General features: G+C 39.7%; 5 protein-coding genes across 5 annotated transcripts; 2 read left to right on the top strand and 3 right to left on the bottom strand.

Moving 5' to 3' along the window:
• Nucleotides 1-1,739: 1,739 nt before the first annotated feature.
• LOC131841312 (zinc finger C4H2 domain-containing protein-like) lies at nucleotides 1,740-8,870 on the bottom strand. Its single transcript, XM_059189636.1, has 5 exons — nucleotides 8,721-8,870; nucleotides 7,735-7,906; nucleotides 5,530-5,708; nucleotides 4,322-4,513; nucleotides 1,740-1,894 (listed from the first exon to the last, which is right to left on the bottom strand). Exons 1-5 carry the CDS (start codon nucleotides 8,777-8,779, stop codon nucleotides 1,768-1,770), a joined length of 729 nt encoding a protein of 242 aa, XP_059045619.1. The 5' UTR covers nucleotides 8,780-8,870; the 3' UTR covers nucleotides 1,740-1,767.
• A 783-nt stretch (nucleotides 8,871-9,653) lies between these two features.
• LOC131841304 (PHD and RING finger domain-containing protein 1-like) lies at nucleotides 9,654-20,698 on the top strand. Its single transcript, XM_059189627.1, has 11 exons — nucleotides 9,654-10,036; nucleotides 10,117-10,584; nucleotides 10,668-10,763; nucleotides 10,965-11,393; nucleotides 11,487-11,786; nucleotides 12,030-14,971; nucleotides 15,092-16,094; nucleotides 16,855-17,380; nucleotides 18,598-18,692; nucleotides 19,470-19,598; nucleotides 20,438-20,698. Exons 1-11 carry the CDS (start codon nucleotides 9,899-9,901, stop codon nucleotides 20,567-20,569), a joined length of 6,258 nt encoding a protein of 2,085 aa, XP_059045610.1. The 5' UTR covers nucleotides 9,654-9,898; the 3' UTR covers nucleotides 20,570-20,698.
• Nucleotides 20,699-24,652: 3,954 nt separating this feature from the next.
• On the bottom strand, nucleotides 24,653-35,124 carry LOC131841318 (lysosomal aspartic protease). Its single transcript, XM_059189641.1, has 10 exons — nucleotides 34,984-35,124; nucleotides 34,775-34,863; nucleotides 33,429-33,555; nucleotides 30,959-31,082; nucleotides 29,893-30,011; nucleotides 28,955-29,055; nucleotides 28,594-28,689; nucleotides 26,800-26,956; nucleotides 25,832-26,038; nucleotides 24,653-24,934 (listed from the first exon to the last, which is right to left on the bottom strand). The coding sequence occupies exons 2-10, from the start codon at nucleotides 34,834-34,836 to the stop codon at nucleotides 24,773-24,775; spliced, it is 1,155 nt and encodes a 384-aa protein (XP_059045624.1). The 5' UTR covers nucleotides 34,837-34,863; nucleotides 34,984-35,124; the 3' UTR covers nucleotides 24,653-24,772.
• Nucleotides 35,125-37,352: 2,228 nt separating this feature from the next.
• LOC131841317 (condensin-2 complex subunit H2-like) lies at nucleotides 37,353-49,799 on the bottom strand. Its single transcript, XM_059189640.1, has 10 exons — nucleotides 49,640-49,799; nucleotides 49,329-49,455; nucleotides 46,170-46,387; nucleotides 45,266-45,647; nucleotides 44,365-44,641; nucleotides 42,502-42,642; nucleotides 40,755-40,787; nucleotides 40,491-40,681; nucleotides 39,671-39,868; nucleotides 37,353-38,478 (listed from the first exon to the last, which is right to left on the bottom strand). The coding sequence occupies exons 1-10, from the start codon at nucleotides 49,720-49,722 to the stop codon at nucleotides 38,308-38,310; spliced, it is 1,821 nt and encodes a 606-aa protein (XP_059045623.1). The 5' UTR covers nucleotides 49,723-49,799; the 3' UTR covers nucleotides 37,353-38,307.
• Nucleotides 49,800-50,671: 872 nt separating this feature from the next.
• LOC131841308 (tetraspanin-1-like) lies at nucleotides 50,672-56,190 on the top strand. The gene is made up of 3 exons (XM_059189632.1): nucleotides 50,672-50,914; nucleotides 51,796-52,149; nucleotides 54,059-56,190. The coding sequence occupies exons 1-3, from the start codon at nucleotides 50,849-50,851 to the stop codon at nucleotides 54,473-54,475; spliced, it is 837 nt and encodes a 278-aa protein (XP_059045615.1). The 5' UTR covers nucleotides 50,672-50,848; the 3' UTR covers nucleotides 54,476-56,190.
• The last annotated feature ends 5,326 nt before the right edge of the window (nucleotides 56,191-61,516 follow it).

The raw sequence follows: 61,516 nt of genomic DNA, 5'->3' as shown, positions 1-61,516 counted from the left end.
TTATTTATTGTAATTCCGCTGCAGTTAGCATGTGTGAGACCACAAATATTCTGTGTGGAAACCTGTCTCCTTACGACCTATGGAAGCCTAGTGTTGACTCATCGGTTCAGTCGCAGTTTGATCGCCGATGAGTCAACACTAAGCTTCCGACTCGGAAGTCTAGTGTTGACTCATCGGCGACCGGGCGTTCGGGCACACCTCTGAAGTTCCGAGCTGTCCGAGAGTTCAGGCAACTCTACTCAACGCCCGATGATGCCTCGTTCAGAGGCGAAACACGTGTCGCGATATGGGTGTAGACTCAATAACGGTCGGGATTTGATCGCCATTAGAGAAGGTCGTAACGGTAGTCAAGTTTCCACACCGAATATTTGTGGTCTCACAGATGCTAATTATAGCGGAATTAAACAAAATAATAAAAATCCATCGAGTAGTGAAATGTACTTCCGCAAAATAAAACCTAATTCCATTAAATATATCAGAACTTATTGTTAGATATAAAGATGGCCTTCAATAAATAATATTATCTCTTTATACATATATGTTTATAAACCTGGATCGACACTATGTCAATAAAATGACTCACCAACATCCAGTCTACTCCTGAGTCTAATTCCAATATCCATTTTACTTCAATCCAATTTTGTACCCTTATTTTCAATCGATACTAATATATATTTTTTATGGATGATAATGGAATGGTGCACCTGTCTGCGTTAAGGGTATACGCTGGCGGGGCACCGGTGCAGGATAAGATGAATGAGGTCCGATCAGCTAGCCCATCGTGACAAATTCACTAGGAATTTATCACGATGCTTTCCAGGAGGAACCTCGTGGAGGTTGACCTTACATGGTATATTGCTAGCAATGGGGATTACTAGTTCCATTACTTGGTACCCAAGACGAGGACGACCAAATAGAAGATGGGAGGATGAAATCGTTAGAACAGCAGGGAAGATATGGACCAGAATCACCCAAGACAGAGCAGAGTGGAAAAGATTAGAGGAGGCCATTCCTCAGCAAGCAGATAATCAAGAACTACTTGTAGATATAGTACGAATAGCAAAAAAACTCTGAATAAAGGGCTCTAATATATTGAACTGGGAGGCAAAAGGGATTGTTAGTAATGTGAACTGATGACCCCATTGCAAGTAAGTGTAAGTTGTGTAAGTGTTTAAGGGACAATGGCTCGTTATCCCTATGAAGATTGCTAACTTTTGTCTTAATTATAGTTTGGCACGCAATCGCCCCTTGGCCGTACATTCAATAGTGGTACAGGTTTGAACCCATAACACGACCAGTGGCGGACTAAGCTTACACGGACCTGGATAACATAATTCAGGGGGGTTAGTAATGTGGACTAGTCACTCCACTACTAGCCAGGTACCACGTCAGTTGTACATGGCTAGTAATGGAGTGACTAGAACTGCGTGAAGGTTACTCCACACGATGGGCTAACTGACCTGACCTCATGCTCATCTTATCATCCTCCACTGGTGCCCCGCCTGCGCTAACGGTTTACGCTGGCGGGTGCACCATTCCATTATCAAAAAAAAAAAATGCTGGATCATTGAACAAACAAATATTTGCGAAAAAAATCAAATATCGATAGATCGGAATTGGTTTTAGGAGTAGACTGTCCTTCCCACACAAGTCGTGACACGTGACTGTTTAATACAGTTTTTAGAGTACAGTGATATATGAATACTGGACCGCGCGGTGGACTTCCGGTCCGATCCGGTCCGGTGTGGTCGTGTGGGGTGGAGGTGACTATTTCTTCTTGGGTTTCTTGGGGTTCCTGGAGCGGCTCTTGGCCTTGCAGAGCGGGCAGATGGGCGCGTTCCTGTGGATCTGCTGGTGACACGACAGGCACGACTTCATGGGCGGCGGCTGCTGTCTGCGGCGCATACAAACACACAACTACACATCTACAGACAACTGGCAATTTGTCTTCATTAATATACAAAATGTAAACATATACGATGTTACAGTTTGAATATGCATTCCAAATGAGCGGTAAAAAAAAATATATAGTGTTTACATTATTAACTAATATTATATTATACTAGCTACACGACCCGGCTTCGCACGGGTGTACATGTATTATATACATAAACCTTCTTATAGAATCACTCTGTCTATTTAAAAAAACCGCTTCAAAATCCTTTGCATAGTTTCAAAAATTTAAGCATACATAGGGACAGACAGCGACAGCGACTTTATTTTATACTGTATAATGATAATAAATAATGCTTATACTTCTAGACTATACAGATTTAGGGACGCAAAATTGTCATTACGAATGTTTACAAACAAGGGTTGTACATTTATTTTTTGTTGTATTAGGATACAACCAAAAACAAGTATGAAATCTTGCTTTTATTTTTTTTCTTTATACATTGTTATATCTCTTCCATTATCAATTAACAACAATAAATAAATAATTTTTAATTTAAGTCAATTTGTTCCATTCGAATATAATTTTATTTATCTGAAAGTGTATCAGCCCTACTGTTATGTTTAAAAATAGCTATTATTGTTATATAGAATTAATTATTGAACAATATGTCTTAAGTAATATTAAAATATTTTTTAATCTAGTTTTCTTGTCAGTCCAGTGTGTAGCCTAATAATGGTATATTCCGGAGAATTGAGTGAAAATCATTGAAATTCCTTGACACATTTGCACTGATATATTCTAGATAGATGTTTCTGATTTTAGTTACATTAAAAAATAATGACGCCTACTTATTTTCTACAGGCAACTACTCTGTAGTATAATACATGTACACACATCACAAATGTATTATGTTTAAATCTGTTAATTCAAATTAAAAAAATAATTTATTCATGTATATGTTTTATTTTTTTATATTACTATGTTGGCAAGCAAGCATACGGCCGATCTTATGGTAAATGCCCATCTGATCTTGAGTCTTGTGAGAAAACCTCGGCAGGAAGTTCATTCCACAATGTAAGTATACGCGGGAGGGTCCTATTTTAGCCGCTTATGAACGTAAAATTAAATATATAATAATTTTTCCCTACCGTCCAGTTCAGTGTATAGATCCAGAAATAATCTAGAATATATGATCTATACGTGTACCAAATTTCATTCGAATCTGTTGAGTAATATTTCCGTGAATGACTAACAAACATCCATCTTACCTCACTAGCCGTTGTTGTTACAAATAGAACTAACTTAAATCTATTATGTATAAAATAAACATGACATAATAATCACTACAAACAGGTACCAATTCCTTAGTGCAGTATTTACAATATATTTAAAACACTTTTGTATATTAAAAAAATATTTAAGGCAAAGGAAATTAAGAAATTATAAAGGATTAAGTATTCAAAACAAAATATACAGACGTGTGCAGAAAGAGATCACAATAACACTACTGAGAAGCCCTGGATCTTCATTTTTCAAGGCGGGGCAAAAATTAAGCAATGGGGGTCGGCACCCCCTAGGGTACCCCCTGCCCTCCTTGTCCCCCTCCGGCCAACATTTTTTACATATTACAATTTACTTGACGTCTCAACGGTCAAGTTGTCAAAGACGAGTTCTGTATTCATCTGCCAAGTTCGAGGACTCCCCATCGCCCCATCGGGCCCCAGTTGCCCCCCCTCCCCCCTCACACCCGAGGCTGCCACTGAGTATTACATTACAATATACAGAATGAAAGTTTTTCAGCCAATGCACATGCATGAGTATTTTACTCTACGGCACAGTGATTGATCATTTTGGTGCGTCATTATTTTGTTTCATGCCAAGTTTATAACTTTATTATTACAAGTTAAGCGTAAAAGATATGTGAAATCTACCGACAGATAGGAGTGTTTTCGAGCTGTGAAAAACTGATAAGAAACTCAGTTCTCACTATTTTCAAATAACCACAATTAATGAAATTAGAAAAAATATAGTTATATCTAGTATATGCTTTTGTATTTTTATCAAAACGAAATAATCTACCTAGTGGCTGTCTTTAACTGAGTAAAATATTAATTTCATTATAGATTTGCCACCTCTGTCGTACAAAAAAAAATCTTTTATAATGAAACATTTTTGAATAGCAAAGTGATAAGCTTCTATTAATCATTAATTGATATTAACATCATCAATGATATAATTATTTTAATGTAAATTTTCCATACCATTCCTGATTGGGCACTGGCTGAAGCTTACACTCTGTATACATATAGAACTCTGTGGTAATAATGCTTGCACTCACTAAATGTCTTTCTGCACGCAGGTCGAGGACGGAAGGAGATGAGGGGGAGGGGTATGGAAAAAAAATAAAAGCAAACAAAATCGAACCTCAGCGAGACGGTAATGAAATCTTGTTCGAGAGCAGACCTGAACGCGGGCGGCGGCGGCGGCGGCTTGCGCGGGGCCGGCGCCAGGAACGGGCCCCCGCCCCCCGCCGCCCCCGCACCCCCCACGCCACCCCCCGCACCCCCCGCCGCGCCGCCCCCCGCCCCGCCCCGCGACGACAGCGCAGGGAACCGCCTGCAACCACCAACCGACGCACCGGACTGTTACTAATGTGGACTGATGATCTTATTGCTAGCAATGTACCATGGCAGGTTGACCTCCACGAGGTTCTTGGTGAATGTCAATTGTCACGATGGGCCGAGTGACCTGATCTAATGCTTATCTTATGATCCTCCACTGGTGCCCCGCCAGCGTAAACCGTTAGTGCAGGCGGATTGTTAATAATGTGGACTGATGATCTTATTGCTTATGGATGCTTAAACTTTCATCGTACTAGCTTAAAAAATGACGATTTTCCATACAAACTTTTTACACCTATTTATTTCACCCCCTTAAGGGTAAAATTTAAAGAAACTTTGAATTACACATTTATTTATATTTAATCATCAGCTTAAACATAAGTTTCATGCTTTTATCTTTAAAAATTACTATACTATGCAATCTATGGGCTTTCTCTGGGTCTAGACTATCTGTGTACCAAATTTAACTTAAATCAGTTCAGTAGTTTTGGCATGAAAGCCAGACAGACAGAATTACTTTGGCATTTATCTATACACATAAATAAAATTGCAGTGAACCGTTTTTTACTACATGCATATGAATATAAATAATATATCCACCAAAATAACATTTTTTTTAATTTTTGTCCTTCTGTCTGTTTGTTTCGGCTAATCTCTGAAATGGCTGGACCGATTTTCTCGGGACTTTTTTTGGCAGGTAGCTGATATAACAAGGAATAACTTAGATACTTTTATTTTAGAAAAATAAAGTTAAAATTCCACGCGGAAGTCGCGGTTGCAGCTAGTTCTATAAATATATAAAAAAAAAACATCTATTAAAAAGAGCAACACACAAGTTTCTTGCTCATTCTTCTTGTGATGAATCTGCATTCCGAATGAGTGGTAGAATCAAAATATGACTATTCAAAAGTGCTTGTAATGAGTTTATTTGAATAAAGATTATTTCTATTTCTATAAATAAATAAGGATTTGCTTTCCTTGATCGCTATAAGTCATATAAGAGATACGAACTCTGGAGTGATGGGGCTGCCCTCCTCCTCGTGCAGGTCCGGGAGCCGCTCGAGCCCGAGGCACTGCCGCCGCAGCAGGTCCACTTCCGCCTTCAGCGGCCGGTAGTCTTCGTGCAGCCGCGACGCGGTCGACAGCTTGCGCGTCATGCTCTCCTCTGTCTGCTTTATTACAGTCTCCATCTGTAGAATATAACACAATTTCTTTATGTATATAGAAGGCAAATATAGGTCTTAACATATAAAATTGGAGTTTTGTAGCGGAGTAACCTAAATTTCATTATTATTGTGGTCTCATTAACTCAACTATTGCTGGTTATTTACGCTGTATAGCGTATACCATTATTATTATTTATTCATACATTTTATATTCTCGAATTTCTTCTGTGTTACAGATTAGAGTTACGGGTACTGCCCAAAATAATAATAAATTTATTATAACAATACACCAAAGGTTCCATAACTATCTAATATTAATAAAAGGTCAAAAGCATCAGAATAGTCAAAAAAAGATGCTAACATCCAATATATATGATATAGCTGTAACCGCGACTTCGTCCGCGTGGAATTTGACTTTATATTTCTAAAATAAAAGTATCCTAAGTTACTCATTATTACATCAGCTACTTGCCAAAAGAAATTGGTCTAGCCATTTCAGAGATTAGCCAGAACAGACAGACAAAAATTGTAAAAAAATGTTTGGTGTATGTACCGTATTCATATTCAACTACATGTAGTAAAAAACGGTTATTTCAATATAACAAACAGACACTCCAATTGTATTTATAGGTATAGATGTATAGATAAACATCTAGCAGGATTTGTACATTTAATAGCTAAATGAAAGATCGTGACACAGTCAGTGCTGCAGATTGGATGATGGAATCCCAGCCTAAATCCAATGTGGGAGAGATCACTGATAATGAAAGCAAACAAATGATACTCCGCCAACAATAGCGTTGCGGCGGCCTCTCCGCCCGCCTACACAAACAAACAGTGGCCCACTGTACACCTGTTATTTATACGACACACATTCCTAACGCTATTACTGCCCACCAATACAAACAACTATTGCTGGGAACGCGCGGGGGAGAGTTGAGAGGGGATGATGTTATTTTTTTTATAATTTTATATTATTTATTATATAAAATTTTATAATGGAATGACCTGCAGGGGCGGATCTACCTAATTGATTTTTGGGCTGCAGCTCAGGCCCCCGAGTATACAAAGGTCCCCCAGTCCCCATTAAAACGATATCATTACACAGTATAAAACAAAGTTGCTGTCGCTGTCTGTCCGTTCCTATGTATGCTTAAATCTTTACGCAACGGATTTTGAAGCAGTTTTTTTTAAATAGATAGAGTGATTCGAGAGGAAGGTTTATGTACATATATAATACATGTACACCCGTGCGAAACCGGGACAAGTAGCTGTTTAGAATATAAAAAAATATCTAGAATGTTAAAAAACCTATGATAAGGTCGGCAACCCTGAAATCAATCAACGCATATCAATGAAAGGAACAGGGAATTTCTGGTCACTTGTTTTTGGTAGGTATTTTTTTAGTTGAGTAATATAATTAGATGGGCCCCTAAGTAGATTTAGCCCTAGGGCCCCACAAATTCACGATCCGCCCCCGCCCACCGGCGCTAACAGTGTACACTGGCGGGGCACCAGTGGAGGATGATAAGATGAAAACGGTCAGGTTAGTTAGCACATCCTGACAAATTCAATGGAATTTTATCAGAATAATTTCCATAGGGGAATGCGTGGAGGTCAACCTGACATGGTACATTGCTAGCAATAAAATCAATCCGCATTACTAATAATGCCCCTTCCCCCCTAGGGGGTGATGTTAGCAATTGAGTCTCTTTTTAATGGTTCACGCTGGTGGGGCACCAGTGGAGGATCAGGAGAATGAGCAAAATGTCAGGTCAGTTACTCCACCATGACAAATTGCCATGAATTTATTGCACGCTGAGCCGCACAACTTCATTAGCATCACTCTTAGGATATGCATTACTATATTATTCGTCATTCACATAATATCTCTTCAAATTAAAATCCGTCCAGAACTTTTTCAAAGAGTAACAAACATACATCCATACTCACAAACTTTTGCATTTATGATATTAATAAAATTATTTTATTATAACAGCGGAGCATCATGTGAGTGTTGCAGACTCTTTTAAAACCTGAGTATACTAACAGCATTGATGTCTGCATGTATTTGGCGCAGTTCCTCCACATGGCTCATCTTCTCCTGCTGCAGCAGCTCCATCTCCCGCTTGTACTGCGCCAGGCACCGCCCCTCCTGATCCCCGCTGCGCACCTCATTCAAGATGCTACGCTTCAGTCGCTCCAGTGTTATTGTTTTATTTCTAATTAACACAAACAAAGCACATTTATTTCTAGACTCTAATGATACGTGGCTTCGTATGGGTAATTATTATAGGTACTAATTTCTGTGACAACACTATTTTTCTATACCAACATATCTACCACTCTATAAGTGATAGAATTTTTTATTTTGTCATAATTGGTATAGCAAACACACTGCTACATCTGTTGGTGAGTGGTAACTTCGCCTTACAAATACAAAGCAATTAGTTTAGCGGTGACTGACTTTTTTGTCTATCTATCATTACACAGTATAAAACAAAGTTGCTGTTGCTGTGTCCCTATGTATGCTTAAATCTTCAAAACTACGCAAGGGATTTTGAAGCGGTTTTTTTAATAGATAGAGGGAGGGAGGTTAAGGATAAGAGGGAGGTTGATATATATAATTCATGTACACCCGTTTGAAGCCGCGGCGAGTAGTTTGTCACAAATAAAAATAAAAGCTGCAAAAGTAAATTTTACTCTATATATAAATAATACAAAAGTTATAATTTAAATATATTATTATTATAAGAAATATTAAAGCAATATATTTCGAATTTTAATACGAAATCAAAACGAACTAAATATTAAATGTTTTCACCTACGTCCATAAAGTCTTATTGCCATAACTTGTTAACAACATACTGTATATATAAAATTATAATATTTATAAGCTTCAGCGACCAGTTACTGTATCTTTGAATAATAAAATTGTAATGTATGAATCCGTGACTTTCGAGTGTTTATTGATCCAAGTCCACAGGTGCGAGCGAACAAATTTAAATCACGGCATTGAAAAATTAAATTAAGTACCTTATTTCTTTCATGGCTTCTAGCTTGTGATAAATTTCACGTTCGTTTTCAGCGGTCATTTCTTAATATAATGCCTTAGTAATAGAACCGCAGTCCTAAAATAAATTAAAATAATCGGTGAAAACAAACAGCCAAATTCAATCCATGAGATAAAATATGTTGCCAGAATAATTATAAATTCGTAGAGTTAATGTTGCCAATGTGATCAGATTTAAAAATAATAATAAGAAAGTGCTAAAATAATAGAAATATTTTTCTTTGTAGTTATTATTAAATGATCGTTACAGATTCACATTTATCTAGTTACGTCTATTAATGAAGTAGTTATGGTTATTATATGTTATACCTGTAAATTATTACATTTACAATTGACAGCAAAATTAAGTCACATTATGTTACGTTTAACTGCTATGCCACAGAGGTCGACAGTAATCGTTACAACCAATAAAAAAATTGTTAGTTTTAAACAGGAATACAAATAACAATTACAAATAATTCTTTTTTATACCTATTAGGCAAATTTTGTTTATTTACTCGACCGCAACAACTATATATTTAAAATAGCCGTTCTGAGCGATAAATCATTCTACAACCTAAAAAACAAAAACAGAAGATCTAAACGAAATTTCAGTAGCTGCATTACTTTTTATGATGTACAAATTAGGATTAATAAATAAGGATTTTTTTTTAATTATAACTTAAAGGTAGATGTAAAAGTTATTTGAAATGAATATTTAAATCTAACAGTGAAATAGAGGCTGTAATTATTGAAAGCATATATGACGAGTACTTAGTTTTTGAAAATTCTACGCCTCACACATTTTAAATGTTTATTTTGAACTATAAGTGATGCGTGTACAACTTAAAACTGATCACAATGAACAACACTATTAACATTCTCTCTCTTTCGCTCATTTCTCATCTGAAATGAAAATGGCCGATTAACCATCAATAGCGGCTTGCTGTCAAAATACTATACTATAATTTTTTAGATAACGCGTATGCAAGAATTATCAACAATAGATGTTTAATTATATTAGCTAACTAAATGAACGTAAGAAGTCTGGTAACAGATGTGAAAATAAATCTGCAAAGGTCATTTACACCTTTGCAGTGTCGTGCTTCGTGTCCCGCGTACTGATCATCCAAAGTGGTCGCTGTTTACATCTTCTGACAAAATGAGCGACGACGGCAGCGAAGATTCGCCGCCGCGCCCGAAGCGCAAAATCAAGAAGGTGATGGTAGTGCCGTCCGGATCTAGCTCGGACAGTGACGAAACAATTGGTCCCACTACTACACGTCGCAAGAGATTGAGGGTAACCCAAGTCGCAGTTGCAACTCGTGATGTTGATTCAATCGTGATGTGTTGTATTACTAGTGATGTGTGTCGTTTCAGGTGGTCAGCGATGCCGAGAGTGAGAGTAGCGGTAGCTCCGTGGTGCGCGGGACGCGGCGCAGGCGGGCTATACCCAAGCTACGCGACTCTGACGGGGATAGTGACACGTCAGGGTGGGCCACCGACCACTCCACTGCCGTCAAGCCTGCGCCCACCCCCAATAAGGCTACATCTGGTTTCGCATCAGACAGCTCCGAAGGGAACTCTGACAAGTGCTCTATCTGTCTGTTGCGATTCACTGACCAGGAGGTGGGCACACCTGAGAGTTGCGAGCATATATTCTGCTTGGACTGCATCACAGAGTGGTCTAAGAATGTAAACACATGTCCTGTAGACAGAATGACATTTGATAACATAATTGTGCGCTCATGTGCCGGGGGTAGTACTCTGCGCACTGAGCCAGTGAAGGTGGTGGAACGTAGGCCCTCTGTGGACCTGTTGGTCATTGAGGATCCTACTATGTGTGAGGTCAGTATAAAGTTAATTTGCAATTGTTCATTAATATATTAATAATGGTATATTTTATGCAATAATAATAATATATTATTTAGGTTTGTGGCAGAACAAATGATGAAGAAACAATGTTGCTATGTGATGGTTGTGACCTGGGTTTCCACATGCAATGTCTCTCTCCCCCACTCACAGAGGTAATGAAATATATTATTAAATTTATAATTATAATTGTCATTGAATCCATATATTTGCCTACTGAAAATGGAATAGAATAAACTAATGAAATTATTTCCTTTTGGCAAAAATGTAATGCATGTGCTTATGGTCACTACATTAGTTATTTAGTTTATAATTTGATTTGACATATTATGTTAACAGGGATATATATGTTTTAGGTACCAACAGATCAATGGCTTTGTCCAAATTGTGATAATCTTTTCGTCATACACCTTTCTGAAGTTGATGATTTGTTTGATGGAATTGTCGATTTAGATTTACCATTGGGTAGTCGAGCTTCAGCTCTTAGAGAACCCAGAAATGTTAGAAGGTCATCTAGGAATATCACAACCAATGATGAGCCTTCTACATCTACTGGACGAAGGGGCAATAACTCAAATTTTGATGAACCAACCACATCTCGTGGATCCCGGGAGCCTCAGGGCTCTAGAAACTCTCGTATAACAACCAGACGAAGAACTGCAGGCACACAGAGAAGAAGGTATAAACGGAGAAAAACTAAAACTGTAATTATAGAGTATGAAGTAGAAGAAAATGGCAAGTTTCCAGTCACTAAGAGAATTAAAAGAAAAGTTAAGAAGCGGCGAGTAAGTGGTTTTCTAAATTATATATAACATAAGATATTTTATAATTAATCATTTTTCATTACATTACATGTTACTTAATTATTAATTTGATAGACAAAGAAGCGGCAATCAAGAACAGCAGCTCGACGATCATATGTACGGGCTAGTGTACAAGCAAAGCTTGCTACTATGAAGATTGATGAGAGGCAAGATTTAGCACAAGCCTCATCTGCCAGTTGTGGAGTACAAAATTTATCACAACAGCGCCACAGAGCTGGTATCCCATCTCTAAATTTATTTGGAAACCCAAATCAACTTGATTATTTTTCTGAAGAGGAGCATGATGTTTCGGAAGGTGCTTCAACTGCAGTGGCAGCCAGGCCCACATCTAGTATTTTAAACATGTTCAGACAGGTACATATTTTAAACTTATTTTTAGGTTTTGTATTAGAGTGTTCACCAATTTGCTGAAAGGGAAAAGACTGACCCATCTGACTGATGTGGAATATTTATTTTTTGATGTTACTGTCAATTTGTCTCACTCTGAAGTGGTCTTAAGTGATTATATTGGAAACGTCCAACATTGAGCATCTATTGTATAATATATCTGTATAAGACTATTAACTATAAAAATAATTTGAACAATATATTTTTCAGGCTCGAAGAAAAAATATTACAATTAATTCCCCGCCTCATGCAACATCAGCACCAGATATTCTTTCAAGTATACTTGAGAGCCAAACATTATTACATTCTAAAAATTCTGTAGTTTCAATTTCTGTAGATGGCAATGTAAATATTAAACTAGAAAAATGTGAAAAAAGTAAACCTAAAAAGCAATCCAGCTCAGAGGAAAAAGTGGACTTATCAAAAGGGGAGGATGCCGCAAAGAAAGTGCCATCATACCCGGGGCAGTCCCGCGGCGGCGGTGGCTGGGGCGGCGGTTACCGCGGCAACTATCACAGAGAGCAAAGCAACACCAATAACTTTAATAGGAGCGGCAACTATGAAAACAATTATAATAGTGGATATCAAAATAGGCAAGGAAATTCTTATCAGCAAAATAATATGCGTCGTGAAGAGACAGATTCTTATGGTAACTACCTGAGGAGGCCCCACCAGTATTCACACAATGATGATAACAATTTTGATCGTAACCGAAGACAGCCTCCACAAATTGAAACCAACAGAGGCCCAAACTCAAATTTTTTACACAATCCAAACCAAAGGCACAATGACCAAGGTAGATTTAGCATGGGCCCATCCTGGCAGTCTTATGGCGGAGGCCCTGGGCCACGTCAAGACTATATGCCTTCACAATCTAGACACTCATTTGGTGGTTTTGAAAACCCTTTAGATATGAGAGTGGGTCAAATGCCCGTACAGGAATCTGCAAGTAGTGAGGACGTCGAATCATACATAGATCAGGATAGCCAAGGGCAGGATAAACCAGTGACAACATATCAGCCCCTTCCGGAGCCACCAATGTTTGAATTCAATAAAACACCCGAAGTGGAAAAATCCGAAGACGAGAAGAGTGACTCAGGCCTTGTAATTGATACTGAAAAGTATGATCCTACGGAACCCACTAATGACGACGATGAAGACTATAGTGGCGACGAACTTGCGGCACCCCTCCAACCACCACCTGCCATGCAGACGCCGCCGGTCCTTCAGCCTACCTCGCATCCTCAAGTGCATGACATCATAGCAGGCATTGACACCACCGGCATTAATGTTCCACCTAACGTGCTTGACACTGCTGTGAGACAGGTGATTAAGGAACATATAAATTTAATTGCTCCATCTGGTCCAAATTTAGATGATGAAAGAAGTGACGAGGACTCGGATGGGGATTGTCCTAATTTTTCTATATATTCAGCCACAAGTGTCCATATAGCTAATATCTCTAACAATGTACCTGTGGAAAAACCTAGCGAATCGCTTCATGATGGGCTCGAAGATCTTGTCCAAGAAGATGACGATATGCCTGTACCAGAAACGACTACAGTGACTAACATCACCTCGGTTCGTGATTTCTCTGAAGATGCTGAGAAATCTACTCCAGTCACTATGAATCCAAGTAAGCAATCTCATAACGATTTTAGTATTAAAAAGAAGTCAGAAGAGGAGTACAAAGAAAAGGTTTCCAAAAGGTGCCCTATTACTACTAATACTCGTAATCCTATAAAAATAAAACTAAACACGCCTTCTTTAATCAAGAGACACATAAACTTATATGACGAAGAGGAGGAAGACAAAAGTGAAGATGAAATACCATCAAATGTCGACGAAAGAAAAGATGACCAAACTTCTGAGCCATTAGAAGAAGACAAATTTGTACCGCTAAAAGATAGCTCTCTAAAATCAGACAGAGAAATAGGAAATGATTCAATTGATAAATATAGTGTGTCAACACTTACTGTAACAGAAAAAGAATCATTACAAATTGACGAAAATGAGATTTTAGATGAAAACAATAAAGCTAGAACACCACCAAAAGAAGATGATGAGATTATAGAAAATAATGCGTCTGAAACCAATGAAATGAGTATTGATGATGTGGCAGATGATAAGGAGATAGAAGAACGAGGTAATACTGAGATGTCTACTTACGACGAAAAGTCAGAAGATGAGATTCACTCGGACGCCGAAAACGAAGAATTGTTAGATAAAGACATACCAGTACTTACTGAATCAGTAAAGAAAGATTCGATGGAACAAAATGAGGAAGTTCTAGAAAAAATGACCGAGTCAATAAGCGAAACCGAGGACGAGCGAAGTTACACGCCTTGTCTCGATGAGAACAAATCAAAGGATACGTCGCTAGAGACGGAGAAAGAGAAGGGTATCGAGGGCCTCGACACCGAAATGATATCGGAGGACGAGGGCAACGGAATGTTCTCCGACAACGAGAAAGCTCCTTCGGAACGTTCGCGGGCCTCGCCTCGAGAGGCGCCGCCGGCGATCGACGGCGAGGAGGGAGAGATAGTGGACAAAAAGAAGGATACCAAGAGCGAAGACCGAGAAGAGGGCGGAAAGAAGAAGAAGAAAAAGGAATCCAAGAAGGAAGGAAAAGAGAAGGCCAAGAGTAAAAATAAAAAAGGCGAGGTCGCGTTCAAGAAGCTCAGCAAGAGCGGGAAGGAAAGAAACTACAGGGAGAGGGACAAGGAGGAGCGCAAGGGAAAAAAGGACAGACGCGGTTCCGCCGAGATGACCGAGAAGGAGAGGCAGAAGCAGAAGCGCAAAGAGAAGAGAAAGGATCTGGAGAGATACGACGTGCGGACGGTCGTGTCCGAGAAGAGGAGGAAGCTGAAGGACCCGTTCGGGCGCGACGTGTCGCCCGGCCCGCGCTCCCGGTCGCCCTCGCCCTCGCTCTCGCGCTCCCCGCCCGCCCTGCGCTCCCCCTCCCGCGAGCGCCGCGCGCGGCTCGCGCGCTCCCCCTCGCCGCGACTCCGACGCTCCCCCTCGCCGCGACTCCGGCGCTCGCCCTCGCCTCGTCTCCGACGCTCGCCCTCGCCGCACCCGCGACGCTCTCCCTCGCCGCGCGCTCGCCGCTCGCCCTCCCCGCGCTCCCGGCGCTCGCCGTCGCCCCGGCTGCGGCGCTCGCCCAGCCCCCGACTGCGGCGCTCCCCCTCCCCGCGGGCCCGGCGCACGTCGTCGCCGCGGCCGCGCCGCTCGCCGACCCCCCGCGGCCGCCGCTCGCCGTCGGCGCGGGGCTCGCTGACGCCGCGCTCGGCCACGCCCCCGCGCGCCGCGTCCCCGGCCGCGCGCCGCCGCTCCCCCCCGCGCCGCCGCCGCCCCTCCCCGCGCCGCCGCCGGTCGCAGTCCCGCGGCCGCAAGCGTCGCCGCTCCGCGTCCCCGTCGCCCGCGCCCAAGCACAAGAGCGGCAAGAGGAGGCGCCGCGCGCGCTCCGCCCGCCGCAAGTCCCCGCGGAGGAGGCGAGCGCGGCGCGGGGCGGGCGGCGCGGCGCCCCCCCCCGCGGCGGCGGCGCCCCCCTGGTCGGGCGGCTCGCTAGACTCGCGGCTGCTGTCGCCGCGCACGCCGCCGCCGGAGCCCGCGCCCCCCGCGCCCCCCGAGCCCCGCACGCCGCGCCGCCACCGCCGCGCGCGGGACCTGGCCGGCGCCTGCAAGGAGGTGTTCACGTCCGGCGACAACATCCTCGTCAGCGTCAGCTTCAAGGAGCAGGAGCGCGAGCGCGACGAGGGCGCGCAGCGACTGGAGCGGCGCGAGCGGCGCCGGGAGCGCCGCCGCCGCCGCCGGCGCCGCGCGGAGCCCGAGCCGGAGGCGGCGCGCCCGGTGGCCATCATCGACCTGGAGCGCTCGCCGTTCCGCGAGCTGACGCCGTCGCCGCGCAACGTGATCGTGCTGAGCGACAGCGAGCGCGGCGAGGAGGAGCCCGCGCCGGCGCCGCCCCCGGACGCGGCGGCGGGCCCCAAGACTCCGCCGGAGCCCCCGGCGGCGGGCGCGGCGCCGGAGCCCCCGGGGCCGGCGGCGGCGCCCGAGCCGGCGGAGGAGTCCCGCGGGCCCCTGACGCCGCCGGAGCCCCCCAGCTCCCCGGACGCGTACGACCCGTTCGAGCCGACCCGGTCTGCGTCCGCGTCCCCGGCCGCGTCTCCTGCCGCCAGTCCGGTGCGCACCATGACGCTGGAGGCCGCGCAGAAGACCAACATGTCCGCCGACGAGGTCATCGACCGCCGGCCGCTTTCGCCCATTGAAAAGGTAACTTTTTCTTTTGGCTCGGCACGTTGATGCGTTTGCCAAAATCTGAGTTTGGGAAAGTATGGAATTTTGGATCTTAGAATATGGGTTAAAAGAGGACTTAACTTTTGTAGTCGTTTCGGACGTAGAGATCAAATAATTTTCTTAAATTATTACGGTTCTGGGATATAGAAATTATCGATATATAATATGTCTGATAAAAATTATATAATGACGTATCAGGAACCATGAACGCTAGTGACATTAAATTGACAGTTGGAATATGAACTGTCTTAAGTTGGTCTAAACATTGTTCTCTCGTCTCACTTATTTGCGCTCGTACTTTAAAAAAAAAATGTTTCGGTTCTCGTAATATTTGTTCTTTATGTTGGTTCTTTATTAATTTCATTGTCAGTTTTATACTGTTGAAGTATAAATATTTTCGTCGTTATTTTTTTTGCCAATTCCATAATTTCTATTATAATAGAAGATTTTTATGTATTCATTTGCGTCGGTTAGTAATAATGGCTCGATAATGTCCGGTGACGACGATAATTTTTCCTGCTTAATTTTTTAAATTGGAATTTATTCAAAAATGTATAGAACATCATTATTAAAAGAAAATTAATTGTTCTATTTTTAAAATCACTATTACACCGAGTCGAGAATGTTTTTTTTTCTTAAACTAAACTACGCGCAGGCCACTCGACGTGGCCACCGCGTCGGTTTCCTCGACGCGGTGCGAGGGTCGGTCGTTAACGTGTGGTCGGTGGGTGCGCAGGTGATGGCGCTGCTGCAGTCGACGCGGGACGTGTCCCCGGAGCCCCCGCCGGCCGAGCAGCCCCCGCCGGCCGCCCCCACGCCCCCCTCCGCCCCCGCGCCCCCCGCCATGCCGGCCGCGCTGGTGGCGGCGGCGCCCGAGCCCGCGCCCGCGCCCCTCGCCGCCGCCGCCGCCCCCGCCCCCTCCGCCCCCGCCCCCGCCCTCGCCGCCGCGCCGCCCGTGCGCATCGTGCTGCCGGAGCCGTCGCGGCCGCAGCCTCCGAAGCTGTTCCTGGCGAAGCCGTCGCCGATCAAGTCGGACCCGATCAAGCCGCTGCAGGCGACCAAGATCTCGCGGCTGCCGCTGCCGCGCGCGGAGGAGTCCCCGTACTCGCCGGGCTCCAGCGACTTCGGGGACCTGTTCTCCCCGCCCGCCGCGCCCCGCGCCCCCCGCCGCGACGCCTGCGACGGGGCCCCGCCCCCGCCCCCGCCCCGCCGCCGCCGCCGCCTCCACGCCGCCAAGGTGCCGGTCAAGCTGCGCGACAAGGGTGAACCAACATTTATTATTATTATTATTATTTATTCTTCATTGCGCCTTTAAAAATTGTACAATTTGGCGAGCGTCATGCCATATGGCATTCTCTACCGGCTGACCGTTAGGCGAGAACGGTAGGCGGTTGATGGGCTGCTATTGGAGAGGACTAATCTATAATTTTACCTAACATTGGTAAATAGGTTCTTTTTTTTATTTCTTTTTAAATTTAGGTACTTTTATACCATCTGAGTAAATGTCAGTCTCACTGTACTCTAAAACGAATCACTCCATTATCTCACCAGTAAACAAATTGCCTTAGCCGCACCGTCCGAAGAATCGGTTAAAACACCGACACCGACATCTAATATATTTATTCCATCGTCTGACGTCATTCTATGTCGTAGACTCTCGTTCCTAACACACTCCATCAGCAAATGATATACATCCTCTATTGTACCACTTACTTTACAATTTTGTGATTTGATTTTTTTCATCAGGTATGCACACTTTTACACTATTTACTTTGTTTCTTCGGTCACATAAATCGCTAACGAGACGCTTATCGAATATTTATTCTTTCGGAATTACGGATACAGTCAATTGTAAACGTAGACGGTGTAAAATCTGAGGAAACTAATATTGAGATGGGTGTTCCACAAGGGTCAATCTTAGGCCCCTTTCTCTTTAATTTACATAAATGATCTTTTATGTTAGATAAAATTGCACATACAATGCTGTTTGCGGATGATACTTCGTTAATGTTTAAAATTGGATGTCAAATTAATAATTAAACGATGTTGTGCCTACACTTGTAATATTTCTGTCGACACTTGAGACCCTTCCATTAGTTTACGTCTCCACTAACATAGATTTAAGTTAAGTATAAAATCAGTCTACGTCCCGACTCCGCGTCGACTGGACGCGTTGTTAATAAACCATGTAGCACACTACCAATAAACTTAATAATGTCTAATAAATGATACAATCATTTCACCAGTATACTCAGTATCTACACACTACAATAAATAACATATTATGTAGCGCCACCTCATCACAGTGATGATGATGTGAGAAGAGAAGAGACAGTGATGAGGAAACATGGCGCTACAATGTAAATTATGCTATCTCTGCATTGTTCAATTGGGTTACATGTACACTTACATTGGTTTACAAAACAAAGTTTATTAAATAGTCGACACTCTCGAACTTATATATCGCTTCTGTTCACAGGTAAAACGCAGGTGGGAATCAAAATAGACGAGGACAACCTGAAGATTTTGGACGATTTGCCGAGCTCCGCCGTCGAAATGCAGGTCAAGAGTAAGGTGAGGACAAGCACACACATTGAAATGAGCACACGTGTGAAAACATTTGCACCTTAATTTATATCCAAGTACCAATATCAATATACCTAGGTAATCTAGCGGTTTAGCACATTGCTTTAATTCCAATGGTCGTGGGTTCGATTCCTCGCTCGGTACCAATATTTGTATTAATAAATATGGTTATTGGTTTGGTCTAGGTGCTATTTACAAAAAATATGTATCTATGTATTCATCTAGTAACCCGCAAGCTCTGCTTAACTTGGTGGGACTAGATGGCGCTGTTTGAATTATCCTGGGATATTTATATATTAATCTATACATTTATACATATAAATAAAATTGGAGTGTCTGTTTGTAATATTGAAATAATCGTCGTTGTAGTAAAAACTACATGCATATGAATATGAATGTGATACATACACCAAAATAACATTTTTTACAATTTTTGTACCTCTGTCGTGCTGTTTGTTCCGTCTAATCTCTGAAATGGCTGGTATCGATTTTGACGGGACTTTTATTGGCAGGTAGCTAATGTAATAAGGAGTAACTGAGGCTACTTTTATTTTACAAAAATAAAGTCAAATTCCACGCGGACGAAGTCGCGGAAACAGTTAGTACAAAGTAAAACTACACATATTTTGTAGTAATTTGGATACTTGTACTTGTTTATGGGCAATACTTACCATTTAGAAGTTGGTTCCTATTGAATTTGGTACTGAATGATGCAGTCTGAGAAATATAAAGTTTATTTATATGTTAATTGACTGAATGTTTCAGTTCCTGAAGAAGCTGAACCGACAGGAGCGCGTGGTTGAGGAGGTGAAGCTGGTGCTGAAGCCGCACTACAACAAGAAGCACGTCACGAAGGAGGAGTATAAGGAGATACTGCGCCGCGCCGTGCCCAAGGTACGACCCCCACCGAACCCCCGCCGAACCCCCACCGTCCCCTAATCGACCCCCACCGCCAGTCACGTACAATTAGGAGAACTCAGTCGGGATCTTACCACGTTTTATTTAATTTTATTGAGTTCCCAATCTTTTGTTGGGCTCAGGTCCCAATCAGAGCAACATTATATCCCAAGAACGACATGATCCCATTACTTACATAACAACCCTTCTCTTCATTTATTGCTGGGGTACTCGTGTAGGATGAAAGGATGACCCTGATGGTATCTACAGTTGATTTGCGTGAAGGTCATTTGGCATAGTATAAATAAATATGAATAGAAAAATTCTTTATTCTTCAAATAAACTTAGATTTAAGCACTTTGGAATAGTCATATATTTTTGTAAATCTACCACAAAGCTCTCTCTACACAAAGAATAAGAGAATTTTGTTTATTCTTTTCGAAATTTGCAAATATACATTGGATCTCGCACTAGGCGTATCTATATCTCGGGAGTCCACAAAAGAATTGCCAGATGATAGTAATTATTATAGATTAGTGAGTAAAGTAGATTTTGACATATCATAAGAGTCTACAATAGAAACGTATAAAAATATTTCAATTTGATTTTATTTGAAAAATATTCGAGAACAATTCTATTATACTTTACATATTATTATATAAAGGCATTTAAAATTTAACATACTACTAAATAACAAACTTGTGTTGCTCAATTAAATGAATGTTGTTACTTTATATATATTATTATTGCTAGTCTTTTTTCCTAAAACTGTATTTTATACTTTTTTATTTTACCTGCCACATATTATATATATAAATGGGAATGTTCTGTTATAGATCTGTCACAACAAGTCCGGTGAGATCAACCCGACCAAAATACAAGCTCTAGTGGAAGCATACGTGAAAAAGTTCAGGAAAAAACACAAACGAAACAATATAGCGGACGCTAATGTTATGTATAATACATAGTGTAGTGTAGTGTAGTGTAGTGTAAGAGGGGGCGCACCCCACTAATGTACTTGGAGATGATTTATCAGATTATTGTAATTATAATTTATGTATGAACAAATGTATTTTACTTGCAACATTTTATTTAAATTGACATTATTGATATTAAAATATAATTTTAGATTTTATTAAAATGATCACGTGGATTTAATTGATACCTAAGTACTATCTAGGAACTTGAGAAGTTTATAGTAATGGTGAGAACTCACATTTTTTTTTCATGGACGATAATGGAATGAACTGAAAAATAACCCCAGAATTATGTTTTTTTTGTTAGAGGATGATAATGTAATGGTGCATCCGTCTGCGCTAACGGTATACACTGGTGCCCAGTTAACCCATCGTGACAAATTCGCCAAGAATTTATCACGGTGGTTTCCAGGGGGAACCGCGTGGAGTCAACCTGACACGGTACATTGCCAGTAATGAGATCATCAGTCTATATTAGTAACAATGCCTTTTCCCCCCAGTGAGCACTCATTAGTCAAGATTTTCTGCGTCTTTCAAGTCAAGAGTGAATTGGCATTCTTTGGGCTTGCGTGTAACAGCTTATATCAGAGGATCCCAAACCAAATGGTATTTCCGAACTGATACGATATTGAAACCTTCAATAAAAGAGCTTATTCCTTTTTAAAAGGCCGACAACGGACTTGCAATTCTCCTGGTGTTGCGGGTGCTCATGGGCGGCGGTAATTACTTACCACCAAGTTTACTAAATAATTATAAAAAAAAAAATATTTTTATCAGTTGTCTACTACCCATAACACAAACTCTGCTTAGCTTGAGACTAGAAGATGTTGTGTGAATTGTCCTGAGATTAAATAAATTTATTGTGCAAAAAACAGCTACAAAATGGACTTAATTAAGTTTATATACCCAGTAGGTAATTCATTCATTCATAATTTAAGAGCTACGCTCTTGTCAGTGGAGCTCTTGCCACTTTCCGCGATCTTCCATCATGCTCTTTAATTCTTGATACGACACGACTCCCATTTTGTCCTCAATTTGTTTGATGTAGCTATTCCTTGGTCTTCCCCTCCCCCTCTTTCCTTCTATTTTCCCCTCAATAATAATTTTCATGAAATCATCGTGCCGTATCAAGTGCCCTAACATTTTTCACTAATACAAGTAATTTTTAAAAACTATTTAACACCAAGTTCATTGCAGTAGTATCTAAACTAGGTCAAGCTTGTATCTCGGTTACCATAGTCCTAATATGCAGTTACTAAACAATTTTTAAGCATTGAAAGCTACTAAGTTGCACTTTAATAAGTAAAGTCTGCCAATATATCGCCACTTGTGCTCAGGGAATAGTTTCCTTCGATTCTCCGTAACACCATTATTTATTGAGTTGTTTGGGCTATTGTCAGATGTGTAGCACCTGTAGCACTGCGACCTACATAGATCTATTGTGCTCGTCCTTTTTCGGATTCCCTACCTAGACCCGTTAGGGACAAGAATTGAAGGATATTTTTAGGAGCATTGGTTTTTATCTCATTAGGATAGAGTGTATTTCCAAATATTTTGTGTTTATGCATGAGTGGGCTGCAATCACATAGGATGTGTAGTTGCGTTTCCTCTGCAGTTTGGCAAATACTGCAGATTTTGCACAGCCGTAACACCATACTAACTGGAACGTGAAATAAACTGTCCGCCCAATGCCAAGCGACTGTGGCCAATAGAAATATACAATACCCATAGAAACCCTCATAGGTACAGATCAGAAGCGTAAAAATTTGTTTGGAGGCCCTTACGAAGGGTAAAGATTACTCACAAAAGAAAAAATTGCATAAAATTAGAAGAAATATTTATTCATCATAATTATCAGTCACTTTCTCCAAATTTTTTACAAACAATTCAAATATACACTCACCTTGCTTTTTTTTCGGCACTCATTTATTAAATCACTAGGTACTCGCCCCGGCTTCGCCCGTGTTTTATACATTGTTACATGTATTATACATATAAACCTTCCTCTCGAATTGCTATATTTAAATAAAACCGCATCAAAATCAGTTGCGTAGTTTTAAAGATTTAAGCATACATAAAGACGGACAGACAGAGACTTTGTTTTATGCTATGTAATGATTTAGCTTATGCCGGAAATAAGAATTACCTTTTTTTCTTTGTTAATGTGAAATAAGTCAAAATTGGGAAGTTAATTTTTGTTTACGCACATTGGGGGCTCCGTATAACCACAGATAACATAATATTACAAATATACGGCGCCTGGTTGACAAATGGCTCCTTTTACCATCGAATTTTGGTGTGACAGCAAATGTATAGTTGGTAAGTACGACAATCAAATGGAGCGGAGTTAATAAAATAACATTGAATAAAAAAATATTTTATTTAGCATAAAACAAAAAATTAAATTCAAGTAAATCTACATCGCGTTAAGGCATTACATTAGTCCCTATACAACTGGATGCTCTGGTTACATTTTGATATTGACGACCTCGGTGGTCTAGTGGTTTAGCATATCGTCTTATTTCCGATGGTAGCGGGTTCGATTCCTCGCACGGTGCAAACATTTATATTCATAAGTATAATTGTTTGTATCTAGGTGTTCTCGATGTATAATGTGTATGTATTTACGAAAAAAAAATATCTAGTACCCATAACACAAGCTTTAGCTAGCTTAAATTGGATCTAGACGGCGCTGTGTGAATTGTCCTTAGATTATTATTATTATTTTAGGTTTGCACAGCTTCATAGATCCTAGGTGTGATCATATCATTGCTACTATATCTGCCAATGAGATAGGTAACGCATATGCACATATAAAATGAGTAATCACCTACATTTACTTAAACATTGTCATGATAAAAACAATAGTGCTTTGTAGAATAAAATAAAAATGTTTAGTCACAGCAATTTCATGTTTTTGTTCAAAAAACAAATACAATTATAGGAGAATATCTAAATATTTCATGTACTAATGTTATGTACTGTAATACATATAAACACAACATATATATAAAATTCTCGTGTCACAATGTTAGTTACCATACTGCTTGACCGAGTTTTATGAAATTTTATATGGATACTCACTAGCTCAGAGAATCGGCAACTACTGCTCATACCCCTAAGTGATAAGGGTTACAATTTTCCTAAATTTTATTTTTATTTTTTTATAACGTGTTGAAAATACATACAAATATTTTCAACACATTATAAAAAATTAAAAACATCTTTTCACTTCCCAAATTTTCACTCTTCTATCATTGCTTATTTTTTAATAGTGATTTTAATTTATGTCAAACCAACGTTAACTCAACTAGTATATTTATTACGAACTACTCGCCCCGGCTTCGCCCGGGTATACATGTATTATATATATAAACCTTCCTCTAGAATCACTTAAAAACCGCTTCAGAATCCGTTGCGTAGGTTTGAAGATTTAAGCATACATAGGGACAGACAGCGACAGCGACTTTGTTTCAATGATGATGTATTACAGTACATTAGACATCTAGTGCACCTATCTAGTTCATACACTACTAGTAACTCTAGTGATTAAATCGTTAGCCTCACAAATTAGATTTCTTTGGCTTCACTGTTTACAATCAATATGTTAAAATTAATGTTACAAACCACGCTGTATGTTCGTCAAACACCTTTGATACAATATATAATGCTACGTTTACATTCAGCCGCTTCCCCTGCCACTCGCGCTGCGGGAAATATTGCCGGGCGACAACTGAGCGAGAGGGCTGAATGTAAAAACACGCTGCCACTCGCGCACGAAAAACCGACAATCGAGGGAGCGTCGGGCAGCGCGAGTGGCAGCGCCAATGGCATGGGAAGTGTTTCCACTCTCGCGCTGCTCACTTCCCTGCCCACTCGGGCTGAGTGTAAACTGAGTGGGCATAACATATCATTACAGATTACTAAATAATTTCGTAATGAACATATATAATTACCACTAATTAATATACCATATAATTAATTAATGACCACAAATGAATTATCGATTTTGACGGGCCTTTTTAAGTTAAACTCCACGCGGACGAAGTCGCGTACTAGCTTCATATAATTTTAATAAGGAATCCATTTTCGAAATGCCCCCTGAAGGTTGGGGCCCATATTGGGATTGATATATCTTGTATGGTAAGGGTGACTGTGTAACGTAGAGCGTGGTTACATGGTGTGAGGTTGTGTTCAGACTGCGGGCGCGAACCCGAGCCGCTTGTTGCCGACGTCGAACTCGGTGTAGTACTTTCCGATGAACACGTCTCCGAGGATCCACAACGGGCCGTTGGGCGGCGGGATGTCCAGCCCCATGAACCCTGACAGGCACACAGTCTTGCCGAACTGGGACACCTGCGGATGGTTACGATACAATTATAAATTATATACGCGGTAAACAAACAAATACAAAGACGGTCTGTTTGATTAGTTTAATAGTTAGGCGGACGCAGCCACCTCTGTAACTACTAATGGTATACGCACATTGCATATACAACATATACACTGTTACCTCCACGCGGTTCCCCCTGGAAACCATCGTCATAAATTCCAGATGAATTTATCACGATGGGCTAACTGACCTGACCTGATACTCATTTTATCATCTTCCACTGGTGCCCCGCCAGCCCGCCCGAGAACTGGCCAAGTCAGACCTTAGGCTACAGTATATTATCCCAAGTTATAAGAAGAAATGATATTATATATTGTTATAAATACATTTCAGGACAGACCATTGAACTTGGCACCCATTTAGATCTCACCTCTTTTGTCGTAGAAGTCAACAATCAAGGCATATATCATAATATTAAACTCGGCTATCATTTCACATTTATGTTTTTGATGGGATTATTATAATCGGACGAATATGTGAAAAAAAATGATAACAACTTTAAATCAATATAGAAATACTTGTGACGAGTGAAAATTGTATGATATGAAATGATCGGAAAATTTCATGTCATTGTCATTGTCGGTTCGATGACAGAAATGCTCTGGCTCTTTCGCTTGATTCGTTCATTGACCAGTTATTTCGGATTCGGTTACGGTTACGAATATTGTTTTATATCGGATATCCGATAGTTTCGGTTACGGTTACGGAGCTCCATAGCATCTCTGCATTATAGCGGACATATATCATCACACTGAGAGAGCTACACGTGTGTCATCGAGATCGAGCCGAGTAAGATCGCAATCTTAAAGACCTCATAAGGTTCGTACGTGTATCAAGTGAACATGTGATGGTGTACTCACTCTCAGCACATAATCAGCCCCGTTGAGTGTAAACTGATTCCCGGCGATGGTGAAGGAGACTGGCGGCAGGTGCGGGATCAGCGTGCAGTCCACGGCGAACTGGCCGAACGCGAGCGGAGTCGCGCCGATGGCCTTGTTCAGCGCCGCTATCTCCGACACCGGGCCGGCCACCAGGGAAGTACCAGTATCAGCGATAGCTTCACAACCCTGCGAGGACATTCACTTTTTTTTCGGACTGTAATGCTGTTGGCCGCAGCTGGCCTTTACAGCTTCATCGGACGATAGGGGGCGAGTGCAGATGGCACTCCAAACCAAGGAAGGACTTATGGAGCTGTTGAAGGCCAACTCTCGCCTAACGGATACGTCTTTAGTCTGAGGGCACCGCTAGGGTTCGAACCTCGGCTCGAGCCGTCATAATTTCGATCCCCATCCCCATGGTGCTCGTAATGACCAGTTTAATAGTATTATTTACTACTCGTATCCTATGGATCTATTTATTTATTTGCCAGTTTATCTGACATGCAAATTACAATATATATATTAAAAGTAGTATTATATAATATTAATTTTAATTATTATAGGACTATACTATTTTGAATGAGTGATAGTAAAAAAAATCATTTTCATCACAGGAATGAATGTGTAAGAATATTTGCATGTTGCTCTTTTGAATAAATGTTGTTCTAAGTAAATACACATTAAAAAGGATTAGGCATACGACAATCAACATAAAAATCGCTATGCACTCAATTTTTGTACAATCAGATAATATGTTCAGCGCTATGAATTTTAAGTTAGATTATTTCTACAAAAACATTATAATTTATAAATTCTTCAATTTCATAATAAACTTTCTAACAAAGAAAGTGTTTTATAAAACTTTTGAATCTTTTACCTGACGAATTTAGGACAGTTTGTTGTATGTATTATAAACTCAAAATTTTATAAGCTTTTTTATAAAGGGTTACCTTGGCACAGAGGGTGGCGCCCTTGACCTGCACACGGTCCATGGAGAACTGCCAGTAGGTGGGGCGGTGTACCGGCACGTAGGTGAAGTTCCCGCGGTAGTGCGCCGGGTCCGAGCCCCCGAGGATGATCTCGCCGCCCTGCGCCGCCTGCGGGTCCCTACACCATCCCACACACCATCGCTCAGGGGCCGTTCAAGTATTACGTAAGCAGATTTATTATAATTACTTAACTCCCCATCCCCTTATCAGCAAAAGTAAGCAAATTTCTTACCCCCATCCCTTGTTTACTTAAACATTTTTTAATTAATGTATTGTTTTTTTAGCAAAGAAACGTGAGGGTTGCCATTCGTGTAAAAAAGTAAATGACTGCCTATGACGTAATCATCATCAAGACTCCCCCACCCCCCATGTCATTCAAAATAAGCAAAATGAAAACCCCCTCCCCCCTATAGTGTGCTTACGTAATACTTGAACGGCCCCTCACTCAGAGTCTCATCACCACAATAACTATCATCATCAGCATCATTTCAGCACGGGAGATGTCCACTGCTGAACCAAGGTTCAGCTCCCCCATTGGGGGGTTATTGCCATAATCGCCACGCTTGCTATACGGGTTAGCGATCGTGTAGTCAGTGTGGTGGTAATTCCTCAGTAGAACACTGCGGCCCGTCCTTTGGTCGAGGAATCCCTCAAATGCTTTTTACGACAGCTACGGGAAGAGATGGGGTGTTGCTATTCTTATGGCGATACCATCATCTGCTTCTTCCTTATCCCTTTTATTTGTGGTCGTCGTAATATGTTTTTCTCTTCCATTCATCTCTGTTCGCAGTCATCTCGTTATTTACTTCCTTTCTTATCATATCATCTTTCACACAGTCCATCCATCTCTTTTTCGGCCTTCCTCTGCCCTTATAACCATCCACATTCATATGTAACACCTTTCTTAAAATATTATCCTCGTTCCTACGCATTACATATCCATGCCATGATAGACGATTGCTCTTCAACCTCTCTGACACCGGTGCCACTTTCATACTTCCTCTATTGTATTCATTCTTTATCTTATCCATTCTTGTCACACAGAGTTGTTTTTATTGTAGTCTGTATATATGTGGGATTATATATCTGTGCTGATCGATTATTATTGCAACATAGTATGATATATTTAAATTGGTTACGCTGATATTTCTAACCAAAGCTAGTGCCAAGTCTCACATCGTTGGCTTCTTACACAAGTGTAGATCATTGCCTTGCCTTTATTCCATTATTTGTGGTCGGCGCAGTATGTCATTCTCTTCCACTGCTCTCTATCGGTCTTCATATCTGAACATACTCTTCTTTTATTCATATCATCTTTCACACAATCCATCCATCTTTTCTTACGGCGTCTCCTCCCTTTACATCCATCCACATTAATATCATACACTTTCCATAATATAAGATCCTAGTTCCTGTGTGTATGTGAATATAAATACGGTACATACACCAAAATGTAATTTTTTAAAATTTTTATCTGTCTGTCTGTTTGTTCCGGCTAATCTGTGAAATAGCTGGACCTTTTTTGTCGGGACTTTTTTGGCAGGTAGTTGATGTAATAAGGAGTAACCTAGGCTACTTTTATTTTAGAAATTTAAAGTTAATCACGCGGACGAAGTCTCGAGTACAACTAGTAATAAAATAAATTCGTAAGTACAAGTAAATCTTCTCCACAATTCATCATCTTCACAAAGAAGTCAATAGAAGAACAAGGAACTCAGCGAGTTCATTTTGAATGTTTCTTATGCACTTGGTTACCTGTTGAGATAGAAGGAAAACACCGGCTTGACGAGTCCCTGAGACACCATGTTGTCAAACACCGGCGGCACCCCGTCCACGGAGATGCTGCAAAACCACGCAAAGTTGTACAACCAACCCATCATCATCATTACAGGACAATTCATAATGATATCTCAGGTCAATTCACAAGGCACCATTGAATTCAAATTAAAAAGTAATTTATTCATGTAGGACATTTTAGCCGCTTATGTATTGAGTATATTTGAATAAAGATTATTTCTATTTCAGATGCATCGTACCTGCTGAACAGAATTCTTCAATTTTATAGTAAGCTTTTTTGCAAAGGAAGTGTTTTATTTGACATTTAAATCTTTTTTCTGCCATGCCGAGGATGCCGTCGAACTTGGCTGCCACGAAGGCCAGGCCCGGCTCAGACATTGCTTCCGCGAAGGTCTGGTCCTTCACTGATATACCTCCCACCTGTTATGAACAACATAAAAAAGAAATTCAAAATATCTTTATTCATGTAGGTCTATTACAGACTCTTATGATATGTCAAATCTAACGTCAGTAGTAATAATTATATAATAATAATTTCGAGATGAGAATAACTGACAGGAAACTCAGCTCGTATTCTTTTCAAACAACTGTCGTACATGTTTATAATAATACATATTCATTTTTAAATTCAAATTTGGGAGAATAGAGTGACCACCTGCATATGCTATTGTAAAAGCAAATAGTCTAATCGGTGTTCGAATTAATTCATGTAATCGTTTAGTGAGTAATAAGCTTTGCTCAGTAAATATGATTTAACAGATGTGTTGAATTTATTAAGTTCAGTTCAGTATATAGATCCAATTGAGAAGAACTGGTAAGAAACTCAATTCTTCAGAAATTTGCAGGCCCTAGGCCTATATGGTCTATTTATAAATCCAGGAGTGTAGTGTACTCACTGTTAAATATTCTACGATTTATATGTTGATAAAAATAATAATAAGAGTTTATAATACCAATATAGCTGTATAGGATATTCCTTAGTGTGGATAAATTCATAAAAAAAGTAAAAAATATTTTGGCGCCAAAATGTCAAAATAAAATTTAAAAAATACATAATATTATAGAGACCACTAGCGAACTGTAGAGAAAAAATATATATCGTCATATTTATTACTGAAATACAGTTTTAAAAAGTTTTTTAAGTGATGTAATGGTTGGAAGTACCTACAGTACAAGTATTTAAGGCATCAAAATAAAGAAGTATATTGATTACAATTTTCATTGTTATTATAGAAAATTCCCTAATGAAACACTCACAGTAACTTCATCTGTGGAGAGGAACCCTGAGAGGCTGCCGGAGCCGTAGTGTATGGCGAATTCGGTGCCATTCTGGCGGTAAGTCGTTGACTTGCCGCTGTCGTACTTGTTGTGCAACACTGTAACAACACTCCATCACGTTATCACGCTATCACCAATGACAGGGAAGGGGATTGTTAGTAATGCGAAATGTTGACTGTTGCAAACTATTTTATACCTTTTTTATTATGTATGTTTTTTTTATAATATTACATTGTTTTTATATGACATAAGTCAATTTAATACAAAAATATTCTACAACTACAACGGTGCCGTTTTACTTTTTGCTCGTCATCTTGGTCTATATACTTCACATTTGGTCCTTCGAGCCGGATTTTTTTTTAATTATATGTCTTGAATAATATTTTTTTTTATTTCAGACAACTTAATAATAATATCTTAGGACAATTCACACAGCGCCATCTAGTCCAAAATTAAACAGAGCTTGTGTTATAGTTACTAAACCACTGATATCAATAAATAGTACATTTTATGTAAATACATACATGAGAAACACCCAGACAAACAATCATACTTGCGAACACAAATGTTTGTACTATATCGAGAGAAACAAGGCAATAAATGTAATAAATAATAATGCAAGGCGTATAAACATATTTTGCAAAATCGTCGTAGATTTCTCGAATATTCGTCGCTAGCTATGGAAGAGTGGAGCCTCTTGGCACAGACATCTTTATACTTAAATAGCCTTCAACAACTGTAGAATGTAGTTGTAAAATTGTGTTATCTAAGTAAAGAATTCAGATTTTTTTTAATTTGAATTCTTTCACGACAAGTATATGTCATAGTTTATTTCATCCATTGCACCCCCCGTCTCCTTCAAACGGAGATCAAAATTACGACAGCCCTCAGACTAAAGTCATATCCGTCAGGCGGGAGTTGGCCTTCAGCCGCTCCATAAACCTTCCGCGGGTTTGGAGTGCCATCTGCACTCGCCCTGAAGCTGTAAAGGCCAGCTCCGGCCGACAGCATTAGAGTAGACTAAAAAAAAGTGTGTGATACTGACGGCAGGCGATGTTGGTGTAGTGGCACTTCTTGGAGGGCACCCACAGGTTGGAGGAGCCTGTGTCGAAAACTACCTTGAACGACTGCGGCGGGTTGCCGATGGAGATCGGCCCGAAATACTGCGCCTGTACACAAACAAACAAACGTATTGCACATGTTATAGTAGATACCTAGAAAGTACTACGTCACATCCTCAACGGCGGGGGGAAGGGGATTGTTAGTAATGGGAACTAATAACCCCCATTACTAGCAATGTACCATGTTAGGTCGACCTCCACGCGGTTCCTCCTGGTAACCATCGTGATAAATTCCTAGTGAATTGTCACGATAAGCCAACTGACTTGACCTCATACATTATCTTATCATCCTCCACTGGTGCCCCGCCAGCGTAAGCCGTTTAGCTACTGTAAAAAATACTGTTTACTTTATTAATAACTAGCTGTTCCCGCGACTACGTCCGCGTCGAATTCACTTGATTTTTTGTAAAATAAAAGTAGCCTAAGTTACTCCTTATTACATCAGCTACCTGCCAAAAGTCCCGGTTAGCCGGAACAAACAGACATAAATTGTAATAAATGTTATTTTGGTGTATATACCGTATTTATATTGATATGCATGTAGTAAAAAACGTTTATTTCAATATTACAAACAGACACTCCAATTTTATTTATATGTGTAGCATATGCATATATTATGTCGTATCACACAGTATTTGTGGATCAGAACCTGCGACCTAACACTTAGTCCCTTTTGTTACAAACTATATTCAAATATATATTATCTTTTTTTACAATGTTTTATAAATAACTGAAAACTTATTGATGTCTTCAATTAAAACAATTCTTTTGTTCTTACATTTTGATTATGTTATTTAGAGTACATGTATTTTACTAACGACAAGCCCAAAGTGTTGTATATATCACACACATCAGTTATTGCTCAAAATTACACAACAAATTGCAATGATGTCACCATACCTACCAATTAAATCTATACATATAAATAAAATTGGAGTGTCTGTTTGTAACATTGAATATCCATGGATTTCGCATCCAGCCTATTCCTGCTTTTTTATGTCATCTGCCTATCTTTTTTTCTGCCGTCCTACTTTTCTTTTGTCTGTCGGGCCCGGCCATTTTGTCGTTACATTACTCCATCTCCTGTCTTTGTACCCCGGCCAGTTCCACTTTTGTTTCAAACTGAACTGGAGAGTATCTGTGAATTTCTTATCTAGAGATATTTTTTTTCCTATTAGATGTCTTGCAATCAGTCACATGGACTGTAAGCAGATGTGGTGTTCCGTATATAGCAGGTAGAGTGCCGCTCTCAGTAGAGCAGCTCCTCGCTCTTAAAAAGTCAGTCCTGTCTGACTATCTTGGTCAAATATATCACGCCTTTTCTTTAATCGACGCAAGTTTTCAGGTATTGTAAGTTGCGCAGCGAATTTATTTGGGTGCCTGTGTAGTCGTGATTTGTTGCTGTAGTCATTAATTAAACATCTAGAGATATAATAATACCACTAAAAATAAAATTAAGTAAAAAATTTTCGGCACTCAATGTCTATCGTAAAAATTACTTTTATTTGTATATTTATATGTTTTTATAACGACTGTTTGTTGCCAAAATAAAGAGAAAAAAAAAAAATACAAATAGAAATCTATGAACAATTGATGTTTGTGCCAATTTTTTTTATAATTGGTATTGAAGTACAATAATTGATTTATCATTTGATTCTTAGTGGAGTGAAGTCATTGACTACTTGAAGGATGTTTGCTGATAACCTAACATCAAATGTGGCTGCGTTATCAGACACTGTTTGTTTGTATCATGCCATTTCTTACATATCGTACGAGATACATTTAAAAGAAAAATATTACACAATGATAAAGGCGTTCCTACTTATTATAGTTATCACAAGTTGTTATATGTGCTTGTAAACAAGTTGAGTGTTGTGCTAGAACTTCACTATGAATCACATTATATATTTGTATTATACAATAAACATATTCTCATTCAAACACATAACAACATACTCAAAGCACACATTTATATAATATACTAGCTACACCCGCAACTTCGTCCGCATGGAATTTAACTTGATTTTCTAAAATAAAAGTAGTCTAAGTTACTCCTTATTACATCAGCTACCTACCAAAAAAAGTCCCGTCAAAATCGGTCCAGCCATTTCAGAGATTAGCCGGAAGAAGCAGGCAGACAACAATTGTAAAAAATGTTATTTTGGTGTATGTACCATATTTATATTCATATGCATGTAGTAAAAAACAGTTATTTCAATATAACAAACAGACACTCCAATTTTATGTATATGTACAGCTAACAGTAGACCTTCATACAAATGTACATACATGTAATATAATGTAATGTAGATTATTCTCTGCAATCATTTGGGCTGTTGTGCATGTAGAGCTGAAACTACTAAAGCAGCCGATGAAGCTCCTCTATGTACATACATCTAAGTAGTTGGAGAGAGGCTCGGGGGCTGGTCCTGAGACGGCGTACTTCATGCGGTACACATGGAGGTCAGTGTCCACCTCGCGGAGGTGGTCCCGCACTGTTTGTATGCGGTACAGTGGCACCCTGCATATGACACATTATATTATACAAGAGTTGCCAACCATCCTGTTTTCCCAGAACATGTCCTAGTTATTGCAGTGTCCTGGGAAGTCCTAAATAGTTATTTGGCAGCGTCCTGGGTTTTTAAAATATGCGTGCCTCTTAATTACTGATTTTCAACAGTATAATTTTATCAAATAATTTTTATTCAAAACCTGATTATATTAATTACTTGAATTTTACTACATATTAATATGACTATTGCAACACTATTACACAGGGTAAAAAAAAAAAAAAAAATACTCAAAGCACAAATTTATATAATATACTAGCTATACCCGACAAATATCGAACACCATAGAAAATAGATGAGGAAAAATGTTAGGGCACTTGATATGTACCATATTTATATTCATATGCATGATGATTTCATGAAAGTTATTATCGAGGGGAAAATAGAAGGAAAGAGGGGGAGGGGAAGACCAAGGAATAGCTACATCAAACAAATTGAGGACAAAATGGAAGTCGTGTCGTATCAAGAATTAAAGAGCATGATGGAAGATCGCGTTTTCCCAAAGTGGCAAGAGCTCCACCAAAACGGGTGTAGCTCTTAAATTATGAATGAATGAATTATTGCAACACTATTACTGTGTTCTATTTTTAAACTGGATAGTCCTGGTTTTATTAACTTTCAATTCTGGTTTTTTTAATTTGAGCTTGGCAACCCTACATTATACATACAAACATGATAATTAAAGCATAAATAATTGCTATATGACAGCATATAACATGAGATAAATTTCTCATATAAAATATACATACTCAGATAAATGCTACATCGCTGTTATATATATACTAGCTGTGCCCGCGGTTTCATTCGCAGGAAATTCATAACATATATGTTATTCTGATTAGCTATTATATTACTGTAAAGATTCATCAAAATTCGTTCAGTACTTTAAAATAGTGAAAGAGTAACAAACATCCATCCATACTCACAAACTTTCGCGTAATAATAATAAAATTAATACAATATTCGTTCGTCCGTATTCTCCTTGCTAGTTTTGTCGGCAATTGATCTATATAGTAATTTCGACTAATCTGATAGTTTTACTGAAATTCAAAATACATAAAGGCGCTACTGATGACCAGCTTCAATGATATACATATTTTAAAATATTTAAGTAGTACACCAACAAAAAGTAAGGAATAACATGATTATTACTGATGAAGTTATGCTCACCGAATAAATCCGGACACGCAAACAGCAGCCAGTGCCACGAAAAGTAACAATATTTTCCCCATCTTCACGCAATTTACCGGCGACTGAAACTAATAAACATCATTATATACACTGACTAAGCAACTAATTATTACGTAGGTATTTTTTACCAATATTTTCTGTATGCAATAAAATTTTGCTTAAATCATGTTTATATTATCGATACTTACGTTGGTCGACACGGTATATATCAAAAAACACAATGAACCAGCCGCAATGTGAAGAAGAAAATCAAATAGATCGTTAATAAAATAATATACGCACTCGAGAACGTCTCACCAAGGAGAATGCGAAGCAAAATGAATTTAAAAATTCAAATCAAAACCATTGAGAATTACTGTCAGATAGTATCTCTAGATTGTCATAACACGATCATGCTGTCATTCATAACCACAGATTATTTACATTTCGTGTGTGATCTGTGATAATGTACACTTATCTGTGGACGTCACAGACGCTCATAGCGTCGCCAGTTGGTAGTAACAAAAAAAATTGACAATTTGTAGTCGATAATAGACGCTTATTTTCCCGCTAAAATTCAAATTGCAGTCAACGCTGATTTGTATGGTAATTAAAGGACAGTCCGAATCTATTTAAATTTTGTTTTATGTATGAAACAAACATACATTAAATGCAGGGATATTTTATTTTTATTTATTAAGCTTTATTGTCCATATATTACAATTTTAATTAATATTTTAAGTTAGGACTCATTTATTTTCTTTATATACATGGTCCCATGTGGGTAAAAGCCTCGTCCAACTTGTTCCATTTTCCTCTTTACAGCCACACTCATCCAGTGTTCCCCGGCCACTTCTTTAATGTCATCAGATCATCTTTTTCTCTGTCGGTCCCAACTACTTGGTGAGTCCACCTTTTGTCTTTGTACCTAGCTACGTGACCTGCCCATTTCCATTTCTGACTTAGGCCATGTTGAAGTGCATCTTTTATTTTCGTCTTCTCGCTAATGGCTGTGTATTATGGATATGAATCCAGGGATATTATGGATATAAAATTACGGATCCGGATAGGTTTCGGATATAGGAATGATTTTTATATCGGATAAGAATATTATTTTTTAAGGAATTTCAAAAGAAATATACAAACAACTAATAAAATGGTTATATAACGTGTCTCAATTAGGCTTCGCCCCCTCAATTAGGCTTTTTTTTGAGAAATATTTTTAATTTGTAAAGATATACTGCTCCAAAGAATTTTCAACAGTATTGATTCATTAGTTTCGTATTTTAATATACAAAAAATAAATACTAGTTTCGTGGTGTGAAAAGTCCCTAGAATAGTTCGTATAAAGTGGCTATTTTCGACTATATCAACAGACAACGATGACTATGACCTTGTAATAAAAAAAAATGTAACCCAGCCGCGCATGTAAGCTTTTTTTGTAGTAACAAAATAATTATGATCTACATGTATATGAATTATAATTGAAAACTTTTGATACCACATCTTAAATCTATGTTTTAAACAAATTGTTAAGTAATGTATTTTTTCAACCATGTTTGCAAAAGAACCAGTGTTACCATAACATACTTATATTATAGAATAATAATACTGTAATACATGAAAATAAATCATTCAATTTATTTGGTTGGTGACACATAAGGATTGAAAACAATTATAAAGTGTTAGTAAATTACAAAGCATTTTCAAATCCAAACATCACCTAAAATATATATATTTAGACATAGACATTTTTAATAACGTATATATACCTGAATGAGTTATTAATAATAAGAAGTAACATGATTTTTAAAAATTTTGTAAATCAGATGAAAATATAGAAATTTCAGTATATATTATAATTTATGTACAATTTACACCATTTTGAGGAAATGGTTTAAATTCTTCTCAAGAAATTGGTTATTTTTCAACAATATTTATCTGTACATATATTATATATATTTAACTAATTAAGTATATTATAATCTATATTTACAATATGTACAACAACACACGTTTGTTTTTATATTACTCATATTAAATTTATCCATAGGGCGGTTTCCATCCTTTGTTGAACTTAAGAGGTCCCCTGTAAGCAACATCCAGGCTGTTATATTTGTCTGTTCATCAGTCATTTAGTAATAACTAAAGTCCAATAATTTTAGTGCACTAGTATAGTGCACATTGATTTGAACACATGACGATGACGGTGGTGACAGCTTTGTAACTAAATGGATATATAAAAATTTATTTATTAATATTAGGACTTCATAAGCCATACATTCTTAATTTCCACTCATAATCCAAATTGACCTGAAAGTAACTTAAAACTTTAAAGCACAAATATACAAATATATTGCTAGCGATATACCATGTCAGGATGACCTACACGAGGTTCCTCCTGGAAACTATCGTGATTTATTCTTGGTGAAATTTTCACGATGGGCTAACTGACCTGACCTCATGCTCATCTTATCATCTTCCATTGGTGCCCCGCCAGCGTAAACCGTAGGCGTAGGCGGGTACACCATTCCATTATCATCCATAAAAAAATATATATATACAAAGAATAATGATGGACTAACGCCACATGTCTGGAAGGATGTCTCCCAGTCGTATATAGAGTAAACAGAGATCAGTTAATAAATAATATGCTTACATAATTAATAATACAAATATCATATATATTAATATTGGACCATGAGCCAATTCTACAATGTAATGACGTCAGTATACTGTCAGTACTTAATTAAAGGTCATAAAGTAAAGTTTACAACACTAACATATGAAATTAAGGTCCGGCGATCGAATGGGCGATGTAACTTTGAACTGACGTACGCACATACTTTTTAAAAGTCAAACCACATCTAACTGCGCTGTTTCAAGGTTATTTGGTCACATCACTGGAAAAACAAACAGTTGATATAACCTTCAAACAGCGTAGTTTGATGTGGTTTGACTTAAAAAGTATGTATGTACGTCGGTTCAAAGTTACATCGCCCATTCGATCCCGACCTGTCAGAAACACAAACTCTGAGCGGCCGGACCGTACGGTACCGTATGTTTACTATGGTAATCCAATTTAATATTAAAATAATAAGATCAATATATTATATTAATAAATGTACCCTTTTAACGACATAGTTATATATTATTTATATAGAAAATTATCAAGTAATACCATTTGAAGTGAATAATTATACTGATATAATTCTTGATTTTTTGGTACACTTATATTATTAGCACTCAACGACGCAACGAAGTCCTCTCCACGTTTTGAACGCGGTGTGAACTGTCTATCGTATCTTCTTTACCAGTCAGGTATCACATAAAATTTATTAAATACATTATCATATTATTTTTAACCTATATTTACAAATACATTTTATACAATAATTTGTATATAGAAGTCGTATAAATAGTTTCTGGTGCGTGTTCAACTACACAAACTTTTTAAAAAGTCACGAGTCATTAGATATATTTTTTTAACATCAGTCGCCAGCGAGGTCACTGCTGTCGCACCAGAGTCCGTCTCACCGGGGCGGAGGCAGCGCCGCTGGTGCTGCAGAGGAGGAGGCAGCCACGTGGCCGTCGGCGGCGACGGCGGCGCAGTACTGCTGCGTGTCGGTGGACAGCAGCTGCAGCGAGAACGAGTTCAGCGACAGCGGGGGGCCTTGTATCACCTCCACGTTGCCTGCATTGGCCTGTGGGGATAGACTTATAGTTATATAGGAGACAAATATTTAATGACCCTATCAAAAACTGTTTATTATGTACAGACAACAATTATTTACGAAATTCATATAAATTTGTACACTACACTAGTTTTAAGTGGTCTGTTTGTAACTAAGCAAGGGATAATTATAGACTAAGGGATGAGGAAGTAAAGTCACGGTACGACGCATGCGTAGCGGGGGCTCCGATTGCAGTCTCGTGTAGCGTGCTCCAATCACAGTGTACGTATCCTCGGTCAGCACTCTTCTGCTGCGCTGGAGCATACGACGAGTAGCGTACACCGCCGGCCGCCGCAGGAGTAACGTACCATGAACAGCGCGGCGAGGAACAGGCCGGACACGTGGTGCGGGCCGCGTGCGGCGGCGGCCAGCAGCGCCGTGAAGGGGGCGCGCCCCCCGCAGGCCCGCAGCCGCCGCAGGAGTAACGTACCATGAACAGCGCGGCGAGGAACAGGCCGGACACGTGGTGCGGGCCGCGTGCGGCGGCGGCCAGCAGCGCCGTGAAGGGGGCGCGCCCCCCGCAGGCCCGCAGCCGCCGCAGGAGTAACGTACCATGAACAGCGCGGCGAGGAACAGGCCGGACACGTGGTGCGGGCCGCGTGCGGCGGCGGCCAGCAGCGCCGTGAAGGGGGCGCCCCCCCCGCAGGCCCGCAGCCGCCGCAGGAGTAACGTACCATGAACAGCGCGGCGAGGAACAGGCCGGACACGTGGTGCGGGCCGCGTGCGGCGGCGGCCAGCAGCGCCGTGAAGGGGGCGCGCCCCCCGCAGGCCCGCAGCCGCCGCAGGAGTAACGTACCATGAACAGCGCGGCGAGGAACAGGCCGGACACGTGGTGCGGGCCGCGTGCGGCGGCGGCCAGCAGCGCCGTGAAGGGGGCGCGCCCCCCGCAGGCCCGCAGCCGCCGCAGGAGTAACGTACCATGAACAGCGCGGCGAGGAACAGGCCGGACACGTGGTGCGGGCCGCGTGCGGCGGCGGCCAGCAGCGCCGTGAAGGGGGCGCGCCCCCCGCAGGCCCGCAGCCGCCGCAGGAGTAACGTACCATGAACAGCGCGGCGAGGAACAGGCCGGACACGTGGTGCGGGCCGCGTGCGGCGGCGGCCAGCAGCGCCGTGAAGGGGGCGCGCCCCCCGCAGGCCCGCAGCCGCCGCAGGAGTAACGTACCATGAACAGCGCGGCGAGGAACAGGCCGGACACGTGGTGCGGGCCGCGTGCGGCGGCGGCCAGCAGCGCCGTGAAGGGGGCGCGCCCCCCGCAGGCCCGCAGCCGCCGCAGGAGGCGCGCCCCCAGCCGCCGCACGTCGGGGGCGCGGGCCTCCCCCGCGGCCGCGCGCGCCACCACCGCCGCCTGCCACGACGACACCTCCGCTTCCGTCTCCGCATCCTGCGACCATATTTATCGGTTCCATTTAACGCATAATTTTATTATAAAATTCTCTTCAGCATTTCTTCTATAACAAATTAAAAGACGTTCGACGTCATAGCTTAGTTTTTTGTTGAGTCGACTCGGAGACCTCAGAAGTATCCATACGGAATAAGGCAATACTAAATTTTTGATGAAAAGTTTATTCACATCAAAAATTTCGCATTTCCTCATTCCGTAATTTCTAGAACATATAAGAAACAACTGATAGAAATTAAAAATACATCATTACAAATTTAAAATTACGCAACGGATATTGAAGCAATTTTTTTTTTAATAAATAGTGTTTCTAGAGGAAGATTTATATATATTATACACGTACACCCGTACGCAGTTGGGGCGAGTAGCTAGTAAATAATATACAAAAAAATTTAGAATTACATTAATAAATAAAAATGTTTAAAGAATGTAAGGAATCGAACTAGCAACAGTCGATGCTATATTGCGTTCAGGGATACCACTCTGACTATACAGGTCACCATATCTAAATTTCCAGTCGTAAGAGTATGTATGTAAAGAGAACACGTCTGACCTGCAGATCCGTGACGGCAGCAGCGTCGGCCGAGTCCGCGGAGGTGAGGGAGTGGTTGAGGGGCGCGTCGTCCCCGCGCGAGCCGTCCGAGTCCCCGAGGGAGCTCTGCTCGAAGAACCCGTCGTCGTCGCTGTCGTCCCGCGCCCCCGGCCCCGCCCCCGCCCCCTGCCCCGCCCCCTCGCGAGCCTGCCGCCCCTCCTCCGCGCTCCACCCCGTGAACCCTGCACAGAACACTCCGTCACTCGCACGGCCACAGACAAACATCAACGAACTAATCGACAGTCGATTGCTCACCCCCAACATCCGTGGAATCGAATCCGTGGAAATCTGAAACCATCACCATTGTTTAGCTAAATTTATTTATTACAGGAAAAACTGAAGCTGACTGTACACATGTTAAATCAATATAAAAACATACTAAGCCACTGAGAGACTTTCACAAATAACGATATAATAGAAAATCATTTATTCAAATAAACTTACGAAGCACTTTTGAATAGTCATTACATTTTTTTAATCTACCGCTCATTCGGAAAGCTGTCTCATCACAAGAAGAACGAGCGAGAAACTTGCGTGTTGCTCTTTTAAATAATTTTATTATTACTTTACATTTTTAAGTTTAAGTGTGTGAATACAAACCACCAATTAGCACTAATTCAATTAAATACTCAAATAGAAAAAATATTGAATATATAACCAACACCAATATATAACGACAGATTAATTCTAATCAATTTGACAACACATTATAAAATTAACAGAGAATATGAAATTAGGATAAGATATGTAATGCATAGGAATAATGATCATATCGTAAGGACGGACTAAAAAAGAGATGGATGGACTGTGTGAAAGATGATATGGTGAGAAAGGGAATAAATAAAGACATGACTGCGAACAGAGATGAATGGAAGCGAAAAACATATTACGACGACCACAAATAAATGGGATAAGGAAGAAGCGGATGATGATGATGATGATGTTAATGATGAAATTAAGATAAGAAAATGTTTACGTAAGCCTGGCCCGAGCAGATGAAAACCATCGCTCCTAAGAATATCCTTCAATTCTTGTCCCTGACGGGTCTAGGTAGCTAACTTTGAAAAAGGGCGAGCACAATAGATATATGTAGGTCGCAGTGCTACAGGTGCTGCAAACATCTGACAATCGGGGGGAAGGGGATTGTTAGTAATGTGGATTGATAACCCCATTGCTAGCAATGTACCTTGTCAGGTCGACCTCCACGCGGTTCCCCTGGAAACCATCGTGTTAAATTCCTGGTGAATTTGTCACGATGGGCTAACTGACCTGACCTCATGCCCATCTTATCACCCTCCACTGGTGCCCCGCCAGCGTAAACCGTTAGCGCAGGCGGGTGCACCATTCCATTATCATCCACTTAAAAAAAAACATCTGACAATCGCCCAAACAATCCAATAAAAAGCACAAAAGGAGCGTGCGTATGGGGCGTAAGAGCTTTGCTTACTTTTGCTGACAAGGGAGAGAGGGTAAATAATTGTAATAAATCTGCTTACGTAATACTTGAACGGCCTCTTATACAAATATATACGTATACACATTCTTCAATAATAATTATTTGATATTCAAAGAAGGAAATAGAAATAGAAATAATCTTTATTCAAATAAACTTAATATAAGCACTTTTGAATAGTCAAGTTTTTGATTCTACCGCTTATTCGGAATGCAGATTCATCACAAGAAGAATAAGCAAGAAACTTGTGTGTTGCTCTTTTAAATAAAGGGCTCACTTAGTTGGCCTCTCAATGAGTTAATATTATTAAAAAATAGATCTAAATTAATCATCATTGCCTTGCCTTTATGCCATTATTTGAGGTCGGCGCAGCATGTCATTCTCTTCCACTGCTCTCTATCGGTCGTCATATCTGAGCATACTCTTCTTTTATCACATCATCTTTCACACAATCCATCCATATTTCTTTAGGGAGTCCTCTCCCTTTACATCCATCCACGTTCATATAGATATAAATAAATGTAAGTAACATATGGACATGTTGCTCACCTTCGCTCGGAGGCCGGGGCTCGTGCATCTCGAGCCTCCTGCGGGCGCTGAGTACGTGTCGTTTGCGCATCTCCACAATATTTGCTATCCACTCGGGCGCCAGGCTGAACTCGCAGGCTGTGCGGAGGTGCCGCCGCAATTCTACCAACCATGAAAATTTACCATCATTATCCAGTGTGAAAGAAGCATTTAAAATCTAAAACAAAATCTAAGTACTAATTGTTAACAATGATTTTGAAATATCATAATAATAATATCTCAGGACAATTCACACAGGCATCTAGTCCCAAGCTAAGCAGAGCTTGTGTTATGGCTACTAGACAACTGATATAAATACATGGATACATTTTTTTTTATTGTAAATAAATACATATTATACATAGAGAACACCCAGAGCGATACAAATGATCATACTCATGAATACAAATGTTTGTACTGTGCGAGGAATCTAAACTAAACCTAAGCTAAACCACTAGACCACCGATCACAAGAAGAACGAACAAGAAACTTGTGTGTTGCACTTTTGAACAGATATTTTTTTAATTTAAATATAAATAATTACACAATAACAAGTAAGAGGCATGTGATAATCAACATAGAAACCACTACGCATTCATTTTTAGTGCAATCAGATAATATTGTCAGCATTGTGAATTGAAAGTTTTTCTACAAAAACATTATTATTGTTAACAAACTATTCAATTTTATAATATGCTTTTTTAAAGGAAGTGTCTTATATATGACATTTGATTTTTTTTTCAATAAAAGAAGCATCGTGTATAAGAAATAACAGAATCTTTAAGTACTAATTATTAATAATGATTTTGAAATATCATAATATGGGTATTGAGATTTCCTTGCAAAAAAAATGAAATAGCATATGATGCTGGTCAATATGTTCCATCTAATTTAATTTAAAAATGAATCTGTTATTGTATAATCTGTGTATTTATAATCATGTACAATCTTATTTGAAAAAAATTATAGCTGAGTTTCTTGTCAGTTGTTCTTAGTTCAAAACTAATCTGTATTGACGGTAAATTTGACATATCATAAAGGTCTATAACTTATATATATAACATTTTCTACAATTACATGTAGGTCTATTACAGACTCTTATGATATGTCAAATCTACTGTCAGTTCGGAATGATTTCGAGATGAGAAGAACTGACAAGAAACTCAGCTCGTGTTCTTTTCAAATAAATGTTGTACATGTTTACAGTAATGCAGATTCATTTTTAAATTCAAATTTGTTTTTTTTTATATATATATAATAACAAATAATATTAAATATAAGGCCAATTAAAGGTTTTCTCACAATTACAATATTCAGTGTTACAACACTAAAGTATTAACATATTATTGTTCTGTTTATCCACAAGTCTAATTTATACAATATGATGCTTATACCATCTAATTTATGCAAATTTTATTAGTTTCTTACTACGAAGTAATAACTTTGTAGCATTAGATTTAAATGTTACCTTTTTTAAGCTGAATATATCGATTTCACTAAAAACATCGTTATACAGCTTCGGTAGTCGTATTCGTGGCGCGTTCCTTGCGTAGTTGGTGTATGCTCTTTGTATGTGTAGTAATGGTGGAGTGTTGCGTTGTGAACGTTTAATTGGTACATTGTATGATATACATACTAAATCTGGACAATCGAGACGTTTTACTATATCATGTAATAAACAGATATCCGTCAGCTTACGTCTATCATCAAGTGTCAATATATTGTATTGTTTACAGTTATCCTTATAAACAGCTGAACTTGGGAGTATAGAGTGACCACTAGTATATGAGTAAAGATATTTATCGGTTTTATTATTTATATATGAAAATAAACAAGCACACGAACCTTTACTGAGATATAACTTGACAGGTCCGATGTCTTCAATTTTCGTTTCGCATTTCCTCTTGCGCTCCTTCTTCAGTTCGACGGGCGGCAGGTCCGGGCACGGGGGGTCGGCCGGCGGCGGGTCCACGGGCGGGGACTCCTCCGGGGGCAGCTCCGGCGGCGGGGGGTCCTCGGCGGGGGGCGCGGCGGCGGGCGGGGGGGCGCTGGGGGAGCGCGAGCGCGGCAGCGGGGTGGAGCACGGCGGCGGGGACGGCGGGGCGGCCGCGTCGATGGCGGCCTGCAACACACGCACGGACTATCAATATGACCATCATTTTCTTTATTCATTCAATCTATTATAGTGGCAATATATACAAATATTATATATTGTACATCCTTACTTCTTATTAATATTATAAATGCGATAATAACTCTATTTGTCTGTCTTGCGTTCATGCCAAAACTACTGAACCGATAAAAATTAAATATGGCATACAGATAGTCTAGATCTTGAGAAAGGATTATTCTTTAATGTGAAAAAAAAAGGTTGTAACCGGTTGAAAAATTGTATAAAATTATAGTCAGTTTCAAAGCTAGAAGCTTGAAATTTTGTTTTTAGGTTGTTCATTCATCATCATCGCAGCCCGGAAGACGTCCACTGTTGAACATAGGCCTCCCGTTCATTAAATGTAAATAAAAAAATGGTTGTGAAGGGTCGAAAGAGGAGATGAAAAATACGGAAGTATCTATAGTTTTAAAGCTAGAAGCTCGATACTTATTTTGTAGGCTGCTGATTAAATATTGGTAGGTATTGTTCGATCTTGTCAATTAAGAATTATTATATTCGATTACTAGTATACCCACTGACTGATGACTGTTATAAATGAAAAGATCCCACTCCCAGTGGGACGCGCTCACTAACCTGCAGATCGGCGAGGGGCGCGGGACGCAGCGAGGCGGCGGGGTGGCAGGGCTCCAGACAGGGCTCCAGGCCGTCCACCAGCAGGCCGCCGCGCAGCCGCCAGGCCGCGTGGAAGTCGGCCAGCAGCCCCACCGGCTCCCCGGCGTAGTCCACCAGCGGCACGTCCGCCGCCGCCAGCTGGCGCGGCTCCAGCTCCACGTAGACGCGCGGCAGCGTGGGCGGGGGGCGCAGCCCGGGCGGCGGGCGGCGGGCGCCCGGGGCCGCCTCCAGCGCCACGGGTTCGAACCCGCCACCCGCCTCCGCCGCGGACGCGCGCCGCCGCCGCTTGCCGCCGGGGGTGGCCGGCTCCTCGCCAGCGCCGCTAGGGCCACCGGTCGCCTCGCTGTCGTACAGACCAATTTAGGTGGACTTATAGTATAATTGTCTGATGTGTCGCGATGACTTGTTATGACATTTATATCACCGACTACTCGCCCCGGCTTCGCAGTGGTGTACATGTATTATATATATAAACCTTCCTCTTGAATCACTCTATCTACTAAAAAAAACCGCTTCAAAATCCATTGCATAGTTGTAAAGATTTAAGCATAACATTCTCAGTGCTATGAATTTAAAATTTTTCTATAAAAACATTATTATCGTTAACAAATTCTTCAATTTTATAGTAAGAGTTTTTGCAAAGGAACTGTTTTATTTGACATTTAAATCTTTTTTCTGGCAGATTTATAACAGACTCTGGTATTTTATTGTAAAAGCTTACGCAATTGCCATAAAACGAATTACTAACTTTAGCCAAACGACATTTAGGTAAAATTTCTATTAAGAAATGCTTATATTAAGTTTATTTGAATGAAGATTATTTATATTTATATTTAGAAATAAATTTTGAATACAAATAACTCACAGTGTACTGTTGTGTAAAGAGTCGCTAACGTTGAGCACGTGCTGGTAGAGGAAGTCGACCTTGCGTCCGTAGACGCTGGCCGAGTGCTGCAGCAGCAGCGCCAGCTCCACGAAGTTGGGCGCCACTGTGTCGTCCTCGGCGTGTTCTTCTTCACGCTCATCTCGCTCGCTCGCCTCTAGCGCGTGCAAGCCCGCCTCCGTCAGGTATTCCTCCAGCAACTAAAGACATTACTATCATCAATTCTTCTCCATCAGAGTAGAAGACGGCCACGGTAGTGTAGCGGTTAACACATTATCAGCGAGACAGGTATTTGTACCCGTTCCGAGGGTTGCCACTTATAAGGTACTAGCTTTTGCCCGCGGCTTCGCTCGCGTTAATTTATCCCCTTAGGGGTGGAATTTATTAAAATCCTTTCTTAGGGGATGCCTACGTCATAGTAGCTTTGTGCATGCAAACTCTCAGCCCGATAGGATTAAAATTGACAAAGTTTCATACAAACTTCATCCCCTATTTAATGCCTTTGGGGGTAGAATTAATCAAAATCCTATTTTAGCGGATGCCTACTTCATAACATCTACCTGCATGCCAAATTTCAGCCCGATCAGTCCAGTGGTTTGGGCTGTCCGTTGATAGATCACTATGTCAGTCAATTGAGTTATATACATATAGATTTATTATTCAGATATAAGTACTCTTTAGTTACTGTTACTTTTAGAAATAGACAACAAACTTATGACGTAGGCATCCGCTAAGAAAGGATTTTGATAAATTCAACCCCCAAAGGGATAAAATAGGGGATGAAAGTTTGTATGAAAGTATAGTACTTTCATACAAACTTTCATCAAAAAACTATAGCTTATAATAATACTTCTTAACGCGAGCGAAACCGCGGGCAAAAGCTAGTTTAATATATAACTCTTTTCTCTAGATGTAGCATCAACATTAGTAAGAATAAATGAACCAATATTAATTGTGTAACACATTTATTTCACACTGTAAATTCAGCATATACATTATGTAACCCAATACTATCCCTCATGTCATAGGAAACCTATAGGATCTAGTTACTAAATAACTCATGTAAGCATTTCAGAATATCAATTTATGAGAGACTTAATGTGATCCTAAAGTTTGAATCATTACATTGTATAAAACAAAATCACTGTTGCTGTCTCTCCGTCCCTATGTATGCTTAAACCTTTATAATTAAGCAACAGATTTTGAAGTGGTTTTTTTAATAGATAAAGTGATTCTAGGTTTATGCGTGCGCTGCCGGGGCGAGTAGCTAGTATATTATATTACTTCCATTTTATCTTCAGGATATCCTTCAAAATATCTTTATTCATGTAGGCCTATTACAGACTCTTATGATATGTCAAATCTACCGTCAGTTCGGAATGATTTCGAGATGAGAAGAACTGACAAGTAACTCAGCTCGTATTCTTTTCAAATAAATGTTGTACATGTTTACAATAATACAGATTCATTTAAATTCAAATTTGAGAGAATAGAGTGACCACCAGCATCTGCTATTGCTAAAGCAAATAGTGTAATCAGTGTTTGTAACCCGAACAGACCAGTCCCCACAAGCAGCACCCGTTCACGAGTATGACGGATAGAAGTTAGAAAGAGAAGAGAATCTTTACTCTATTCTAAAAATAAAGAATATTAGCTCTATTCTATCTAGGATTCAAACAAGAACCAGTTTCAATATTACTATACTATTGCTATACATATTATACAGGATATACAATTCTCTTTGAAACCTGCCAGCCTAGGTGGTCTAAAGGTTTAGCACACTGCTTTACGTCTTATGGTCACGGGTTCAATTCCTCGAATGGTGCAAACACTTATATTCATGAGTATGATTGTTTTGTATCAGTCTGTGTGTTTTCTATGTATTTAATTTATAATTATATGAGTTGTTGTTGAGCAACCAATTAGAAATTAATTTTCTTTTATCCTTGTTTATCTGTGATCAGCCAATTAGCTTTAATCTGACTAATTGCTTTCATTATCTGTCTCTTTGAATTTACACACATCCAGGAGCCTCCATGTATGTACATAAGGGATATAGACATGGAGGAACAAAATAGGATTCATGAATATTATTGCATTATTACTAATTCTTAATCTATACATATAAATAAAACTGGAGTGTCTGTTTGTAATATTGAAATAACAGTTCTTTATAGTATGTACCATATTTATATTCATGCATATGAATATAAATATGGTACATACACTAAAATAACATTTTTAATAATTTTTGTCTGTGTGTCTGACTGTTCTGGATAATATCTGAAATGGCTAGACCAATTTTGATGAGACTTATTTGGCAGGTAGGTGATGTAATAAGGAGTAATTAGGCTACTTTTATTTTAAAATATAAAGGTAAATTCTATGCAGACAAAGTCACAGGTACGGTATAATGTTATTTAATTATAAAACTTAAATATATTATTTGCAAACTAGTGTATATAGTATGATAAAGTTTTATATCATGACAATCTATTCATCAAATGTCATTGTACACTACATATACTAATGTATTTACCGATATATAAGTACCTATCTATGCAAATTCCATACATTATTTCCGTTCCTTTGAGATAAGTTGTGAACTCTATTGCTGAGACAATAGAGCTGTTAACTCACATAAATTAACAAAAGTTAAGATCAATGACCCTCCAATTACATACCAAGTTTTTCAGGCAAATTTGTTTTAACAGGTGCTCAGTGTTTTATTAAGGTTACAATAAATGTTTGACTTGAATATTAGGGAAATGAGAATCAAATTGGAATCTGTCTAAATTGCAATTTCAATACTGATATACCTATATGCAAACACTAATGAATTTTAAGGTGAAAACTGCATATCAATACTTGATACTTAAACTGTCATCATTGTATTATTCTAGGTGGTTAATAGGTCAATTGAATAATCTTAGTTCATAGTCAAGTGCTAGATTGCATGTTAATAATAGTAGAGCACACTAATGCAGAGACTAAGTACCTAAATGTTTGCTAAAGTCGCATAAATGTACTGTACAATGTAATATAGGCAGGCACTTATATCTATAATAATGATAAACAAATCATTCAAGATTAAAGGATTGAGCACTGAACAAGGTCGTTCAAATATAATGAGACGCTTACCGCGCTTAGGTCCGTGTCGAAGCTCCGGCGGACGTCGCTGATGGGCTTCATCAGCTCCGCCACTATTTCCTCGAGCCTCTGTGAATTCATGCTCCACCGTTTTTCTCTTTGTGACAAATCGTGAATCCTGAAAATAGCGTCCTATTGTTGATAACATAACTGAAAGAAGACGCGGGCACAACAGAAACATATAAAAATATATAGTGGCGCGAAAGTTTCTGTCAACGACCTCGTTTTGATTTGCGAAACGGTATTGCAAATAAAATATTATATTGCCTCCGTATATCCACTACCGAAATGCACGTATTTACCTCCGCCTTCCTATGTAGTCGGCGTCCATTTTACAAACATAAAATCTCGTGGTTATGATAAACGTAACAATAACGGTGGCCATTTATTTATGTTTTCGAGTGAGACATTCCATGTTCGCTGTCAAAACGATTTCTTGTTCGGCGTTCGTTGTTGTTCGCGATTGTGTAACTTCAGTCGACTAACAATTTTGTTAATTATGGCAATAATAATATTTATTGCCATATATAAATAAATATATTATTTTAAATATTATTAATTTGAGTTAATTTATGAGTGAAAAATAATATCCCTCATTTACAATTTACAAAAGACAGACTTTTGAAAGCAATTGTGTATCTGTAGTGTAACTCTTCAGTATTACTCGTACATACCACAGAGTAAAATTTTCAGCACTGAACATTTTCCATTTATTTTAATTTTATCATTGATTTTAAAATAAGTTCAAACCATTTGATATATTTAAAATGCAATAAATGACATTTATACGATACATATGCTATTTATATTTAGTAATCGAAATTTTGCGTCGTCAGTTATCTCGCTTGCTCTTCAAACAAAGTTGACATTAGGGGGCGTAGATTTAAAGCGTTTAGCGGTAATTTGGATTTTATACATTTTTGGTAGATTTTCCTAAAAAACATGTAAATTAAGTAAATGTTTAAAGAATTCAATTTTTAATAATTTTTATTTCTTCTTTATAAAACAAGAATTTGATTTGACATTTTGATTGACAAAGAAATATAACATATTATTTTCTAGATTTCTTTGAAATATGTAGTTAACATTCAGACTGAAATATTTTGACCAAATAGTTAGAAAAAAAATTAATTTTTATTCGATAATTATCAAATAATATATTTAATATTATGGATATTTAATTAAAAAACAAAAATACTGTACCGATTTCTAATTCATCCATGAATGTAGGAGTAAGCAGTATGGCCCGTGTTCTTTGCCTGACCTAATTGTATGAATATAAAACAATAGCAATTAACGAAAAAAAAAAACTTATTTTTACTCGCATTCGCGACTGGACTGATTTGTTTACAATTTGCAAATGAAATACTAACTAAAAACAGTGGTAAGAACGCGGATTGAATGAATATACACAGTTCGTGAAGAATATACACAGTTCTGGATGCTACACAGATTTTTGATAAGATTTCGTAACCGTACTGGACCAGTAGTTACCCAGTTTCTTTGCAGTCATGGGCATGTCGCGGTGTTACTCTTTGATGAAATGTTTACTCGTCCTATTTAACATTATATTTTTGGTAAGTTTTGACTTTTGCTGTTTATGTAGTATATAGGTTTATTTACAAAATCTTTTATGTATGTTATAAAATAGGGCTCCCATTCATTGACCAAATTGAGTGATCGACATTAACGAAAACTGACGTCCACCTAGAATATACATCGAACTTGAAATTTAATGAGAGCCAGACAGAATATACTAACATAATAAGACTTCTTTTGTAAAATCTGCTTATTCAAATTTGTTATTCCTATAATACTGTATGTGCTAAAATCGGGGTAATAAGCTTCCAACTGGGTTAATGAACTGTTTTCACATAACTATTTATTTTGTTTAACCTAATGTGTTTAACTGGCCTCATATGTGGACCTAATTATATTTTACAAATTATTTATATTATATAAATAAATAGAAGTTTTATGAAAAAGTTAGATATTAGACTATTTTAAAGGGTAATTGAATGTATTTATATGTTTTAATTTTTAATTTAGAAGACATCTTTACTATTGTTAATTGACAACAACTAATCTTTCGCAACCTTATTATGTTCAGGGTACATAGAGACCGATATAGAGAAATTTCAGTTGTATGTCACAGTCAAATCAAAACAACATACAAGTTTCTCGCTCATTTTTTTTGTGATGAGTCTGCATACGGAAAGAGTGGTAGAATAAAAAATGTTACTATTCAAAAGTGTTTATATTTTTATTTTATAAAATCCAATGTTTATTTGATATTTATTGAGCGGAGCGGTGACATAGTTTCTTTTTTGATGGTCGATAATGGCGATGATAATGGTGGGGCACCAGTGGAGGATGACAAGATGAACATGAGGTCAGGTCAGTTTGCCCATCGTGATTAATTGTTGGCACCGAGTGTATGTGTGGTGGGCGTGCGCAGTGCGTGGGCAGCGCGGCGCTGGCGTTCGCGGGGTGGGCGCTGTGGGAGGGCGGCGCGGGCGAGGCGGCGGAGGCGCGGGCGGGGCTGCTGTCGCTGGCGGGCTGGGCGGCGGCGCTGGCGCTGGGCGCGGCGGCGGCGCTGGCGGGCTGCGCGCGCGGCTCGGCGGCGCTGCTGGCGGCGTCGTTCGCGCTGCTGGCGCTCAGCGCCGTGGCCGAGGCCGCCGCCGCCTGGTGGGGCGCCGCGCACCTGCCGCAGCTCCGCCGCGCGCTGCTGGCGCGGCTCGACCACTCGCTGCGGCACGACTACGGCCGCCTGCCCGCCCGCACGCACGCGCTCGACGCCATACAGCGCGGGGTGAGTACACAGTGCGCGCAGTACACGGCGCCACGGAATGAAAACGAGGGATGTTGCATTCATATTCAAATATTGTTTAAGTAAACATTACTTTCACTTTCTTTGAATCAAAGAAGTGCCACGGGAAAATTGGATGAATGTAGCTATGAATAGAGGATCATGGAACGAGTTGGAGGAGGCCCTTGCCCACATGGGACCATACATAAAGAAACCAAATTAGTCAAACATGAAATATAACTTTTAAAAATAGGAAATATATAGTAAATAAAACTTAAATAAATAAATAACTTTTACTGCATTATTTTAATGCATTTGTATTCTTGGGGTACAACTTCATGCCCATTTTTGTAGTATGGATTCCAAATACCATACCATTTCAACAGCCATAGCTTACACAACAAGCTCGTTTCAAAGTTGATTAAAGTTGGCTTCTTAAAAATATGATCATGTCATGTGTTCCATATCAGAAATTATTTACAAAAAAAGAAATAAATAATTTCAAATACTAGCTGTACATGCAACTTCGTCCGCGTGGAATTTAACTTTACTTTTCTAAAATAAAAGAAGTCCAGGTTAGTCCTTATTACATCAGCTACTTGCCAAAAAAAGTCCTGTACAAAATCGGTTCTGCCACTTCAAAGATTAGCCGGAACAATCAGACAGACAGACAAAACTTGTAAAAAATGTTATTTTGGTGTATGTACCGTATTTATATTCATATACATATAGTAAAAAATGGTTATTTCAATATTAAAAACAGACACTCCAATTTTATTTATATGTATAGATTAGTTGGAAGATAAAAAATTATAATAATGATTTCATATGAGGATTATGAGCCCTATCAATTGGCATATTTACTTTAAGGATATTTGAAAAAAATAATGCAATATCTCGTTTTCATTTTGAATCTGGTGATCAATGTTAACTTTGCTGTACATCCTTTGTCCAGATCTATAAATTCACTGTACTGTATACCTCTATTATATTATTATTAATTTCTAAGACAAGACAATAAAATTGCCATGATTATATACTGCAATAAAACTGACAAACAAAAAAACTAACAATTAGTCTTGCCATTCAGAGGGGGAATGCTGCCAGTATCTTCGGAACCTTGACTAAAGGGACACCTTTTAATAATCACTGTATTCTTAAGTTTAATCTCATTTGATATTTAATAACAAGTAAATTTGTATAAATAAAACATTTAATCACTTGGTAGTAGAAAGAACTCCAAAATGTTAGAGTTTTGTGTTTGTGAACTAGTAATATTCGCTTCAATGACTTAAGTATGTCATTTATAAAGGTAATTTGGACTCTTAAATCATCTAATATGTTTCTAGTATATATTTAAGAAATAAGGAAGTATGACGACCTCGGTGGTCTAGCGGTCTAGCACACCGCTTTACGACCGATGGTCGCGGGTTCGATTCCTCGCACGGCACAAACATTTGTATTCATGAGTATGACTGTTTGTATCGGTCTGGGTGTTTTCTATGTATAACATGTATGTATTTACGAAAAAAAATCTGTGTATATGTCTCAGTTATCTAGTACTCATAACATGAGCTGTAGCTAGCTTAACTTGGATCTAGATGGTGCTGTGTGAACTGCTCTGAGATTATTATTATTATTATGTGAAATTTATGTTTTGATTACTCTGTGGATTGTGAAACCGTCGGTAAAACCGGACTGACAGGAAATTATAATGGAATGTATATTAGCTTAATTGTCCTGTTACTGCAACTACAAATTGATAATATATTAAACATGTCTCTAATTATAGTAATGACCTCGTGATGAAACACTTTCACCTACAATACAATCGGTGAATCATTCGAATCGGCTACTGGAGAGTGTTTCATCACTGGAGATGAGATCTTAACGATCGACGTATGTTCCGCAGCTGGAGTGCTGCGGCGCGGAGAGTATACGCGACTGGGAGGACTCGGCGTGGTCGCGCGCGCTGGAGGCGGCCGGGGCGGGGGCGGGGGCTGCGGGCCCGGGCGAGGAGCCCCTGGCGGCGGCCCGCGGCGCCCTCGACCTGTCCGTGTCGGCGGCGGGCGCGCACTACTGGGTGCCGGCGTCGTGCTGCGCGGCCCCGTGCGCGGGCCCGGTGCGGGTGGTGTCGGGGGCGGGGGCGGGGGCGGCGGGGGGCGCGTGGCGGGCGGCGTGCGGGCCGCGCGTGGTGGCGGCCCTGGCGGCGGCGGCGCGGGCCCCGCTGTGCGCGGGCGGGGCGCTGCTGGCCGCGCACGCGCTGTCGCTGCTGCTGGCGCTCGCGCTCTGCCTGCGGGCCGACCCGCACCGCCGCTACAAGGCCTAGAGTTGTGTTGGGAACCCCGCCCGCAGACATCCCGAGACCTAACCCCATACCCCGCCTGCGTATTCCCCTCCGAGCGATCGCGTATCCGATTCCAACGGGCATAGTAATGACGACCTCAGCCGACGTTCGAATTCCAGGCGATGCCCTCGAACTAAGCGTATGCGTCAGCCCCTATCGGTGCCCTCAGACTGAAGTCATATTCGCCAGGCAGGAGTGAGCCTTCAGCCGCTCCATAAGTCCTTCCTCGCATTTGAAGTACCATCTGCACTCGAGCCCTATCGTTCGGTGAAGCTGTAAAGACCAGTTCAAAACCAAAAAAATCCCCTAACGCGGGTGGACCATACAAATTACAGCACGAAAATTAATAGTGTAAAACTATATTAAATGAATCTACAAAGTAACTTCGATGAATCTCTACAAAAATCTACATTTTTTAAATTTTATAACGACAAATATTCAACAGTATGTATGTTTGTGGAATGCATTTATTAGTAGTAAATATTTACAATTGGCGACTGTTCAACATGGATACTAACAACTAAATAGTCGCTAACGTAGTCACTAAGGCCGTAACCAAATGTGTGTTAGATGTAAGTTTATACTTCTATTTCTATTAATATTTTTGTATCGTTTCGACAAAATGTATCCAGCAGGTCTGAAAGACTCATCAAAACGGATAGTTTACCGATGCAACGGTTTCACTGTTAAATATTACAAAATACAGTAAATTAGCAACATGAGAAATTCAATTGTCAAGCATAGACATTTATTAGAGTTCCATTATAATTTGTTTCTCTTTGATCGACAGTAATAAACTGTGTAAATACTGTGGAGCCCCGGTTATTCGACAAACGTTTTGCAGGGCAGGGCAGTGTCGGACCATCGAATTTGTCGTATTATACAGTACTGCCTAAGCTCCCCTATAGTCCGGAATTTTTACAAAAGAGTACCTCGTAATCCGACAAATTACAGAAGCAGTGATAAGATTATATGATATATATGTATATGTATATACTCTTTAAAGTACAAATCATACTTCATTATGTATATCAACTACTAAAAGATTCGTTACGAATTAGGCGGTCTAAAATATCACATTTCTCTTTAATTGTCAGTGATTTGTGCTTTCGCTTCTGAACTGATACATAATACACAATAATAATTTGCCCCTCTGATCGATCCCCCGTCCAATTCAAACGGAGATCGATATTACAACGGCCTGAGCCGAGGTTCGAACCCCTAGTGGTGCCCTCAGACTAAAGTCGTATCCGTCAGGCAGGAGTTGGCCTTCAGCCGCTCCATAAGTCCTTGGTTTGGAGTGCCATCTGCACTTGCCTCCTAACGTCCGGTGAAGCTGTAAAGGCCAGCTGCGGCCAACAGCATTAGAGTAGTCCGAAAAAAAACAATGAATAAACAGCTGGAACCTAAGTGGTCTCGGACAGTGCGGTTTCAGAGGAGCTTGCTCCCGCGTACACTTACATTGTGGAATGAACTACCTGCCGAGGTTTTCTCGGGAGACTACAGCATGGGGTTTTTCAAGAAGGGTATATTAAGGTTTCTTAAGGGTCGGCAACGCGCACGTGACACCCCTGGTGTTTCAGGCGTCCATAGGCTACGGTAACCGTTTACCATCAGATGGGGCGTATGCTTGTTTGCCACCTACGTGGTATAAAAAAAACAGTAAACAATGAACAAATGTAAGTAGTCAAATTCGAACTAAGGGACCGTTCAAGTATTACGTAAGCAGATTTATTACAATTATTCACTCCCCATCCCCCTTGTCAGCAATAGTAAGCAAAGCTCTTACCCCTCCCGACATGCTTACGTAAACATTTCTTAATTAATGTATTGTTTTTTTAGCAAAGACAATGTGAGGGTTGCCATTCGTGTAAAAAAGTAAATTACGACCGATGACGTAATCATCATACAGACTTCCCCACCCCCATGTCATCCAAAATAAGCAAAGAAAAGAGCCCCCGCCCCCCTATAGTGCTTACGTAATACTTGAACGGCCCCTAAGCAATCATAATCAAAACAATACCCTACGCGTCGAGTACAACAGTGGTGATGCGTACAAGTTCAAATTTGTTCAATCATGTATTAGAGAAGATTGTCAAAAAAATATTCAATAATAAATAATAGACCATGTCGGATTACAAGGGGGGCCGGATTACCGCGGGTCCACTGTCATAGTGTAATAATCAATCAGAAATTCAACAAAATGCTATGGTAGAACAAAAGTTGTAGGCACCATTGAAAACTATACACTATGAAGCAAAACGCGAGAATGTCATAATTATAAATTAGGTGCCTATACAATTTCAACCACTATCTACGCCGTTTAATTTTGTTCTCAAACAATTATTGGCATCAATAGGAATCTATTTATTTACTAGCTTTTGCCCGCGGCTTCGCTCGCGTTAATTTATCCACTTAGTGGTGGGGTAGGTGGTAGTAGGTGGAATTTATCAGAAGTTTATCCTTTCTTAGGGGATGCCTATGTCATATATAAATTTTATTAATGTAGACAGAGCAATATATAAATGTAATATGTGTTCATTATTATTATTATTTTTAGTTAATATTACGTCTTTTTTATTTCTCTAGTCCATTGGCTACCTACTCCTTTGACTTCTCTCCTCTAAAGCTTGTCAGGAAGAGATTTCTTTTACATTAAGACCTAAGTCTTTTGTACCTTATTACGTACGGTATTATGTTCTTTGTAATGTAGAATAGAATAGAATAGAAAATCCTTTATTATCCTTAAGAAAGGATTTTGATTAATTCTACCCCCAAGTGGATAAAATAGGGGATGAAAGTTTCTACGAAACTTTGTCAATTTTAAACCGATTGGGCTGAGACTTTGCATGCATAAAGCTACTATAACTTAGGCATCCTAATAAAGGATTTTGATAAATTCCATCCCTAAGGGGATAAATTATCGCGAGCGAAGCCGCGGGCAAAAGCTAGTTCAATTATAACGTTGTTTGACAGCTGAATATTGCTTGTTACGAAACTGAAGCATATATCTATGTACCTGTATAGCCTGCATTCTATATGTGTTACAAACTTTTGTAGATCTGTGGACATATGTGTAGTGGCTGGTGTCCACAGATGTGTAGAATCAGGGTCTGCCGATCTGCTAAACATAAGACTGTGTACTTAGAGTACAATACTCTGTAATGTTGTAATACTCTATGGCAGGGATGTTATGGATATGAAATTTCGGATACGGATAGGTTTCGGATATAGGAATGATTATTATACCGGATACGAATAGAATAGAATAGAATAGAAAATCATTTCAAATAAACTTAATTTAAACACTTTTGAATAGTCATAACAATTTGTTTTTTATCTACCACTCGTTCGGAAAGCTGTCTCATCACAAGAAGAACGAGCAAGAAACTTGTGTTTACTTGTGTGATACGGATGCGGATATGAAATTATTTCGGTAACGGTTTTAATTTTTTTAAGGAATTTCAAAAGTAAAATACAAATAGCTAATAAAATGGTTACATAACGTGTCTCAATTAGGCATCGCTACTATCCGATATTATCCGAAACAATTATTTCGGATTCGGTTACGGTTACGAATATTTTTTATACGGATATCCGATAGTTTCGTTACGGTTACGGAGCTCCCTAACATCCCTGCTCTATGGTGCGGCGCGGTGTGCGAGCATGTTGTACACGAAGTTCCTCGTGAAATTGTGTCAATGTCTAATACTCATGTATTTATTTAACTAATGAATTGAACAAAGGTTATATTTTTTATGAGCCTTGCATTACTATGTTATTGTATATGTTGTATCTACGTCAGGGGTGAGCAACTCGCGGCCCGCGGGCTACGTGCGGCCCGGTAAACATGTTTATGCGGCCCGTCAAGCATTTCTATAATTGAATTTATTTTCTCGACTTTCTGCATTCAGTATATTGTTATAAAATTAATTATATAAAAATGACTACCATTTTTATACCATATATATTACCATGCTAAAACTCGTCGCAAACAATTTTGGTAATGAGTTACTCATTTGACTATTTCTTCAAACATGCAATACGAATGTTTACATTAAAAATTGCGTAGAAAATCTTTACTTTTTTTAATGTTTGTTATATATTAAGTTTTATACATTACGAGTTACTCGCCCCGGCTTCGCACGGGTGTACATGTATTATATATATAAACCTTCTTGAATCACTATCTATTAAAAAAAACCGCCACAAAATCCGTTGCGTAGTTTTAAAGATTTAAGCATACTTAGGGACGGACAGACAGCGACAGCGACTTTGTTTTATACTATGTAATGATGATAATGATACTACATGTGCGGGCCGCGAAACTTTCTAAAATTTAAATTGCCCCGTTGATTGAAAGGTTGCTCAGCCCTGATGTACGTTATTATAGCTAGTCAGCTAGTCATGGTGTTGTTATGGTGTGGTAGGTATAGAGCGGTGTTTCCCAATTAGTGGTACGCGTACCCCCAGGGGTACGTGAAGTTGCATCAAGGGGTACATGCGGCTATCAGTAAAACAAACACACACACTCACAAACTTTCACATTTATAATATTAGCGTGATTGCTACAATAAGGGGTACGCGAGGATTTAGGTCTTTTTTGAAGTGGTATGCAGCAAAAACTAATTGGGAACCACTAGCATAGAGGCAGGGACGGATCTACCTAAGGGCTTTTTGGGCTGCAGCCTAGGGCCCCGGATACAAAGGGCCCCCCAGTCCCCTCTGAAACAATATTTAGAATATAGAAATATCTAGAATGTCAAAAAACCTATCATAAGGTTGGCAATATTGAGATCAATCAACCCATGCAAGTGCGCGCTTATCGAAAGGAACGGGGAATCTCTGGTCGCTTGTTTTTGGTCGGTGTTTTTTTTTTTTGTTGAGTAATATAATTAGGTAGGCCCCTAAGTAGATTTAGCCCAGGGCCCCACAATCCCACAATCCCACGATCCGCCCCTGCATAGAGGACGCGTACCCGCACACTGCCGCCGCCTCACTGCCATACTCGTGCATTTTATAGACTTTAAGTTAAGACTGATTTACTTTCCACTTTGTTTACTTACGCCCACACGTCTCTACACCACTTAATTTAAGTTGTAACTTAGTACAAATGATTTAGTGAGTAATGTGTTATTTTCATAATAATAATTTTATTGTTATTTTTAACGGAGTCTCGATATAGTTTAGTTTGTCGACTGATTCTTCTAGATTTAGGACTAACCACGCGCCGGCTGTACCCCAGATTATGTACAATCAGTACAGGCTCGTTTAGTGACGGTAATGGAATGGTGCACCCGCTACCGTTAACGGTATACGCTGGCGGGGCACCAGTGGAGGATGATAAGAACATGAGTTCAGATCGTGACAAATTGACGAAGAATTTATCACGATGGTATCCAGGAGGTACCGCGTGGAGGTCAACCTGATATGGTACATTACTAGCAATGGTGCTATTAGTCCCATTAAGATTTAACCACCCTTAAACAGTTATGGCCAGTTGACGCACCGCCACAATGTCACTCCTCAGTGAACATGGCCAGCGGGGGAATAGGGGATTGTTAGTAATGTGATCTGATAACCCCCTTGTTAGCAATATTCCCCTAGAAAACCATAGTATTTAATTGTTGGTGAATTTGTCATTATGTGCTAACTGACCTGACCTCACACTCATCTTGTCCTCTTCCACTGGTGCCCCGCCAGCGTGTACCGTTAGCGCAATCGGGTGTACCCTTTCATTATAATCAAATAAAAAAACATAGCCACCATGTAATGCTACACTTATTGGCCCGGCATATTACTGTATTACCATATATGTACTCCTATGAGTAGTAGTACACGCTCAGGGAGGTGATATATTATTAAATAAATAATTCATATGTATTACTATATGCTATTGTACTATTGGTATTTATTGTAACACTAGCTGTACCCGCGACTTCGTTCGCGCAGCGCACGCAACGAAAGCCCTCAAATATGGATAATTTTCCCCGTTATTGCAACTTTTTTCACCGATACTTCGCTTCTATTGGTCGTAGCGTAATGTTATATAGCTTAAAGCCTTCCTCGATAAATGGACTATCCAATACAAAAAGAATTTTTCAAGTCGGTAGTTCCTAAGATTAGCGCGTACAAACAAACAAACAGTCTTCAGCTTTATAGTAATAGCATATTTATTTATGTATCTCAAGAATTTAATATATAAATACCCATTGACATTGGTAGTTCTGTTGTATTTGATATTATCACCTCCTGGCAAATTGATTTGTTTCCAAACAAGGCATTCCTTAAAAAAAACATATCGGATTGTGTTATCGTGCATATTATAGATGTGCGGCCGGCGTGTTAGTTTATTGATGTGCTTTTGTATCGTAATGAATAAGTTTAAATGTTTATAACAGCGGACTGCGACGTAAGCTCTTTCCCTATATGTTCTCGTACTCCAACCGGCAGTAAATATATATAAAAAAATAATAAATAGAAAAAAACTGCAGCTGTTACATAGTACTTGCAGAATCATATGTTGGGGATATACTAAAGTGGACTGATATTTTAAATAATTGAAAAATTATCATTTTGACAATAGGATAGTATTACCCAATATGTAAACAGAAATGTATAGAATTTTTGGAAAGGGGTAAATTTGGAATGTTCTGCTTACCCCATTTGGGATTATACCCATCTAAGCAGACAATGTAAAGAATGGATATATTGTAAGAAATTTTTGTGAAAAATAAAAAATAAATGCATTTTTTTTAATGTAAGGAAGAGTTTGCGTCGCGGCGCTGAGTCGTCGCAGTGCCATAGTGTAGACTTGTAGTCCGACACATAAATATTATTTATATTGTTTTTTGAACACTAATAAATGTACTTATTATTAAACAAGTTACGTTCTTTTATTTTTTAAACCCACCTTACATTATATTACCATAGACAGTAGTAATTTATTTAGGGGCCGTTCAAGTAATAATAGTTGTCGGCATGTCGCCATCCCGGAAAGTCACTCAGACATGTGCTTTCGGG

This window comes from Achroia grisella, unplaced genomic scaffold (genome assembly GCF_030625045.1).
Source record: "Achroia grisella isolate CSIRO2021 unplaced genomic scaffold, CSIRO_AGI_Agris_v1 utg1581, whole genome shotgun sequence".
In the NCBI taxonomy this organism is placed as follows: Eukaryota; Metazoa; Arthropoda; class Insecta; order Lepidoptera; family Pyralidae; genus Achroia; species Achroia grisella.
The sequence above is the reverse complement of the archived record's forward strand: the minus strand, read 5'-3'. Positions and strand labels throughout refer to the sequence as shown.

What these genes read in the sequence shown, in the direction of transcription:
- LOC131841312 (XM_059189636.1), bottom strand. Translation starts at nt 8,779, where the DNA reads ATGACCGCTGAAAACGAACGTGAAATTTATCACAAGCTAGAAGCCATG. An exon ending in GGCAGCCCCATCACTCCAGA is followed by an intron (nt 4,514 to 5,529) that starts GTTCGTATCTCT and finishes TGGTGGTTGCAG; the next exon opens with GCGGTTCCCTGCGCTGTCGT. An exon ending in TTCATTACCGTCTCGCTGAG is followed by an intron (nt 1,895 to 4,321) that starts GTTCGATTTTGT and finishes TATGCGCCGCAG; the next exon opens with ACAGCAGCCGCCGCCCATGA.
- LOC131841304 (XM_059189627.1), top strand. Translation starts at nt 9,899, where the DNA reads ATGAGCGACGACGGCAGCGAAGATTCGCCGCCGCGCCCGAAGCGCAAA. An exon ending in CACGTCGCAAGAGATTGAGG is followed by an intron (nt 10,037 to 10,116) that starts GTAACCCAAGTC and finishes GTGTCGTTTCAG; the next exon opens with GTGGTCAGCGATGCCGAGAG. An exon ending in TTTTAAACATGTTCAGACAG is followed by an intron (nt 11,787 to 12,029) that starts GTACATATTTTA and finishes TATATTTTTCAG; the next exon opens with GCTCGAAGAAAAAATATTAC.
- LOC131841318 (XM_059189641.1), bottom strand. Translation starts at nt 34,836, where the DNA reads ATGGGGAAAATATTGTTACTTTTCGTGGCACTGGCTGCTGTTTGCGTG. An exon ending in TCTCCACAGATGAAGTTACT is followed by an intron (nt 29,056 to 29,892) that starts GTGAGTGTTTCA and finishes TGTTCATAACAG; the next exon opens with GTGGGAGGTATATCAGTGAA. An exon ending in GACGGCATCCTCGGCATGGC is followed by an intron (nt 28,690 to 28,954) that starts AGAAAAAAGATT and finishes CAACTTTGCGTG; the next exon opens with GTTTTGCAGCATCTCCGTGG.
- LOC131841317 (XM_059189640.1), bottom strand. Translation starts at nt 49,722, where the DNA reads ATGGCCACCGTTATTGTTACGTTTATCATAACCACGAGATTTTATGTT. An exon ending in GCCCCGGCCTCCGAGCGAAG is followed by an intron (nt 40,788 to 42,501) that starts GTGAGCAACATG and finishes TGATGGTTTCAG; the next exon opens with ATTTCCACGGATTCGATTCC. An exon ending in TCCTCGCCGCGCTGTTCATG is followed by an intron (nt 38,479 to 39,670) that starts GTACGTTACTCC and finishes CTATCCCCACAG; the next exon opens with GCCAATGCAGGCAACGTGGA.
- LOC131841308 (XM_059189632.1), top strand. Translation starts at nt 50,849, where the DNA reads ATGGGCATGTCGCGGTGTTACTCTTTGATGAAATGTTTACTCGTCCTA. An exon ending in TATTTAACATTATATTTTTG is followed by an intron (nt 50,915 to 51,795) that starts GTAAGTTTTGAC and finishes GGGCGTGCGCAG; the next exon opens with TGCGTGGGCAGCGCGGCGCT. An exon ending in TCGACGCCATACAGCGCGGG is followed by an intron (nt 52,150 to 54,058) that starts GTGAGTACACAG and finishes TATGTTCCGCAG; the next exon opens with CTGGAGTGCTGCGGCGCGGA.